The sequence below is a fragment of the Salvelinus alpinus genome, chromosome 17 (assembly GCF_045679555.1).
Source record: "Salvelinus alpinus chromosome 17, SLU_Salpinus.1, whole genome shotgun sequence".
Lineage (NCBI taxonomy): Eukaryota > Metazoa > Chordata > Actinopteri > Salmoniformes > Salmonidae > Salvelinus > Salvelinus alpinus.
Window position 1 is genome coordinate 27,800,698 of NC_092102.1, and position 72,089 is coordinate 27,872,786.

General features: G+C 43.2%; 1 protein-coding gene across 2 annotated transcripts; it reads right to left on the reverse strand.

The window, feature by feature from the left end:
* Positions 1–2,648: 2,648 nt before the first annotated feature.
* Positions 2,649–37,116, reverse strand: LOC139542649 (5'-nucleotidase domain-containing protein 2-like). 2 transcript variants are annotated; one of them, XR_011668534.1, is made up of 15 exons: positions 36,605–37,116; positions 29,487–29,671; positions 29,297–29,371; positions 29,136–29,191; positions 28,023–28,116; positions 18,380–18,508; positions 13,456–13,516; positions 12,678–12,780; positions 12,429–12,530; positions 12,213–12,294; positions 7,782–7,868; positions 5,947–6,087; positions 4,373–4,444; positions 3,908–3,972; positions 3,512–3,558 (listed from the first exon to the last, which is right to left on the reverse strand). XR_011668534.1 is itself a non-coding variant. In XM_071348336.1 (14 exons), the coding sequence occupies exons 1-14, from the start codon at positions 36,969–36,971 to the stop codon at positions 3,297–3,299; spliced, it is 1,809 nt and encodes a 602-aa protein (XP_071204437.1). In that variant the 5' UTR covers positions 36,972–37,116; the 3' UTR covers positions 2,649–3,296. The 2 variants fall into 2 exon arrangements, 1 of the variants encoding a protein (XP_071204437.1); XM_071348336.1 differs by lacking the exon at positions 4,373–4,444 and having other exon boundaries at positions 2,649–3,558.
* Between the last annotated feature and the right edge of the window lie 34,973 nt (positions 37,117–72,089).

The window sequence follows — 72,089 nt, forward strand, 5'->3', positions numbered from 1 at the left end:
AAAAATCACTGAAGTTGGAGACATATCTCCCTCACTAGCTTTAAGCGTCAGCTGTAAGAGCAGCTTACCGATCGCTGCAGCTGTACACAGCCCATCTGTAAATAGCCCGTCCAAGCAACTACCTACTTCATCCCCATATTGTTATTTATCTTCTTGCTCTTTTGCACCCCAGTATCTCTACTTGCACATCATCATCTGCACATCTATCACTCCAGTGTGAATGCTAAATTGTAATTATTTCATCTCTATGGCCTATTTATTGCCTTACCTCCCTAAGCTTACTACATTTGCACACACTGTACATTTTTATATTGTGTTATTGACTGTACGTTTGTTTATCCCATGTGTAACTGTGTTGTTGTTTTTGTCGCACTGCTTGCTTTATCTTGGCCAGGTCGCAGTTGTAAATGAGAACTTGTTCTCAACTGGCCTACCTGGTTAAATAAAGGGGAAATAAAATAAATAAAAATAAAATGGCGTGGCATTCCGGCAACTTTGAGAAAACCAATTTTGTATTGGAGTTGTGCCTGTTGTTTTTGTTTACATGTGTATCTGCCCTCTCATTGGCTAGAATGTTCTCACCTGATCTCGCCTTCTGCTTTTGCGGACATTCATTCCCATTTTTACAGCGGTCACTCCACTATCTTGTCAGTTTACAATCTTTGTTTATGTTAATTTTGACTTGGAGGTTCCGAGTTTCTGACTTGTCATGAATGCACCATCAATCCCTCTTCTTGCATGCAGAGGAAAACCATATCCCAGGTATTTTACACTGAACAAAAATATAGACAATTTCATAGATTTTACTGAGTTACAGTTCATATAAGTAAATCCGTCAATTGAAATAAATAAATTAAGCCCTAATCTATGGATGACTAGGAATACAGATATGCATCTGTTGGTCACAGATACCTTAAAAAAAAGGTAGGGGCGTGGATCAGAAAACCAGTCAGTATCTGGTGTGACCACCATTTGCCTCATGCAGCGCAACACATCTCCTTCGTATAGAGTTGATCAGGCTGTTGATTTTACCCTGTGGAATGTTGTCCCACTCCTCTTCAATGGCTGTGCAAAGTTGCAGCATATTGGCTGGAACTGGAACACGCTGTCCTACATGTCGATCCAGAGCATCCCAAACATGCTCAATTGGTGACATGTCTGGTGAGTATGCAGGCAATGGAAGAACTGGGACATTTTCATTTTACAGGAATTATCATGCTGAAACATGAGGTGATGGCGGCAGATGAATGGCACAACAATGGGATTCAGAATCTCGTCACAGTAGCTCTGTGCATTCAAATTGCAAAATGTTCGTAGCTTATACCTGCCCGTACCATAACGCCACCGCCACCATGGGGCATCATGTTCAGCAAACCACTCGCCCACACAACGTCATTTGCCCGGTACAGTTGAAACTGGGATTAATCTGTGAAGAGCACACTTCTCCAGCATGCCAGTGGCCATCGAAGGTGAGCATTTACCCACAGAAGTCAGTTACGATGCCAAACTTGTAGTCAGCTCAAGACCCTGGTGAGGACGACGAGCACGCAGATGAGCTTCCCTGAGACGGTTTCTGACAATTTGTGCAGAAATTCTTCGGTTGTGCAAACCCAGCTTCGTCAGCTGTCCGGGTGGCTGGTCTCAGATGATCCCGCAGGTGAAGAAGCACGATGTGGAGGTCCTGGGCTGGCGTGGTTACATGTGGTCTGCGGTTGTGAGGCCGGTTGGACATACTGCCAAATTCTCTAAAACGAGAAATTAACATTCAATTCTCTGGCAACAGCTCTGGTGGAAATTCCTGCAGTCAGCATGCCAACTGCACGCTCCCTCAAAACGTAAGATGTCTGTGGCATTGTTGTGTAATAAAACTGCACATTTTAGAGTGGCCTTTATTGTCCCCAGCACAAGGCGCTCCTGTGTAATGATCATGCTGTTTAATCAGCTTCTTGATACGCCACATCTGTCAAGTGGATGGATTATCCTGGAAATGCTCACTAACAGTGATGTAAACAAATGTGTGCACAACATTATTGAGAAATAAGCTTTTTGTGCGTATAGAATATTTCTGGTATCTTTTATTTCAGCTCATGAAACATGTTGAGTTTATATTTTTGTTCAGTGTACAACGTATATGATATATAGCTGGAATCCTCAAATAATCATTATTATATGGTCACAGTTAGTGAGCAAAATTTAGTAAGCAAAATAAAAATCTAATTCAAGAATTAAAAAGAGGATTTTCCAATTCTTGAATTCACCTTCCTACCATACTTCCCTCCCTTGGTGGAGTGTACTGTTCAGAAACTGACATGAAAGCTCAGTTACTACAAAAACAACACATTTTGTTAAAAAGGTCAGTCTTTGATTTGGGGTGGCATTTAAGTATTTCATTTTGTAACAAATTAACTTAATTTTTGTAGATTTGTATTTCATTTATATGTATTTGGGTACATCTTCCCATTATAAACAAACTAATATGGCAGCTTAATACATTTGGACTATTATGATAACATTGTGCTACCAGTAGGAGCAGTAACACCAATGCCAACTTTTAGGTAATTGAGGATTTTCATTAAATGGAGGCCACAGAAACGCAAATCTATGGTCAATAACCCTTTAAAAATAATTTACTAAAGTGATATGATTAATAATTTCTCACAATGCAACTTTATTTAAACACAATTCTCAATCCTCACATTTATGACATACTAAAAGGGTTTGATTAACTGATCCTTTCCTTTAATATAGGCCCCTCCCCAATAACAGTTTGCCACTGAAGAGAATGCTCAAGGTTCTTTGTAATGAGTGATTTTCAAGGCGGTAACACCAATGACTTAAAACATACTTGTAAAAAATTATAACAATCAAGATCCATTACTCAAAACTCAAACTGACGCAGTCATAAGATACTGTATGTCATTATATGACATCAGTCCGTTACAGGCTACATGGTTAAAATGAGATTAAAAAAGTCATCATGTGACCGATATCAAAAACATACGTTTGTACATGGTGTGGATAACAAGTTACAACCTTAACTAACCTAAAAAGTCAAACTAATGGCTAAACCCATCAAATGTCCTGGCCAACCAAGTGATATTGGGTGACTTGAATAGGCAGATATGCTACTACTGTAGGCCTACTGGCATACAATAACCCAGCAGGTGGCACTCATGATCCGTGCAGACCTTTAACCTGTTCTGTGTTGTCCACCATGCCTCCTTACTCTCAGCTTAGCCTCAGTTCCTGCATCTTCATATTCAGTTTGCGGTTTGTGAGATCTTGGATTGCCCCTCTCAGCGGATGTGAGCCATCTCCTCCAGAAAGGGAGTCTTCATGCAGCCAGTGCAAAGCTGGTCCATCCACAGGGGCGCCTCGTGTTGCAGGGGGGTGCGACGAGGGTAGAAGGTGTAGGAGAGGTCGTAGTTCAGCAGACAGCTGATGGATGCCATGTAGACATCAGAGAAACGGCACAGGCGACGGGAGAAGTAGGTGGGGTTGTGGCAGGTGCGGAAAATGCTACCAAAGTGAGGGTTGAACAGGTTCTTGGTCACAGCTCTGTGAGGGGGGAAAATGAAAGAAAGGGTCGAAGGAGGTTCATAGGTCTGTACGAAGCTTGTTAAGTCAGCACTTACAGTTGACCAGGGCAGCTCTAGCAGGGCAGAAATTCTATGAACTGACTTGTTGAAAGGTGGCATCCTGTGATGGTGCCACATTGAAAGTCACTGAGATCTTCAGTAAGACCATTCTACTGCCACTGTCTATGGAGTTTGCATGGCTGTGTGCTCAATTTTAATACACCTGTCAGCAACAGGTGTGGCTGAAATAGCCGAAAGCACTAAATTTCAAGGGGTGTCCACATACTTTTGTTTATTTAGTGTATAATATCTACTAACACTAGACTTACCGAAGCTCTTCTCTCTCCTTCAACCAATCCTGCAGAACTTTCTTTGACTCTGGATCTCGATGCATCTGCAACAAGTTCAATAAAAATGTTTTTACTTGAACACATTCATCTAACATAAAAAACATGGCATGGCTGATGGGTATAAAAAATCATAATATTAGTTTGTAGTAGTAGTGCTTATTGTGGGGGTACAATTGATTGGGACCAGAGTATGTGCAGCGGAGCTTGAGCGGAGCATGACCAATTTGACTGGAGCGCTGAGCGAGATTCCCAAAGGCTGGAGCCTGCTCCAATTTCACTCCAGTAGCGCTCACTTCACAAGCTCAGGGCATGCCTGGCCCAGCATGCATTTGTAGTCTACTTGTGTGCTACTATAGCCCCTTGCTTTAGCTACTGTCATGGAGTTCACAAAATATTTTAATAAAGAAACTGATAAAACACAGTTGCAAAATAAAAATGACTTACAAAGATGAGGACCAAGAGCAAGAGAGGGAGTGCGGTGATGTAGTGTCCACAACTAAAGAATCATTGTGGAATCTGAAAAGACGCGTATCCAGAAAGCATGATGGTGTACTTCGTGTACATGCTAAAATAAAGGAACGAGGTGGATAGATAACTAAGTGTGTCATTGTAGCAAAAATATTTATAAAAAAAGTTTTTTTTAAATCAGACCTCTTAAAAGTTTAGTTCATTTGTGTTCTATTATCTATACAATAGGCCATAATTGATTTTGGCCAATAGGCCTGGCATAGGAGCTTTCTGGTTATTTTGCCTAAAAACCTTTAGGCCTACCTATCCTAACTATAGAAAAATAAAAACACCTCTGCATCTCTGACCAGCCTGACCAGAGTGGCCAAAAGGGTGTTTAGCATCCCCAGTGGCTCTGCAAGCTCAGAGAGGATATTCTCCACTGCTGGCCTGCTCTCCATGCATCATCGCATGAGCCTGAAGCCAGACTCTGGCCAAACTCGTGTTTCTAAAAATGAATTCAAAAGGCACAGTAGACTGAGCCTAATAAGGCATTTTACATTTAATTTGTATTTAATTCTAAGTCACAACCTATATGCTCAATTTATAGACTATAATGATACAACGAAATGTTGTTTAAATGCTGAGCGCTTTATGTCCCTACCAGCCTATTCTGTCACACTCGCAAATGCGTCACAATGTATTCCTTCATAGCCTATAGCTTTGAAATAATACAGCCTAAATAATTCATTTTAGTTCCTTCTTAGGCTCCCTGTCTGGCTCCTGACCTATTTAGAGTGTTAATATGTTGTATAATATTTCATGTAGCCTATTTGAAATGAGCGCTTCTTACATTCCCCTTTTCATGTTTATTAAAATACTTTTCATTCAAATCTTATGGTTTGGTTTTAATACTTCAAAACCATATGGTAGGTCCAGGCAGTCACAAAAATAGATGGGTGTTGGTTAAATTGTGATTTTAATGAATGGAGCGAATTTTGAGCAGCATTTTTCCCCCCACTGTGAGTGTGGAGCGGTTCTGCTCCATGAGCGATGAGTGTGATTTCCGACCGCTCAACTCCGCTCACATACTGATTGTGTCACGATCGTTATAATGAGTGGACCAAGATGCAGCGTGGTATGGTTCCAACCTCTTTATTTGGAAGTGAAACTCAAAGAAAACAATCAAGCGCAAACCGAAACGTGAAGCTAATATAGTGCCCGCAGGCAACTATACATAGACAAGATCCCACAAAGCACAATGGGGAAATGGCTGCCTAAATATGATCCCCAATCAGAGACAACGATAAATTGGTAACCATACCATTCCTCTGATTGGTAACCATACCAGGCCAACATAGATATATATATATTCACCTAGATAACCCACCCTAGACACACCCCGACCTAACCAACATAGAGAATAAAAAGCTCTCTATGGTCAGGGCGTGACAGATTGGAACTACATCCCATATAGGCAAGAGACCCATCATGGTAAATGCAACATTGCTTTGACCTCACAGTTTGCCGATTTCAATGTTGTAGAACACCCTATAGCTCTATAAGTGTACCTGCATGCGCTCCAGCAGACCGGTGAGTGCCTGCAGCCAGGTGAGGCCCTGGGCATACTGCTCCGTGTTCACAACCCTGGTCTCCACCTCCAGCTCCGGTACTATGGCTCCCGTCCGCCAGCCGTGACGCAGCATCAGGTCCTGCAGAAGAGCATGAGTAGTCAGCCCAGTACAATGACTAACCACAATATGACACAGGTTATTACAGTAAGCACAATGTGGAACATAGACCTTAAAACAAAGTCAATTTCTGTTTGCAATTTCCTGTGTTGAGAAATCACATCCAAAATATTCAGACATACAGTACCAGTCAAAAGTTTGGACACACCTAATCATTCAAGAGTTTTTTCTTAATTTGATATAATTTTCTAAATTGAAGAATAGTGAAGACATCAAAACTATGAAATAACACATATGGAATCATGTAGTAACCAAAAAAAGTGTTACATTTTGCTATTTCAGATTCTTCAAAGCAGCCACCCTTTGCCTTGATGACAGCTTTGAACTCTCTTGGCATTCTTTCAATCACCTGGAATGCTTTTCCAACAGTCTTGAAGGAGTTCCCACATATGCTGAGCACTTGTTGGCTGGTTTTCCTTCACTCTGCAGTCCAACTCATCCCAAACCATCTCAATTGGGTTGAGGTAAGAGGATTGTGGAGGCCAGGTCATCTGATGCAGCACTCCATCACTCTCCTTCTTGGTCAAATAGCCCTTACACAGCCTGGAGGTGTGTTGGGTCATTGTCCTGTTGAAAAACAAATGATAGGCCCAAACCAGATGGGATGAAGTATCGCTGCAGAATGCTGTGGTAGCCATGCTGGTTGTGTGCCTTGAATTCTAAATAAATCACAGACAGTGTCACCAGCATAGCACCACCACACCTCCATGCTTGACGGTGGGAACCACACATGCAGAGATTATCCGTTAATCTACTCTGCATCTCACAAAGACACAGCGGTTGGAACCAAAAATCTCAAATTTGGACTCATCAGACCAGAGGACAGATTTCCACCGGTCTCATGTCCATTGCTCGTGTTTCTTGGCCCAAGCAAGTCTCTTCTTATTATTGGTGTCCTTTAGTAGTTGTTTCTTTGCAGCAATTCGACCATGAAGGCCTGATTCACGTAGTCTCCTATTAACAGTTGATGTTGAGATTTGTCTGTTACTTGAACTCTGTGAAGTATTTATTTGGGCTGACATTTCTGAGGCTGTTAACTCTAATGAACTTGTCCTCTACAGCAGAGGTAACTCTGGGTCTTCCTTTCCTGTGGCAGTCCTCATGAGAGCCAGTTTCATTATAGCGCTTGATGGTTATTCGATTGCAGTTGAAGAAACTTTACAAGTTCTTGAAATGTTCTGCATTGACTGACCTTCATGTCTTAAAGTAATGGACTGTCGTTTCTCTTTGCTTATTTGAGCTGTCCTTCCCATAATATGGACTTGGTCTTTTACCAAATAGGGCCATCTTCTGTATACCACCCTACCTTGTAAAAACACAACTAATTGGCTCAAAGGCATTAAGGAAAGAAATTCCACAAACTAACTTTTAACAAAGCACACCAGGTGACTACCTCATGAAGCTGGTTGAGAGAATGCCAAGAGTGTGCAAAGCTGTCATAAAGACAAAGGGTGGCTACTTATTATTAATATACTAACATATTAGAATTTGTTTAAAACTTTTTTTGGTTAATACATGATTCTATGTGTTATTTCATAGTTTTGATGTCTTCAATATTATTCTACAATGTAGAAAACAGCAAAAATAAAGAAAAACCCTGGAATGAGTAGATGTGTCCAAACTTGTGACTGGTACTGTAAATATAGTAGACTCACTGCCAAGTCACTGTACAGATGATCTCCAAAGTACAGCACCTTGGATCCTCTCCATCCTGTGAGCCTGAGAAAGTCAAACAGGTTGCCCTACAACAAGGAGACAGCGTAATGAATGTCACAAGGAATTATTATTAAGTTAAATCAGGCAATGGTTGAAGTTAACAGAGGAGGAAATATGGCAAACAAAGGACCGTGGATTGGCAAAACTATAACATGACTCATGACAGTAATTATGTGGTCATGGATGTGGTCTTCCATCAAATTCTGCTGAGGCCTTAGCAACAGATAATTATTGGCCTTGAGGGTCAGTCTGGCAATGATGTTGGCAGTGTTCTTAGAGGAAAAGTACTCCATGGTTAACATGTCCAATTGTGAGGCAACAATACATGTCATTTCATCAAAATAGTATCCATTTATTACCAAGCCTGATCGATTGTCCGCAAATCCTGTCTAGATAACAGAGAACGAGGTGGCCTCATGCTTGTAACATATTAAGCCACAGAAAGCACCAGCACCAGATGGACTACGGGGAAAAGTACTGAAGGTCTGCGCCGACCAGCTCAAGGAAGTCTTCACACGACTGTTTAAACTCCTTCTGAGCACCTGTACAGTGCAAAACTCCTGGAAGGTGTCGACCATTGTACCGGTGCCTAAGAAGTCAGAGGCCAAATCACAAATGACTTTCACCTGTGGCCCTCACGCCCCTTCTGGCCCAATGCATGGAAAGGGTTGTTAGTAAGCACCTTACCCTGTCCATAGCAGATCATCTGAACCTGATACAGTTTGCCTATTAGTCACAGAGGGGAACTGAGGATGCTACCCTGACCTTGGTGAACATGGTGGCTAGTTAGTCACCTTCAACATGATAAATCATATGCACACGTTATTTTTTGATTTTAGTTCAGCTTTCAATACAACGCAAATACACACACTGCTGAAACGACTACTGGACCTGAATGTCAACAGAGGTCTCACAGGTTGGATCAAGGACTTAAACTGACCGCCCACAGAGGGTCATCATGAATGGGGCCCTCTCTGAGGAACTGACCCTGAACACAGGGGCGCCCCAGGGGTGTGTCCTTTCACTGTTGTTGTTCTCTATCTACACTAATGAAATGAAGATCCAACGAAACAATGTGAGCCAATGTGAGCCTTTTCAAGTATGCGGATGACATGGCTCTAGTTGGACTCTTTTTTAAAGATGCTACGTCAGATGGGTACAACTATTTTAAACAGACCAACAACCTTCAAGAATGGTGCTGGTCAAGTGCCCTCCACATCAATGTGGAAAAGACAAAATGACCTGATCATCAATGGCAACAACTTGCTAATGTTCCAACCACTCTCTCTGAATAACCAGTGGAGGTGGTTGAGTGTTTCAAATACCTAGGGACGCAAATTGATAACAAGCTGAGTTTTACAGAGAATGCAGATGTCACGTCCTTACCATAGAGAGCCCTTGTTGCCGCCACCGACACTAATCACCCCCCTACCCTCCCCAATTGGTTTCAGGTTTTGCGGCCGGAGTCCGCACCTTTGGGGGTGTACTGTCACGCCCTGACCATAGAGAGCCCTTGTTTCTCTATGGTGTAGTAGGTCAGGGCGTGACTAGGGGGTATTCTAGTTTAAAATTTCTATGTTGTGTTTTAGTTTATATTTTCTATGTTGGTGATTTGTATGGTTCCCAATTAGAGGCAGCTGGTAATCGTTGTCTCTAATTGGGGATCATATTTAAGTAGCTATTTCTCCCACCTGTGTTTGTGGGATATTGTTTTGTGTATTGTGCATGTAGCACCACGTAGTCACGTTTCGTTGTTCGTTTATTGATTTATTGTTTTTGTTCAAGTTTCACTTTGAAATAAATATGTGGAACTCAACATCCGCTGCGCCTTGGTCCGCTCATTTTGAAGTTCGTGACAGAATATCCCACCTAAAGAGGACCAAGCAGCGTGTCCACGAGATAAAGGAGTTCTGGACATGGGAAGAAGTGATGGGTGGATGCGAAACCCTTCCTTGGCGGCAGACGGAAGGTAATAATGGAGGACAGCGACAACGCCAGGGTTCGCGGCCACAGAAAGCACAAGGACAACCCCGATATTTGTTTGGGGGGGGCCATAAGGGGTGGCCGGTCGAGCCGAGGAGAGTGCCAGAGCCCGCCTGGGAGTCGATGGAACAATGTGAGGAAGGATACCGGAGAGAGGGGTTAGCAATGAGAAGGCTGCAGCGCAGGCGGGCTGAATAGCGGGTCATCAGTCCGGTGCCATCTGTGACAGCTCTACACACCAGATCTCCAGTGCGCCTCCCCAGCCCGGTATGTTCTGTGCCGGTTCCTCGCCATGAGGAGCGTGTCGTCAGTCCACTGCCAAAGAAACCCCAAGATTATTTTTTGGGGGGGGGCACATGGAGCTGGCGGCTGAGCCGCGGGAAGAGCCAGAGACCGCCAGGGAGGCAATGGAGAAGTTGGGAGAGAGAGAGAGAGATGTTGTGCAAGTGTGTTCTGCTCAACATTCGACCAGAAGTTTCGGTTAGCAGTCTGGTGAAACCTGTGCCGGCTCCACGCATCAGATCTCCAGCCCGGTACGTCATGTGCCGGTTCCCTGCATTCGCCCTGAAGTGCGTGTCACCAGTCCAGAGCTTCCGGCGACGGTTCCCGGTCCGGAACCTCCTGCGACGGTCAACGGTCCGGAACCTCCAGCGACGGTCCGGAGCTTCCAGGCAAGGCGTCCAGTCCCGCTCCAAGGCCGGAGCCTTCCTCTGCGCCGGTGCCCAGTTCAGGCACGGCGTCCAGTCCTGCTCCATGGCCGGAGCCTTCTTCTGCGCCGGTTCTCTGTCCAGGCACGGCGTCCAGTCCAGCTCCAAAGCTGGAGCCTTCCTCTGCGCCGTTTCCCAGTCCAGGCACGGCGTCCAACCCAGCTCCATGGCCGGAGCCCTCCTTTGTGCCGATGCCCAGTCCAGGCACGGCGTTCAGCCTGGCGCGATGGCCGGATCCGGGGTCTGTGCGGGGGCTACGACCTACACCGGAGCCGCCACCGACACTAATCACCCCCCTACCCTCCCCAATTGGTTTCAGGTTTTGCGGCCAGAGTCCGCACCTTTGGGGGTGTACTGTCACGCCCTGACCATAGAGAGCCCTTGTTTCTCTATGGTGTAGTAGGTCAGTGCGTGACTAGAGGGTATTCTAGTTTAAAATGTAAATGTTGTGTTTTAGTTTATATTTTCTATGTTGGTGATTTGTATGGTTCCCAATTAGAGGCAGCTGGTAATCGTTGTCTCTAATTGGGGATCATATTTAAGTAGCTATTTATCCCACCTGTGTTTGTGGGATATTGTTTTGTGTATTGTGCATGTAGCACCACGTAGTCACGTTTCGTTGTTCGTTTATTGATTTATTGTTTTTGCTTAAGTTTCACTTTGAAATAAATATGTGGAACTCAACATCCGCTGCGCCTTGGTCCGCTCATTTTGAAGTTCGTGGCAGCAGACTATTTGTTTAAAGCAAGCCAGCGCCTGTTTTTAATCAGGAAATTGAAGGGGGTTGGGGTCAGCCAAGATGCTCTGGAGAGGGTGTACAGCAGCTTGGTGGAGAGCATCTTCACGTTCAACATGACAGTCTGGTATGGTAATCTGAGCGTGAGGAGCAAAAGCAAACTGACCAGAATAGTAAACACAGCCAGCAAAGTAATTGGTCGACCACAGGCACATTTGAGCAGTCAACCATAAAGAAGGCACTGGCTGTCGTTGGCAATTCCTCCCACCCTCAGTTGGAGAGGCATCTCTCTGGCCGCCGCTTCAGAATGCCCATGGCCAAGAAGAACGTGTTCAAACATTCATTCACTGTGCTGTTGGACTACTAAATGCAACGTAAATTTTATCCGTATATGTACTTATCTATCCAGTGCAGTTGGGACAGCAGTCAGTTGTGAGTGAACGTATCAATGTCCTATGTTTTTAGTATGATCGACTGACTGGTTTAAGTGTGTATGGTGTGAGAATGTATGTGATCCTTTTAATGGAAGGTGACGTCCATCCTGGATGGACAATACAGTTTTAGTCTATTCTATTCTGACCTAAATTCAAGGACAAGACTAACATCTTTGCATAGGCTTCAAAGGCCAACTTTGTAACACCAGCCTAACTCAGACTTTGGACATTTGATTCGGGTTGATTAAAGAGTTAACTTAACATGCCAGTCCAATCATGCGTCATTCACTTCCCACAATAAAAGGAACAAACACAGTTTTGACATTGTGGTAATTTGTGAGATTCACAATCTGTTACACAAGTAGTCAATGCTGGCAAATCCTGCAACTGAGTTAGTCACTGAGTTAGTCATATATTTTCCAAGTTGGAAAAGACAGTACCAGCCAACGTGCCACTTTAGTTCCATATACTGTATACAGGAATACTGCTGGGTAATGTCTATGCTCCTACCTGTTTGTAGACCTGGCCCTTATCCAAGCTCTTGATCTTGTCCCACTGAAGGTCCCCGTTGCTATCCAAACGTCTGAAAGGTCTGCAAGTGGCAAATATGGTCACAGAATGACCTGAACGGTATGCATTTTCTGTGAATTTATGTGAAGACCAAAGTTTCGGAATTTGGACACTTCTTGATTGGGAATATAAAGATATGCAGAGTACCAGACTTACTTGCCACAGCTGTTGAAGAAGTGTGGTTTGTCAGCTTGAACAATGACAATGTCAAATAAGTCCCTCCAGTCCTTTCCTACCATGTATTTCATCCCTTTGTCTCTAAATAATGAAGAAAAAAAGCTGGTTAGTCAACAACCACGAAAGGTACAGATAATGTGCAGAGCTGAAAGTACCCAGAGAACAAATCAATAACCTGCATGTATATCTCTGATTAACTCAGTTAGTTTGGTTGATGGTGGCACTCACACAAAGCTAAATGGGCTGTTGGTTATAAGGAAGAGCTTCTTGCCATGGCTTGCCAGACGGTGTAGAACTGCATATGTCTCGTCGCCTCTGAGGATATATTTCTCTGTGGGAGGGAGATGAGAAGGGGGGGGGGGGGTCAATTCCGACTGGAATATCCCCTGACTTCAAGCAGACTGAGCATCCCTAGAGCATTTCGAAAGTGTGTAAATATTCCACTTCCATCAGAATGTATTGTTCCTTGGAAGAAACTGGCAGATTTTCCCATTTGGAAACAGTCCTGTAGCATTTAAGCAAAAGATGAAGGCATTTAAAGTCATTTTCTTGAGACTGTGAGAGAGCAGAGTATAAAGAGATAGATATGTCCTAAAATGTTCTTCTCTCAATTCCTGCCAAACCTGAACTCCGTAAACACATATTTAAACAAAAACTAGGGTTTAAGATTATAAATTGTTAAGTGTACTATCATTTTTATATTCACTTAAAAGTATGGTAATATTTTTGCACTTTAAAGTATGTTAGTAACATTTTATCAATTATCTTGACTTCCACTTGGCCATGGTTTTCTGGCTTAAAAAATAGGCTTTTTTACCTAATCATAACCCGAAAACTATTATCTGCAGGGTGAATCAAGGGTGAATTTTTATATAGGGGATTTTCGCACTATTCAGTTTGAGAACCTGCAAACTGGGTGTGGGTGACATAGGAAGCATCCGATACAAACATATTTGAGATTTATGTCTAGAAGCAAATATTTTAAAAACATAATAGTATATCTCACCCAAGTCTTGCATTATCCACTTGTACATGTAGCCTTTGATATGCACCATTCCAATGGCATCCTTAGGAAAATAAACACAGTGGATAAGCAGTTGAGCTGACTGCTTTCTTTCACCGAGTATGCTTATATACAGTCATCTTGCTCAAGGTTTAAATACATTCTTGACTCGACTTCTGCATTTACACTTTTGATGGCGTTCTACGCCTATCTAAAAGGACATTTAACCAGACCCGTTTTTTCAACATGGTTCTCTTCTCTCTCTTGGGAGAGAACATTCATTGAATGTTGCATAGTGTGCTATAAACAGCTAGCATCCCTGGAATCTTGCCACTCACATACTGTACTTCTGTAACTGGGAAGTACAGTTTGTTCAGAACCAATCATAGACATTCTGAATCAGCAATTTTACAAAACAAGGCATGTATTAGCCTTCTCAACCATACCACAAAAAAGGAACCAAAGGGAGTGACATATATAGGGCAAGTAATCAAGGAGGTGATGGAGTCCAGGTGAGTGTCATAATGCTCGTAACGATGGTGACAGGTGTGCGCCATAACGAGCAGCCTGGTGACCTAGACGCCGGAGAGCGAGCATACTTGACAGTACCCCCTCCCTGTTGCGTTCAGCTCCAGCCGCAGGACACCAACCACAGGGACAATCCCGTGGATCAGGAGCGGACTGGTCACCTCCGCCAAGGCACAGAAACCTGACGAACCGGCTGAGGCGTGAGAGCCTGGCGATCCGGTTGAGGCGTGAGAGCCTGGCGATCCGGTTGAGGCGTGAGAGCCTGGCGATCCGGTTGAGGCGTGAGAGCCTGGCGATCCGGTTGAGGCGTGGGAGCCTGGCGATCCGGTTGAGGCGTGAGAGCCTGGCGATCCGGTTGAGGCGTGAGAGCCTGGCGATCCGGTTGAGGCGTGAGAGCCTGGCGATCCGGTTGAGGCGTGAGAGCCTGGCGATCCGGTTGAGGCAAGGAAGCCTGGCGATCTGGCTGAGGCATGAAAGCCTGTAGCGGCTCCCGGATCCAACGTCATTCCACCTGACACAAAAAAGAAAAACACCCCCTGATGCTTCCCGTAGGTGAGGCGTTATTCTGTAACGATGTGCGCTGAGAGTCGGGAAGCAAGTTCAGGGAGTGAGTGTTTTAATAAATAAACCCACCATAATACAAAATAAGAACAATGAAGGCATGACACAGGAACAGAAACAATGACCCCTGGGGAAGGAACCAAAGGGAGTGACATATATAGGGCAGATAATCAAAGAGGTGATGGAGTCCAGGTGAGTGTCATAATGCGCGTAACGATGGTGACAGGTGTGCGCCATAATGAGCAGCCTAGTGACCTAGAGGCCGAAGAGGGAGCACACGTGACAGTCATTAATTTGTATGTTTTTGTACGGTCTTAAATCGCACAATTTTACATCTAGCTATGTTTGGTGCAGTATTTTAAGTAAAATAATTTGCATGAAAACTATTAGTGCACTGCAGACTGCATCGAGTCAGCTGCTGTTGCCCTCTGGACTGATTTGAGAACTTGTCTACAACTTATTTATTAGCAAGCTGCCAAACTACTGTAAATAAAGCACAAGCTTCATTCTGTTTATCAGTGCCAAAACCCAGTAGCTAGCAAAATGTAATCTCTGTGTTTGTCAATAAAGCTAGCTAGTAGCTAGCAGGCACATTGAGCAGGCATGCTACGTTAGCTAAATCAAATCAAATCACATTTTATTGGTCACATACATATATTTAGCAGATGTTATTGCTGGTGTAACGAAATGGATGTGTTCCTAGCTCCAACAGTGCAGTATTATCTAACAATTCACAACAATACATACAAATCTCAAAGTAAAGGAATGGAATTAAGAAATATCTAAATATTAAGATGAGCAATGTTAGAGTGGCATTGACTAGAATACAGTAAAATACAGTATGTAAACATTATTCAAGTGTCCAGTGTTCCATTATTAAAGTGACCAGTGATCCCATGTCTATGTATATAGGGCAGAAGAGTGGCTATTTAATAGTCTGATGGCCGTGAGATAGAGACTGAAAAACAGATTATTGGTCCCATCTTTGATGCACCTGTACTGACCTCGCCTTCAGTGGGGTGAACAGCCTATAGCTCGGATGATTGTCATCCTTGATGATCGTTTTGACCTTCCTGTGACATCGGGTGCTGTTGGTGTCCTAGAGAGCAGGTTCTGTGCCCCCGGTGATGCGTTGGGCAGACCGCACCACCCTCTGGAGAGCCCTGCTGTTGCGTGCAATGCAGTTGCCGTACCAGGCGGTGATACAGCCCGACAGGATGCTCTCAATAGTGCATCTGTAAAAGTTTGTGAGGGGCCAAGCCGATTTTCTTGAGCCACTATTTCTGAGGGTGGACCATTTCAGTTTGTCAGTGATGTGTACGCCGAGGAACTTGAAGCTTTTCACCTTCTCCACTGCGGTCCTGTCGATGTGGATAGGGGTGTGCTCCCTCTGCTGTTTCCTGAAGTCCACGATCAGCTCCTTCGTTTTGTTGACATTTAGGGAGAGGTTATTTTCATGGCACCACTCCGCCAGGGCCCTCACCTCCTCTCTGTAGGCTGTCTCATCCTTGTTGGTAATCAGGCCTGTCGTCTGCAAACTTGATGATTGAATTGGAGGCGTGCATGGCCACGCAGTCATGGGTGAACAGGGAGTACAGGAAGGGGCTGAGCACGCACCCACGTGGGGCCCGTGTTGAGGATCACCGTAGTGGAGGTGTTGTTTCCTACCTTCACCCCCTGGGGGCGGCCCATCAGGAAGTCCAGGACCCAGTTGTACAGGGCAATGTTCAGACCCAGGGCCCTGAGCTTAATGCTGAGCTTGGAGGTATTATGGTGTTGAAGGCTGAGCTGTACTCAATGAGCAGCATCCTTACATAGGTATTCCACTTGTCCAGATGGGATAGGGCAGTGTGCAGTGCGATGGCGATTGCATCGTCTGTGGATCTATTGGGGCGGTATGCAAATTGAAGTGGATCTAGGGTGTCAGGTAAAGTGGAGGTGATATGATCCTTTACTAGCCTCTCAAAGCTATTCATGATGACAGAAGTGAGTGCTACGGGGCTAAATGCAAATTTACAGTTTTGTCATTTAGCAGACGCTCTTATCCAGAGCAACTTACAGGAGCAATTAGGGTTAAGTGCCTCAAATCAAATTATATTGGTCACATACACATGGTCAGCAGATGTTATTACGAGTGTAGCGAAATGCTTGTGCTTCTAGCTCCGACAGTGCAGTAATATCTAACAAGTAATCTAATAATTCCACAACAACTACCTAACACACACAAATCTAAGTACAGGGATGGAATAAGAATATATACATAGAAATATATGGATGAGTGATGACCGAGCGGCATAGGCCAAGATGCAAACGATGGTATAAAATACAGGATATACATGTGATATGAGTAATGTAAGATATGTAAACATTATTAAAGTGGCATTGTTTAAAGTGATTAGGGATCCATTTATTAAAGTGGCCAGTGATTGGGTCTCAATGTAGGCAGCAGCCTCTCTGAGTTAGTGATTGCTGTTTAGCAGTCTGATGGCCTTGAGATAGAAGCTGTTTTTCAATCTCTCGGTCCCAGCTTTGATGCACCTGTACTGACCTAGCCTTCTGGATGGTAGCGGGGTGAACAAGCAGTGGCTCGGGTGATTGTTGTCCTTGATTATCTTTTTGGCCTTCCTGTGACATTGGGTGCTGTAGGTGTCCTGGAGGGCAGGTAGTTTGCCCTCGGTAATTCCGACAGGATGCTCTCAATTGTGCATCTGTAAAAGTTTGTGTGGGTTTTAGGTGACAAGCCACATTTCTTCAGCCTCCTGAGGTTGAAGAGACGCTGTTGCGCCTTCTTCACCACACTGTCTGTGTGGGTGGACCATTTCAGTTTGTTCGTGATTTGTACACTGAGGAACTTAAAACTTTCCATCTTCTCCACTGTCGATGTGGATAGGGGGGAGCTCCCTCTGCTGTTTCCTGAAGTCCATGATCATCTCCTTTGTTTTGTTGACGTTGAGTGAGAGGTTGTTTTCCTGACACCACACTCCCGAGTGCCCTCACCTCCTCCCTGTAGGCTGTCTCGTCGTTGTTGGTAATCAAGCCCACTACTGTTGTGTCGTCTGCAAACTTGATGATTGAGTTGGAGGCATGCATGGCCACGCAGTCATGGCTGAACAGGGAGTATAGGAGGGGGCTGAGCACGCACCCTTGTGGGGCCCTTGCTCAAGGGCACAGACAGATTTACCTAATCGGCTCTGGGATTCAAACCAGCGACATTTTGTTTACTGGCCCAATGCTCTTAACCACTAGGCTACCTTCCGGCCCAAATCATCTTTTCAAGTCACTGGCGAGTGGCAAAGTGCTTCGGTGCCGTAACAGCTTCCCTAAATTTCTCAAATGTCAGTTTTAGAAGATAGTGACTTAATGACCAAAATGTTGCTATATAGACTAGACTAATATTGATGCAACATTGGCCGTTTTCAACCAGAGAAGTTGGTTTTTGAGTTCAGCTGCCCGTTAAACGGAATGAGAAGATTAAATAGTATGCATCTTTTTCATTAAGGGGGAATGAAAGAGCTTTTGGCTCACTGACCGACCGGCACAGCAATGTTACATGTTAAAATCACATTCCCAACTGCCTTGCACACTGGTAGACAAAAGGACCATTCACAGATATTGATTTTGGTGCAACTACTTATGAGCTAGGATGCAGCAATCAACTAAGTTAGTTACATTATTTAAGTCAAAAAGCATTTTTTGTTAAAAGCCTCTATTTCCAGAACCAGTTATTTGCCCACATTTTCAAAGCTGGTTTCAGTTTGAATGTCTCAATTAAAATACAGTACTTTCTTTGGAATCAAGTTTGTCAGAATGTGGGTGTTTTGTTGCCGAATGTACTCACGGAAACGTCTTTGTAGAGATGACCAGGATCATATTCAATGTCATTGGAGTTGAAGTAGTCATTGGCAGCAGCCAGGAGAGTCATCTCTGGGATGGAGAAAACATCCATGAACTGCTTCATCACAGGACCCTGTAAGATAACGTTAGCTCAACGGGATAGAAGACAAAGCTGAGCCTCAGCAAGAAAACAAACAACAAATCTGATGATTAAAAATGATTACAAATGATTTAGCCTATAACAGATCTTAATATAGATCTAATCCTTGTGTGAAATTAGTGGGATGACAATCTAACACAAATACCATCTTATTCTAAACCAAGTTAGACATATTCATGCACTCCAGTCAGTTAATTGCTTTTTATTCCCGTAATACAGTAGGAGCCGAACACTGACCATTAGGTTAGTAGGCAATTTTATGAAGTGGGCAAATAAACTCAACTTCACCCAAAGCTCTGAGGTAACAAGATTTACAGAGCAATAATGGAGTGGGACCATATATGTTTCTACAGTAGCTGGCCTTAGGTCTCCATAGGACTGATTAAAATAAAATGTGGTGAAGAGCAGGTCATGGACATGCTTGACACGGTAAAGCTTGATATTTACAGTGCATTCGGAAAGTATTCAGACCCCTTCACTTTTTCCACAGTTTGTTACGTTACAGCCTTATTCTAAAATGGATTGAATAAGAAATATTCCTCATCAAGCTACACACAATACCCCGCAATGACAAAGGGTAAACAGGTTTATAGATATGTTTGGACATTTATTACAAATAAAAACCACAAATACCTTATTTACATAAGCATTCAGACCCTTTGCTATGAGACTCGAAATTGAGTCCATGTGCCATGGAATAGGTACATCAAAAATATCTTCCCAATTATTTTTCAATCTATATGGCACAGCTGTCAATTATTTGGGCCTAAAATGAAACTCTTTCATTTATCACAATGTTCTTTATCCAATTTTGGTCTTTAATGCAGGGCCAACAGACAAGTTCCTTACTTTCCCCCCCCTTCCGCTTGTCTCTTCCATTTTTGCGGTAATTCTGCAATTAGTTGGTTATAATTTTGGGTAGAGCAGACATTTCCATATATTTTTGTTAGCTGCATGTGTGACATATCTCCACCAGTCCTATTTATGATATAATTGACAAAGATTCTTTTTTTATAATAATTTTTTTTTAAGTATGTTTTTTATCAATTAGTATATTTGAGTTTAACCACAATATTTGCTGTATTATTTGTTCTGTCTTTTCTGGTGGATTAAACTGAAATTACAATCAACTTTCTATGGCTTGTTTTAAAAATAAATTGTTTTAAAAATCTCTTCTCGTGAAGAGAGGGAAGGATGCCGTTACAGAACCACCCACCAATCTCGGACCAAGCAGCGTGGCTACGGGCAGCAGCAGCGGCCCACTACACAGGACTCCTGGACATGGGAGGAAATTTTGGAGGGAAAAGGACACTGGGCTCACATTGGAGAATATCGTCGCTCTCGTGAAGAGATGGAGGCAGCTAAAGCCCAGGAGCGGTGGTATGAGGAGGCAGCACGGAAGCGTGGCTGGAAGCCTGAGAAGAAACACCAAACATTTCTTGGGGGGGGGGGGGGGCCCACTTCCCATGCTTACCGTGGAGAGCGGGAGTACGGGCAGACACCGTGTTATGCGGAAGAGCGCACGGTGTCTCCTGTACGTGTGCTTAGCCCGGTGCGGTACATTCCAGCTCCACGTATCGGCCGGGCTAGAGTGGGCATTGAGCCAGGTGCCATGAAGCCGGCTCAACGTGTCTGGTCTCCAGTGCGTCTCCTCGGGCCGGCATACATGGCACCAGCCTTACGCATGGTGTCCCTGGTTCGCCAACACAGCCCAGTGCGGGTTATTCCACCTCCCCGCACTGGTCGGGCTACGGGGAGCATTCAACCAGGTAAGGTTGGGCAGGCTCGGTGCTCAAGGGAGCCAGTACGCCTTCACGGTCCGGTATATCCGGCGCCACCTTCCCGCCCCAGCCCAGTACCACCAGTGCCTACACCATGCACCAGGCTTCCAGTGCGTCTCCAGAGCCCTGTTCCTCCTCCACGCACTCTCCCTGTGGTGCGTGTCTCCAGCCCAGTACCTCCAGTTCCGGCACCACGCCTCCTGTGCGTCTCCAGAGCCCTGTACGCACTGTTCCTTCTCCCAGCATTCGCCCCGAGGTGCGTGTCTCCAGTCCGGTACCACCAGTGCCGGTACCACGCACCAGGCCTATAGTGCGCCTCGAGAGTGCAGTGTGCCCTGTTCCTGCTCCCCGCACTAGCCTTGAGGTGCGTGTCTCCAGTCCGGTACCACCAATTCCGGCACCACGCCTACTGTGCGCCTCAGCAGGTCAGAGTCGGCCGTCTGTCCAGCGCCGTCTGAGCTGCCTGCCTGCCCAGCGCCGTCTGAGCTGCCTGCCTGCCCAGCGCCGTCTGAGCCATCCGTCTGCCCAGCGCCGTCAGAGCCGCCCGTCTGTCCCGAGCCGTCAGAGCCGCCCGTCTGTCCCGAGCCGCTAGAGCCGTCCGTCAGTCAGGAGCCGCCAGAGCCGCCAGCCAGTCAGGAGCCGCCAGAGCCGCCAGCCAGTCAGGAGCCGCCAGAGCCTCCAGCCAGTCAGGAGCCGCCAGAGCCGCCAGCCAGTCAGGAGCCGCCAGAGCCGCCAGCCAGTCAGGAGCCGCCAGAGCCGCCCTCCAGTCATGAGCTGCCTCTCTGTCCGGAGCTACTTCTCTGTCCTGAGCTACCTCTCTGTCCTGAGCTACCTCTCTGTCCTGAGCTACCTCTCTGTCCTGAGCTACCTCTCTGTCCTGAGCTACCTCTCTGTCCTGAGCTACCTCTCTGTCCTGAGCTACCTCTCTGTCCTGAGCTACCTCTCTGTCCTGAGCTGTCTCCTCAATTTAGTGGGGACCTTGGTGAGGATGCCTAGGCCAAGGTCGGGGGCGAGGGTTGCCACTCAAAGGACGCTAAGGAGGGGGACAAAGACAATGGTGGAGTGGTGGCCTCGTCCTGCGCCGGAGCCGCCACCGCGGACAGATGCCCACCCAGACCCTCCCCTTGAGTTTTAGGGGTGCGTTCAGAGTCCGCACCTCAGGAGGGGGGTACTGTCACGTCCTGACCATAGTGCTTATGTGTTTTGCTTGTTTTAGTGTTGGTCAGGACGTGAGCTGGGTGGGCATTCTGTTGTGTGTCTAGTTTGTCTGTTTCTGTGTTCGGCCTAATATGGTTCTCAATCAGAGGCAGCTGTCAATCGTTGTCCCTGATTGAGAATCATATATAGGTGGCTTGTTTTGTGTTGGGATTTTGTGGGTGGTTGTTTCCTGTCTCTGTGTTTTGTCTGCACCAGAAAGGACTGTATCGGTAAGCCACGTTTGTTATTTTGTAGTTTGTAAGTGTTCACGTGTTCGCCTGTCATTAAATATGTTGAACACGGAATACGCTGCGTCTTGGTCCGATCCCTGCGACACTCTCTCTTCTCGTGAAGAGAGGGAAGGCTGCCGTTACACTGACGCCTTTTGTGAGAGGTCTATTGCTTAAATATTACATAATTTCTGCCCACCGAAATCATATTCATCATATAAATAGGCCCGTTTAATTTTGTCTGGCATGCCTTTCCAAATAAAATTGTATATTTTCTGCTCATATAATTAAAAAACAGGTCGCTAGGTGTAGGGAAGACCATAAGCAAATAGGTAAACTGGGATATGACTAAAGAGTTAATCAGGGTGAGTTTTCCACAAATAGACAGATATTTTCCCTTCCATGGTAGCAAAATCATATACATTTTGGTAACTTTCTATTAACATTTATTGTAGTAAGACAATTTCTTTCTTTCGGGATATGTACAGTCGTGGCCAAAAGTTTTGAGAATGACACAAATATTAATTTTCAAAGTCTGCTGCCTCAGTGTCTTTAGATATTTTTGTCAGATGTTACTATGGAATACTGAAGTATAATTACAAGCATTTCATAAGTGTCAAAGGCTTTTATTGACAATTACATGAAATTGATGCAAAGAGTCAATATTTGCAGTGTTGATCCTTCTTTTTCAAGACCTCTGCAATCTGCCCTGGCATGCTGTCAATTAACTTCTGGGCCACATCCTGACTGATGGCAGCCCATTCTTGCATAATCAATGCTTGGAGTTTGCCAGAATCTGTGGGTTTTTGTTTGTCCCCCCGCCTCTTGACGATTGACCACAAGTTCTCAATGGGATTAAGGTCTAGGGAGTTTCCTGGCCATGGACCCAAAATATCGATGTTTTGTTCCCCGAGCCACTTAGTTATCACTTTTGCCTTATGCAAGGTGCTCCATCATGCTGGAAAATGCATTGTCCGTCACCAAACTGTTCCTGGATGGTTGGGAGAAGTTGCTCTCGGAGGATGTGTTGGTACCATTCTTTATTCATGGCTATGTTCTTAGGCAAAATTGTGAGTGAGCCCACTCCCTTGGCTGAGAAGCAACCCCACACATGAATGGTCTCAGGATGCTTTACTGTTGGCATGACACAGGACTGATGGTAGCGCTCACCTTGTCTTCTCTGGACAAACTTTTTTCCAGATGCCCCAAACAATCGGAAAGGGGGTTCATCAGAGAAAATGACTTTACCCCAGTCCTCAGCAGTCCAATCCCTGTACCTTTTGCAGAATATCAGTCTGTCCCTGATGTTTTTCCTGGAGAGAAGTGGCTTCTTTGCTGCCCTTCTTGACACCAGGCCATCTTCCAAAAGTCTTCGCCTCACTGTGCGTGCAGATGCACTCACACCTGCCTGCTGCCATTCCTGAGCAAGCTCTGTACTGGTGGTGCCCCGATCCCGTAGCTGAATCAACTTTAGCAGACGGTCCTGGCGCTTGCTGGACTTTCTTGGGCGCCCTGAAGACTTCTTCACAACAATTGAACCGCTCTCCTTGAAGTTCTTGATGATCTGATAAATTGTTGATTCAGGTGCAATCTTACTGGCAGCAATATCCTTGCCTGTGAAGCCCTTTTTGTGCAAAGCAACGATGACGGCACGTGTTTCCTTGCAGGTAACCATGGTTGACAGAGGAAAAACAATGATTCCAAGCACCACCCTCCATTTGAAGTTTCCAGTCTGTTATTTGAACTCAATCAGCATGACAGAGTGATCTCCAGCCTTGTCCTCGTCAACACTCACACCTGTGTTAACGAGAGAATCACTGACATGATGTCAGCTGTTCCTTTTGTGGCAGGGCTGAAATGCAGTGGAAATGTTTTTGGGGGGAATTCAGTTCATTTGCATGGCAAAGAGGGACTTTGCAATTAATTGCAATTCATCTGATCACTCTTCATAACATTCTGAAGTATATGCAAATTGCCATCATACAAACTGAGGCAGCAGACTTTGTGAAAATTAATATTTGTGTCATTCTCAAAACTTTTGGCCACGACTGTATACCGAGTATGTCCACATCACCATCAGACCATTTTATTAGTAAACTACATGATAATATTAAAGTTTACTTTTTTAATGATCCAATACGTAATATATAAAAAAACATATCATAATTTGGTTGCAATCCATAGCGGTTTTGAGGCTGTGGAGGGATCAAAATTGTGGATTTAAAAGAAAGCATGAATCATCAGCATACAATGACACCTTTGTTTTTAAGCCCCTGATTTCTAACCCCTTGATATTATTGTTGGATCTGATTTTAATAGCTAACATTTCGATGGCCATAAATAGATATGCCAATAGTGGACAACCTTGTTTTAATCTTCTTGACAGTTTAATAGTTTCTGAGAAGTAACCATTATTTGCTATTTTATACCTAGGGTTACTATACATAACTTTAACCCATTTTATAAGACATTATCCAAAATTGAAAGTCCTATAGGGCGGTGCACAATTGGTCCATCGTCATCCGGGTTAGGCCGTCATTGTAAACTGACTTGCCTAGTTAAATAAATAAAAAATATACAGTAGACCCATAAAACAGATAAGGACTTCTCCTTAATGTATGGGTCACTCAGGTGGGTGTCAAGGGTTGGGGACCGTTCCATCATGATAGGACAATAAATAACTAAACTATATTTATAATTTATTCTAAAATGTATATCCAATATCTGCAAAAAAAATGAAAGCTCCCTTTCACAACCCCTGCTCGCAGACACACATAGCGCCCTGATATTCGCAACCATTTTCATTTTTCAATCACCTAATTCAACACTTTTTCCAAACACAAAAACACACATAACGCCTTCAATCACAATACACCAGGACTTACCCAGAATACTGTGCCTTCTATGTCCTGTGTTTGCTGTGTTTTTATCCCTACCATGTTGATTCTGAATACTTCTGTGTTCCAGTTCCTTATATTTGAAGATTTGTCTTCATCTTTTTCTTCTTTTTTTCCCACAATCCCTACCATGGATAGTATTGGGTGTTTCATTATTCGACTCCTCTATGGAAATTTTGTTATATTTAGAATAGCCATAGAGTAGTCTTGGTGTCTCGGAACATTTGGTTATCAATATACAGTTTATCGACTACGAGAGCTACACGTTTCCCTTTTAAGAGTGGGTACAGAACTTTACGCCGTTCTGCAATTTCCTTCGGGAACTGATCATTAATGCAAGTCTTTTACGCAGGCTTTTAACCATTATTTTATCTTTAAAGACTGCAAATTTGGCAACAATTGCAGAAAAATCCACGGATTTTCAAACATATCGTGCGTTCAGAAAGTATTCAGACCCTTTGACTTTTTTCCACATTTTGTTAAATCACAACCATATTCTAAAATGTATCAAATTGACGTTGTCCCTCTTCAATCTACACACAATACCCCATAATGACAAAGCAAAACTGCTTTATATAAATGTTTGCAAAATGAACAACAAAAATACCTTATTTACATAAGTATTTAGACCCTTTGCTATGAGACTTGACATTGAGCTCAGGTGCATCCTGTTTCCATTGATCATCCTTGAGATGTTTCTACAACTTTATTGGAGTCCACCTGTGGTAAATTCAATTGATTGGACATAATTTGGAAAGGCAAACACCTGTCTATATTAAGTCCCACAGTTGACAGTGCATGTCAGTTCAAAAACCAAGCCATGAGGTCCGTAGAGCTCCGAGACAGGATTGTGTTGAGGCACAGATCTGGGGAAGGGTATCAAAACATTTCTGCAGCATTGAAGGTCCCCAAGAACACATTGGCCTCCATCATTCTTAAGTGATGGCCGCTCTGCCAAACTGAGCAATCAGGGGAGAAGAGCCTTGGTCAGGAAGGTGATCAAGAACTCGATGGTCACTCTGACAGAGCTCCAGAGTTCCTCTGTGGAGATGGGAGAACCTTCCAGAAGGACAACCATCTCTGCAGCACTCCACCAATCAGGCCTTTATGGTAGAGTGGCAAGACGGAAGCCACTCCTCAGTAAAAGGCACTTGACAGCCCACTTCTAGTTTACCAAAAGGCACCTTAAGACTCTCAGAGCATGAGGAACAAGATTCTCTGGTCTGATGAAACCAAGATTGAACTCTTTGACCTGAATGCCAAGCCTCACGCCTGGAGAAAACCTGGCACCATCCCTACGGTGAAGCATGATGGTGGCTGCATCATGCTGTGGGGATGTTTTTCAGCGGCAGGGACTGGGAGACTAGTCAGGATCGAGGGAAAGATGAACGGAGCAAAGTACAGAGAGATCCTTGATGAAAAACTGCTCCAGAGTGCTCAGGACCTCAGACTGGGGCAAAGATTCACCTTCTAACAGGACACCGACCCTAAGCACACAGCCAAGACAACGCAGGAGTGGCTTCGGGACAAGTCTCTGAATGTCCTTGAGTGGCTCAGCCAGAGCCCAGACTTAAACCCAATCAAACATCTCTAGAGAGACCTGGAAATAGCTGTGCACCGACACTCCCCATCCAACCTGACAGAGCTTGAGAGGATCTGCAAAGAAGAATGGGAGAAACTCCCCAAATACAGGTGTGCCAAGCTTGTAGCGTCCTACCCAAGAAGACTCAAGGCTGTAATCGCTGCCAACGGTGCTTAAACAAAGTACTGAGTAAATGGTCTGAATACTTATGTACATTTGATATTTCCATTTTTTATTTTTAATACATTGGCAAAAATGTTTAAATACCTGTTTTTTCTTTGTCATTATGTGCTATTGTGGTTAAATTGATGAGGGGGAAAAAACAATTTAATCCATTTTATAATAAGGCTGTAATGTAATAAAATTTGGAAAATGTGAAGGGGTCTGAATACTTTCTGAATACACTGTATATTCTATTTTAGTGTCTCCGGTCCTTATTTTTCAGTTAACCTTTTCATACGAGTTCCAAATATCTCTAACGGTCGCCCCAGTGTGAGTTGTTTTATGCACGTGATGTCAGAATGCAATCACTGTTCCAAAATGTGATTATAACGCAACAAGACAGTTAACACGCGCTTCATGCTAATTATGTTTCAACTTGTCAATTTCAAATTATTTTCTAACAAGTTGTATTTTCTAACAACAGTTTGAATTGAGCTGTGTTCCGCCTCCTCATTAATCAAGTATCAGATCAAGTATGCAGACATTTGCGCAGTCTTGCACAAATTGGAACATTTTGGTTTTCCTTACAAATAATAACTTTGGACATGCGTTCCTATCAAAGTAAGTTCCTTATTTTCTCTATATTGTGTTGTCGTTTCTACTGTAGGCGCATACAATATGTATGTATGTATCTATGTATGGGGTATAATGTACTTACAGTTTTATTCACAGTACCGGTGACAAATAATGTATTCCGATTATTGCATAGATTGTAATGGACACCTATGATGTGTGTAAAATACTTTTTTGAAGGTTGTACTGTTTATAATGAGCTAATGCTAAGCTATTTGCCAGCTATGTGTGGCGCCATGTTTGTTGACATTATACAATGCATTCTGGGTGTCACCTAAACGTCTGTCAGACCAAAGATGTTATAATGAGGCGAAGGAATGGTTCACTCATCTTTCAGGTAATCTTCCGGAAGTGAATGAAGGGAAGTGAATGATCGTAGACAACACACCCCCTTCAACATGCATACTATAAACAGACCAAACTCATCTTGTCTCCTTGTATTATCTTTGGTTGACGTGAATAATCAAACATGCCGGTGAGCACAAACTACCCATCGTCGGATTACTTTTGATTTCCAGAAAGTGTTTCACACAATTATTTTGATCAATGGTGACCTCACCCATGATGTGATTAATTATAAATAATAATTGCTATTAGCTAATTCATATTGTAGTTTCTGTCAGCCGAGAGTTATAAAAATATGACCCCTTGTGTTACGTCAATCTTTCCTCACTTAGCGCTAGAAAAATGCAGCCTACATTTTCTGGTTTGGATGATTGTGTTATGCTGTAGCTACTTCTGTGAATGTCTGAACATTGCATGCAAAAATAAACTGCTCACATTCTGGAAATAACTTTGTAAGGACTGTGTTTGTGCAAAATGTTTCTGTGAAAAACAGTGTGGCCAGCTCAAATGCTGATTGTTGCGTCATTCGAAACTGGACGTTAAAAATAAGCATTCTAATCACACTGGTTTGAGTATACGCTCCAGGGGCCACTGTAGAATGATCACACTCATTTGTTGGTATGTGTGAAAAGGTTAAGGTAGAAGAATGTAAGTAATGACCTTTCCATAGAAGCCACTGACTTCCTCAAGAGGGACATGGTTAGTTCCACCGTAGAGCTCCAAAACCTCCTCATCTGGGACAGGATTCAGACCCCTGTGAGAATCAACATCTCTCATTATGGTCTCTCTATTACATAATTGAATACATTACATACCAATAGCAAAGAGTATTGTTATTAGAAAAAACGTTGTGCACAAAACTCAACAGAAGCGGGAGGGTGGAGAGAACAGGACGAGCAGAGCGGTAAAATCAATAGACAGTGTGAACATCGTCCTGATTCTAGTTTGGCTGGTGGTGCACTCGGTAGCTAGCAAGATTTGATAGGACTCCGATACTTCAAATGAATGAGTCTCAGTCAGTTATGTTTAGTATCTGCATAGTTAATACCATCAGTAGCAAGCTACTGTTGCTAGTAACTTCAAGAATAATAAATATACACTTTTGAGCACCCTCCAAAAAGTTATACTTTTCAACAGCGCACCTTGAAAAAAAATGTAAATTCTCATCTCCCTCTCTTTCAACATCGGAAAATACACCTCCAATGACAGTTCTGGCTTTTGCATTGACTGTATGCTATCAGGATGGTCCATACCTCCAATCATCTTTGCTAATAACGATGTTTCCAGAAGTGGATAAATTGGTCTAATTTAGCATGTTTGGTAAAGCCTCAACCCTTAGCTAACTCTTCATATTCAAATGAGCTCGAAAATGTTTTAATAAGGACAAAATGTTTTGTGTGACTACAGCACCAGCCAAAAAAGCAAAAATAGACACGTTGTAATTGAGCGGAGTGTCAAAGAGGACAGAGCGTTCACTGCCCGCCCGGCATCAGTTGGGTCATTATCATTCAAAACAAAGCATTCTAAAATAAATTGCACGCACGCCTAAAGTTATTCTTATTTCATTGTGTTACTATTTTTCCTTAAGTTTATTCAGCAATTTTTTCTTACTTACTTTTTAAAAACTCTGCATTGTTGGTTAAGGGCTCATAAGTAAGCATTTCACGGTAAGGTCTACTACACCTGTTGTAGTTGGCGCATGTGACTAATAAAATTTGATTTGGTGAGTTTAGGCCTTTAGTTTCCCATATATTCCCCCAGCAAGTGTCTCACCTGTATACAGTCCCCAGCTGAATGTAATGGAAGGCATCAATTTTCATCAACAGTCCCTGCATGAAAAATTATAATTTTATTGCCTGAACTACCATTTCCTCTAATTTCACTCTCAAACTTTGAATGTTTATAAGCTTTTATACACCCATAAAAACACTTACCTTCTGAATGTCATAGTGGAGACCACGAGCAGCGAAGTTGGGAATATAGTCATACTTGCTAATGCCCTCTGGATACTGTTAGGGGAATTAAAAATAACAATTTAAATTCAATCAAACAATAAACAACGTGCACAATGACCATTTGTATGAGGATATGAGGCAAACAGCATCACATTTCCATCAAACTAACCTTGTAGTGTTTGACAAGGAAGTCTCGAGCTGTATTGTAGATCATTGTATCAAGAGTGTTGGAGTACAAAGCGAGCGTGTAGTCATAATCAAAGCCATAGATTTCCACTTTGTCCAAGTCAACCTCATTGTTGGCATAGATGGTGGAGGGGTTCAGTAAGTTACATACACCTGGAGGAATCAAATCTGCAGAAAAGGAGGGGGAGACATTACACAAAAATAAAAAATCTAACATGATCCAGCTTCATGATTTGTCTTCAATGCATTGTGTGGATAATCTAAAGAGCCTGGGCTTACAATTTTGAGCAGTAAGTGGTCTATTGTTCAAAATGACCAAAGATGTACAGTTGAAGTTTGAAGTTTACACACACCTTAGCCAAATACATTTAAACTCAGTTTTTCACAATTACTGACATTTAATCCTAGTAAAGATTCCCTATATTAGGATAGTTAGGATCACCACTTTATTTTAAGAATGTGAAATGTCAGAATAATAGTAGCGAGAATGACTTATTTCAGCTTTTATTTCTTTCATCACATTCCCAGTGGGTCAGAAGTTTACACACACTCAATTAGTATTTGGTAGCATTGCCTTTAAATTGTTTAATTTGGGTCAAACGTTTTAGGTAGTCTTCCACAAGCTTCCCACAATAAGTTGGGTACATTTTGGCCCATTCCTCTTGACAGAGCTGATGTAACTGAGTCAGGTTTGTAGGCCTCCTTGCTCGCACACGTTTTTTCAGTTCTGCCCACACATTTTCTATAGGATTGAGGTCAGGGCTTTGTTATGGCCACTCCAATACCTTGACTTTGTTGTCCTTAAGCCATTTTCCCACAACTTTGGAAGTATGCTTGGGGTCATTGTCCATTTGGAAGACCCATTTGTGACCAAGCTTTAACTTCCTGACTGATGTCTTGAGATGTTGCTTCAATATATACACCTAATTTTCATTCCACATGATGCCATCTATTTTGTAAAGTGCACCAGTCCCTCCTGCAGCAAAGCACCCCCACAACATGATGCTGCCACCCACGTGCTTCAAGGTTGGGATGGTGTTCTTCGGCTTGCAAGCCTCACCCTTTTTCCTCCAAACATAACAATGGTCATTGTGGCCAAACAGTTCTATTTTTGATTCATCAGACCAGAGGACATTTCTTCAAAAACTACGAACATAGAAGCCAGACGGCTTTTTTATGGCGGTTTTGGAGCAGTGGCTTCTTCCTTGCTGAGTGTCCTTTCAGGTTATGTCGATATAGGACTCGTTTTACTGTGGATATGGATACTTTTGTACCTGTTTCCTCCAGCATCTTCACAAGGTCCTTTGCTGTTGTTCTGGGATTGATTTGCACTTTTCGCACCAAAGTACGTTCATCTCTAGGAGATAGAACGCGTCTCCTTCCTGAGCGGTATGACGGCTGCGTTGTCCCATGGTGTTTATACTTGCGTACTATTGCTTGTACAGGTGAACGTGGTACCTTCAGGCGTTTGGAAATTGCTCCCAAGGATGAACCAGACTTGTGGAGGTGTACAATTTATTTTCTGAGGTCTGTCTCCCAGGCTGCGTGCCGGTCTTGACAGCCAATCGCATGCAAGGAACAAAACAGCTAGTTTGGCTAGTCTTGTGAGCTAGTCTTGTGAGCTAGCTAGTTAGCTCGGTAGTCTTGTTAGGTAGCAAGCTAGCTTGTTATGGCAGGTAGTCTAGTGGTTAGAGAGTTGGACTAGTAACCGAAAGGTTGCAAGATTAAATCCCGAGCTGACAAGGTAAAAAGCTGTCGTTCTGCCCCTGAACAAGGCAGTTAACCTAACCCACTGTTCCTAGGCTGTCATTGAAAATAAGAATTTGTTCTTAACTAACTTGCCTGGTTAAATAAAGGTTAAAAAAAATTGCAATCACCCATGTGGTTATAACCAATGAGGAGATGGCATGTGGGTATCTGCTTCTATACACCAATGGGAGAGGCAGGACTTGCACTGCGTTCAGCGTCACAAATAAAACTGACTTATATTTTAGCGCTTGGCAACGCAGACACTCGTTGGCACGCGCGAGCAGTGTGGGTGCAATGATTGAATAACATGTATGTCTACAATTATTTTGCAAAGCACGCGACACGAGTGGTGTGGTCAGCATGTTAGGTTAAATCTAGATTTGGTCATTCCTGAATTATGAATAATTTAAAAGGTGCAATATGGAAAAATCGCTCTGCCATTTCCTGGTTGCTGAAATTCTAATAGTTAGCCTAATTTCAGTTTGTGAAAACAAGCACTTAAGAGTGTAGAAAATCATTGTAGCATGTAAACCGCTGTGAAATATATTTGCAACAACCAAAAATATTGTACAGTATTTCAGCTGTTTGAAGGTGGTGTTCAAAACCAAAGGTTAAAGATGCAAAAACGAAACTTAAGAACAGGAAGCATAGAAATAGCAAACATAGAACAGATCTACAGCTTTTTAGACTTACTTTCAATAGTTTTTTTTTTTTAAATTTACCCTTTATTTAACTAGGCAAATCAGTTAAGAACAAATTATTATTTACAATGACAGCCTACCAGAAGGCAAAAGGCCTCATACATTTAAAATATAGGACAAAACACGCATCACAATAAGAGACATAACAACATTACAACACACAGGGGCAGAACCTGTTTTTAATTCTCATTTTCTTTATGGGCGTGTAGTTGTTAACGATACCACTGAAAATATAAAAAAGAAGGTCCAAGCGTCTTCGACAGAAGGGATCAAGCTGATTCTATACCAATTGAGAGAGGCCAGATCATGAAGGAAGGATTGCTCATTCAAGTTTATTAATGAGCATGTCTATGACAAGTCAGGACAGGTCGTTTCACAGAGCAGCCATTACGAACACAGGCTGTAAAATAGTGATCACTAAGGTCATTACAGAAAACAACAGACTGATACCTATCAGGATTATTTGTAAGGATAACATCAAGGAGAGTAGCCTTTTCTGGGTGTTTGAAGTCATACCTTGTGGGATTGCTAATAATCTGAGAAAGATTTAGGGAGTCCCATTGCTTTAGGACTTGGTCAGGTGGTTTAAGCACGTCCCAGTTTAGGTCACCTAGCAGGACAAATTCAGACTTAGCGTAAGGGGCCAGGTACAGGCCAGTGCTGATGGTGGCCGATAACACCCAGCAACAGTCAACAAAGAGTTATTTGAAAGTTTAATGCGCAAAACCAGCACATCAAATTGTTTGGGGACAGACTTGGTGGAGACAACCGAGTACTGAAGGTGTTCCTTGGTAAAGATTGCCACTCCACCAACTTTGGAAGATCTGTCTTGCCGAAAAAGGTTATATGAGGATGACAGATCTATAACTCAAATTTCTATGTACATTTGGTCGGGTTGCCCAAAAACTTTCATATTGCAGCTTTAATGTAACAAATCAAACAAAATAATGTTATAGAAGGTAAAGTAAAAATTTGAACTGGTCCGTCAATGCATAGCCTAGGCTATATATTTCTTTATGTTTATCACGCAGCACTAATTTCTAGTCAAAATGACAAATGAGTAATGCCAAATTATCTAAAACAATTGGAGGTGGTTATGGTAGAGAAATGAACATTCAATTCTCTGGCAACAGCTCTGGTGGACATTCCTGCAGTCAGCATGCCAATTTCACACTCCCTCAAAACTTGAGACATCTGTGGCATTGTGTTGTGACAAAACTACACATTTTAGAGTGGTTGTTTATTGTCCCCAGCACAAGGTGCACCTGTGTAATGATCATGCTGTTTAATCGGCTTCTTGATATGCCACACCTGTCAAGCAGATTAATTATCTTGGCAAAGGAAAAATGCTCACTAACAGGGATGTAAACTAATTTGTGCACAAAATTTGAGAAATAAGGTTTTTGTGCATATGGAACATTTCTGGGATCTTTTATTTTAGCTCATGAAACACGGAATCAACACTTTACATACCCTACATTACTCATCTCATATGTATATACTGTACTCTATACCATCTACTGCATCTTGCCTATGCCGTTCTGTACCATCACTCATTCATATATCTTTATGTACATATTCTTTATCCCTTTACACTTGTGTGTATAAGGTAGTAGTTGTGGAATTGTTAGGTTAGATTACTTGTTGGTTATTACTGCATTGTCGGAACTAGAAGCACAAGCATTTCGCTACACTCGCATTAACATCTGCTAACCATGTGTATGTGACAAATAAAATTTGATTTGATTTGATTTTGATTTACATGTTGTGTTTATATTTTTGTTCAGTATAGTTTACATGTTGGCAACAATCCTTTGATTCTACGCAAACCCCGCCTGTTCTGCTCTAAGGTTGCACACGCATCAGTTTTGTTGCTAAACAACCCACCCACCAATACACATTCAGTTGGCAAAAAAACATACATGTTTTAGGCAAGTAGCCTAGAAAAGAGAAGGAAGGAAAGTGCTGCTCGGTTACACAATAGGTCTTTGTAAATAGAAGGTCATCTTTGGTAAAAGGGTATAATTGGATTTTAAAAAGCAAGAAGGATCAAGACACTTCATATTTGTATGACATTTTCAATGTAACAAATGGTTTTTTTTAAATGACACGTTTGGCAGCATGGCCTTCTTCGGGAAGTACAAAGATACAGTGATGTCTTTTGAACAAATTATGTTCCAATCAACCCTGATTTTATGTATTTATTAGCCACCAGATCCGACCCTCTTGCTTACAGCTGCAATAGGGTCCGACAGCATTCCTCTGTATATTAAGACACCGCAAAGCCGGCGCGAGGTATGACTCGGGAAAATTTACCTCAATCCAGGGATGAGAAATGTCTTGTGCTCTGAATTGTCCCATTATACCAACTGTTAGACCAAAAAGAATGAACAACTGCTTGTTTAAGTAAACTACTGTTTTTGTCCTCATGCTAACTAGCAGTAGCAACAGCAACCATTATGGAATGGCACATCTTGTTGAACAACAAGAGCCAGGGTTGCCATGTCTGCGGTTTTCCTGAAAATTGGGCTACTTGTCGCGGGTGAAAATGTATTGGTCGCGGATTTATGGGCTACTTCTAAATTGCATGGCAATTAAAAAATATATATATATTTCACTGTGACCTGCTGCTGCAGACTATCAGGCAGTCTGTTTCTGAGTGAGTGAGTGAGTGAGTGAGTGAGTGAGTGAGTGAGTGAGTGAGTGAGTGAGTGAGTGAGTGAGTGAGTGAGTGAGTAGGGCCTGAGGGGTGTGTATGTATTGAGACTGAGCGCTGCAGCAGACAGCTGAGTCAAGTGAGTGAGAGGAGATAGAAGAGCACATGCGCACATCCTGAAACGTTTTACCAGTTGTAGGTAGGCTATTTAGATTGTCATTACGGTGACACCTATTTCCAACCCTTTTTCCATAAAACATATTAACGCACTATAACTGATTGCGCATCAATAAATAACAGTGACAAAGCACAGGAAATGCCTTTAGACGCTCTAGAGCGCATTAGATCAATTTGCTTGGAGGTGGTTTAAACTGCATTCTAATGTTGACTTTGCTAATGGAAAACCATATTAAGCAAAGGGTTTCATGCATGCTCAGTTCTTGGGTTTCGAGCACTGCGCGAGTGGAAATTTGAAATGGCAGTTATGGAAGTCCCTTGCGTGCTTCTGTTATGGGGAAAAGTCCACAACGAAACTGACATAAAATGTGGATAATGATACATTTGCATCTGTTGGCTATCAATTTCTATGCAGGCTACTGTAGCCTACCATTTTATAAAATAAATATACTGAAATGACAATATCACTGGAGCCATTGCAAATCAATTTGTGCCACTTGTGTTGCCTACCTGGAGTTGGCAAACACATTTAATAAATTGCCTATAACTTCAGTTTGTTGCTGTTATAGCCTTGTGTTATTATGCAATTGTTAATGGGTAGTTTAGTTACTGAAATTGGAAGTTATCAATTGTGATCATGGTCACAGTTCTATCACAATTGCCGTTCAGCTGTTTTTAGAATGCATTAGATTGAAGGTAACAGCCAGTCAGATCAGTTAATATCCATATTATGAATATTTTATTAAGTGATTGAAATTACGAACACATCTTCAGTAGCCTATTCCAGCAGGCTATTGGGCAATGGAAGCACTTCTTACCACTAAATCTCCTCGCTATTCATGTTGAATGAATTAGTCTGTCAATTTGAACTAAGCAAGCTGTTAAATCATGAATCTTATATCTTGCCTAGGCTACTGTGTAGGCTATTTGAAATGAGAATTAAGCCTATCGGGGGCTATAGGCTACCTGCATCTAGCTAACCAAACCATAGCAAAATTGAATTACAATCATAAACCCAGGTTTTAGTCAGTAGGCCTAGCCTATGCCTAATGAAAAGACAAGTCAATCTCCCAAATAGGCCATTTATAATGGATTGTAGTCTTAATTAACATCTGGCACATAATAACGACACAACTGCCAGAAAATAGCCTAAAATTTGTTTTTTTTAAGTTTAAAAAGGGTGAATTATCTTTTCTCTCTAAATTATTTTATTAGTCACATTAGCTCCAAATATTAATTATTTTGATGGAAAACCTTATTTTGCTTCTTATGGTCTTTAGAAGTTAAGTCGAGATTCATTCTCAATTCGCTCAATAGCGCTATGGAGAAAGTGTTTATTGGCTAAATATGGCAACTCCCCTCTTGCTGCTGTAAAAAAACATTTAGGCTAGTTTTCAAGCCTTGTGGTTGGGTTTTGAGTAGTCATTGGGCTACACATTTTTGCTAGACCTGGCAACCCTGACAGGCTGTTCGGGCTAACACTGCCATTTCAAAATGGCTGCTGTGCCTTCTGCTACCTAGCATTATGACAAAAAGGACAGGTTTCAGGACAAAACAGAAGTTGTTCAATCTTCGAAGTGTTCGAAGTGTAACAGTTGGGATAATGGGATAACGGGACAATTCGGAGTACAACACATTTCTTATCTCTGGAATGAAGCTCATTTTCTGAGCCTTATCTTACACCAGCTCTGTGGTGTTTTAATAGGCTATAAACAGTAATGCTGTCTAACCCTAGTGCAGCTGTAAACAAGCAGGTCAGATCTGCTGGCTAATATTCGATATATTAGGCAAGCTTTAACATTACATAAAACATCTTACCGTGCACAAGTCGTTTCATCTCATTATACCTTGACCAAAGGTACATCTTGGAGTCAATCTTGGGTGCCGTAGTGAATGCCCTTTCAGAAAACGTCGGCGACACCTCCTTAAATTTCTTGCCCGCGACTTGTCTGTGATTTGCGGGTGATGGAGAAGTTGGGATGGCTGGGGACCCTGTAGCCTGGATACCTGAATTTGATCCACAACTTTGACCATTTTCGCAGCATTTTCCTATCTGGTTGGTCGGACCTCTAGATGCCACGTTACCATAAGACGCAACAGATGTTTTTAAAACCCTGCAAAGCGAAGCTGCCTTACTTTTCTGCAATAACGCATGGCTAAACTTTCTTATTTTTTGACAGGACATTACTACCTGGCATTTATCAGAGTATCTCCAGAACGTTATCTAATTCAAACCTAAATGTAGGCTACAGTTGATACAGTAGCAACTGAGTCAGATGCACAAGGAAGACAGTATATCATCAACAAAGACTAGGCTATCTATATACTGAGACGAGTCTCAATGTTCTAACAAAGAGAGCAAAGGAGGCGGGAACAGGCGGGAATATTCTAGCCAATGAGAGGGCAGATTCGCATGTAAACAACTTCACCAACGTAGCCAGGGACACATTCATTTGAAAAACGTTCTTGGTTTTTCAGATAGAAATTACATCAAGATAGCCTACATTATTCCTTATGTCAGATAGAAATATTCTATATTGAACAAACATGCCTATCTGAACTTTCCAAAATGTTGCTTCCTGCTGAACATGCCCCAGGCATAAAATAAACCCTGAAACTAGATTCCCCACATTCTGTTAGGGGGATGTTCTCTTCTGCACTGTTCAACCAATCCAGTAAATGTGAAGGAGGAGTTAAAATAGAGTGTTGCCACAGAGTTTCTAAACCCAGAGGCACAGCATTGTGAGACATCAATAATCACTTGCGAAACAGACCAAGCAGACCAGGCAGGGATTTGAGAAGTCAATGAGAGAAGTGAACAAGTAAATCAAATCAAATTGTATTTGTCAAATGCGCCGAATACAACAGGTGTAGACCTTACCGTGAACTGCTTACTTACAAGCCCTTAAACAACAATGCAGTTTTAAGAAAATAAGAGTTAAGAAATGATTTACTAAAGTAAAAAAAAGAACACAATAAAATAACAATAACGAGGCTATATTACAGGGAGTACCAGTACCGAGTCAATGTGCGGGGTACAGGTTAGTCAAGGTAATTGAGGTAATATGTACATGTAGGTAGGGGTAAAGTGACCATGCATAGATAATAAACAGTGAGTAGCGGGGGGTGGTCACACAATGCAAATAGTCCAGGTAGCAATTTTATTAATTGTTCAGCAGTCTTGGGGGTAGAAGCTGTTAAGGAGCCTTTTGGACCCAGACTTGGCGCTCCGGTAGCGCTTGCCATGCGGTAGCAGAGAGAACAGTCTATGACTAGGGTGGCTGGAGTTATTTTGGGCCTTCCTCTGACACTGCCTAGTATAGTCGGTGTCAGAGGTCCTGGATGGCAGGAAGCTTGGTCCAGTGATGTACTGGGCCGTACGTACTACCCTCTGTAGCATCTTATGGTCGGATGAAGAGCAGTTGCCATACCAGGCAGTGATGCAACCGGTCAGGAGGCTCTCGATGGTGCAGCTGTAGAGGTTTTTGAGGATCTGGCGACCCATGCCAAATCTTTCAGTCTCCTGAGGGGAATAGGTATTGTCGTGCCCTCTTCACGACTGTCTTGGTGTGTTTGGACCATGATAGTTTGTTGGTGATGTGGACACCAAGGAACTTGAAGCTCTCGACCCGCTCCACTACAGCCCCATCGATGTGAATGGGGCATGTTCGGCCCTCCTTTTCCTCAAGTTCCCGATCAGCTTGTTTGTCTTGCTCACATTGAGGGAGAGGTTGTTGTCCTGGCACCACACTGCCAGGTCTCTGACCTCCTCCCTATAGGCTGCCTCATCATTGTCGGTGATCAGGCCTACTAACAACTTTATATCGAAGGAGGGCCTTTGATTTGACGGTAACTAACTAGCCATTTCACATCCGTTACATGTACATGAGCAGTTCGGAATGAGACGACCATTAGACCCAATTATGTGTTTCTGCGCACGAGCTTAGCTAGCCAACGTCGCCATGACATCGCCTACAAGTGGGACTGCCGTAGCCTCAAAACAGTCTGAATTAATCTAAAATAACTCAAGAAATCTGTCATTAATTTAGAAGTTTTTGCTATGGAGATCTTAGGGCATCAGACTAGGGTGTTTGGTGCAGTATTTCTCAAGTGAAAGAATGTGAATGAGGACAGACACTTCATCAAAGAATCCCTACTGTTGACCAATCGCTAACGAGGGGGCATAGACTTCGGCTACCGACTTCGGCATATCGACTTCGGCTACCGACTTCGGCTTGCTTGTGCCGAAGTCACAATGTCATCATAATATATGCACAAACTGTTCCGAAATGTTTCGTCTGGGAAGCACGTGGACTCCTTTAGTCCTTCCAGATCATTCACACCTTGCCCAGTGGGGAATCAACAAGCAATTGTCTGGACTTCACATAGCCTTGGGAGTTGCAGGTTTGGTGCAGTTTTTACAAGTCTGTGGAGCATTTTCACAACTCGACTATAATAAATATCGCTTTGATGTCATACAAGCAAGCCAAAGACCCGTGAGTCCAAATGTGCATTTCACATTTCCATATCAAAACCTCATGTCATTTACAGTGTCAATATTTTCTATCATTGTTTGATGCACATTTACAAGATGACATGGCGCCATACCTTGAGTTGTTCTGAGCCTATGTTTGTCTATTGTGAAGACAATTTACCACAGAACACACACCTGAATGCAGTCCTTTCTATCCACACCAAAATGACAATCTGTTTCTCTGAATTTCCACTTTAAGATCATATTTTATAACCTTTGAGTCAAAGTGCATTGAAAGGACTTAGGAACTGAAGAGGTGTGTAGCCACTTGGACACACCAGTTAGTCCTCTCACTCAAAACCGTGTCATTTTTTGTTTTATGTTGCACCGACCCAAGTTTTCCAGGAATATTGCTATCATATTACTGATGGTATTTTCAGATCTTGTTATCAACAAATTTGGCAAAAAGTACAGTACATGTAAAATGCATGTAAAATCAACAGTGTAATGTTTGGATTCAGTCTTGTGTCTGGTGAACTGTTGTGTCCTTAACTTTGGCCTAATAATTTTCCCATAATCTCCAAACGGTTCTCTTTCAATTGCTACCATGCATATGCTTTTCATATTTATTCAGTAAGAAGCATTTCAATTTAGCCCTATCCATATAGGCCAATTCCCACGAGTGTAAAGGGTTAAGGACTATTCACATGTGGAAAATGTATGCAATACAACACATCACCATATGGGGTGGCAGGTAGCCTAATGGTTAGAGCGTTGGGCCAGTAACCGAAAGGTTGCTGGATTGAATCCCTGAGCTACCTACCTAAAAATCTGTTGTTCTGAGCTAGGCAGTTAACCCATTGTTCCCCGGGCGCCGAAGACATGGATGTCGATTAAGGCAGCGCCCCGCACCTTTCTGATTCAGAGGGGTTGCGTTAAATGTGAAAGACACATTTCAGTTGAAGGCATTCAGTTGTACAACTGACTAGGTATCCCCCTTCTCCATAGTATCTAAGGCTGCATATACTGACACAGTATAATATTATATGAGAATTATAAGTACATGTAATGAGTTTACATGTTTTTTTATACAAGTCTCTGGTGAATATTGAGAATTGGTTCATATATCTGTCTCCCAATTTAATCTGTTAATCTGATGGTTAAAAAGCACTTGTGAGTTGTAGACATGTTTTACATTTTATCCAGAGCGACTTACAGTACATACATTTTTTTATACTTTCTCGAACTGGTCCACCATGGGAATCAATCTCACAACTCTAGCATTGCAAGTACCATGCTCTACTAACTGAGCCACACTGGACCCAAATGTATTGAAGTGTTATCTGAATTGTTGGTGCCCCCCCCCCCCCATTTTTTTTGAGCTAACGTGCGCTAATGTGATTAGTATAACATAGTATAACATAACATACATAACAGTATAACATAGTAAGTAACAAGAACATTTCCCAGGACATATACATGTCATATATGGGCAAAAAGCTTACATTCTTGTTAATCTAACTGTACTGTCCAATTTACAGTAGCTGTCAACTGTGGGACCTTATATAGACAGGTGTGTGCCTTTCCAAATCATGTCCAATTAATTGAATTTACCACAGGTGGACACCAATCAAATTGTAGAAACATCTCAAGATTGAGCAATAGAAACAAGACGCACCTGAGGACAATTTCGAGTCTCATAGCAAAGGGTTTGAGTACTTATGTAAATAAGGTATTTCTCTTTTTTCTTTTTTATAAATGTGCAAACATTTCTAAAAACCTGTTTCACTTTGTAATTATGGGAAACAAAATGTGGAAAGAGTCAAGGGGTCTGAATACTTTCCGAATGCACTGTATATATTATTATATATGTTTTATACAAAACAACCATCACAAGAAATGGGGTTGTTCATTAAAAATGTGTCAAGTAAGCCAGCATCAACTAATTCCTTCTTGCAGAAGGTATTGACAAAATGGCGCCGGAAGAAATGGCAGCAGTTTTACGGGTGCCCAACCAATTGTGCTATTATGTGTTTTTTTTTTGCGTTATTTGTAACTTATTTTGTACATACTGTTTCTGCAACCATATCTTACGGCAAAAAAGAGCTTCTGGATATCAGGACAGCGATCACTCACCTTGGATTAGACAAAGATTTTTTCTTCAACAAGCAAGACGCACAGGACATTCTCCAAACACCCGACAGGGCCAACATTCCCGTTATTTGCAAGAAGAAGCGACACAGGTACAGAGGACAAAGAGCCAGATGCCTGGTCAGGACCCGGAAAGGGCGAGTGGGAAAGCTGCCGTTACCATCAATACTACTCGCCAACGTGCAATCATTGGACAATAAACTAGACGAGGTACGATCACGAATATCCTACCAACGGGACATCAAAAACTGTAATATCCTATGTTTCACGGAATCGTGGCTGAATGACGACATGGATATTCAGCTAGCGGGATATACGCTGCACCTGCAAGATAGAACAGCACACTCCGGTAAGACGAGGGGGGGGGGGGGGGGGGGCGGTCTGTGCATATTTGTAAACAACAGCTGGTGCTCGAAATCTAAGGAAGTCTCTAGATTTTGCTCGCCTGAAGTAGAGTATATTGTGATAAATTGCAGGCCACTACTTGCCTAGAGAGTTTTCAGCTATACTTTTCATGGCTGTTTATTTACCACCACAGACAGATGCGAGCACTAAGACGGCACTCAGTCAGCTGTATAAGGAAATAAGCAAACAGGAAACCACTCACCCAGAGGCGGCAGTCCTAGTGGCCGGAGACTTTAATGCAGGGAAACTTAAATCAATTCTACCAAATTTCCATCAACATGTTAAATGTGCAACCAGAGGTAAAAAAATTCTAGATCACCTGTACTCCACAAACAGAGACGCATACAAATCTCTCCCTCGCACTCCATTTGGTAAATCCGACCACAACTCTATCCTCCTGATTCCTGCTTACAGGCAAATATTAAAGCAGGAAGCACCAGTGACTCGGTCTATAAAAAAAGTGGTCAGATGAAGCAGATGCTTAACTACAGGACTGTTTTGCTATCACAGACTGGAACATGTTCCGGGATTCTTCCGATGGCATTGAGGAGTACACCACATCAGTCACTGGCTTTAGCAATAAGTGCATCGAGGACGTCGTCCCCACAGTGACTGTATGTACATACCACAACCAGAAGCTATGGATTACAGGCAACATTCGCACTGAGCTAAAGGGTAGAGCTGCCGCTTTCAAGGTGCGGGACTCTAACCCGGAAGCTTACAAGAAATCCTGCTATGCCCTGCGACGAACCATCAAACAGGCAAAGCGTTAATACAGGGCTAAGATTGAATCATACTACACCGGCTCCGACACACGTCTTATGTGGCCGGGCTTGCAAACTATTACAGACTACAAAGGGAAGCACAGCTGCGAGCTGCCCAGTGACACGAGCCTACCAGACGAGCTAAATCACTTCTATGCTTGCTTCGAGGCAAGCAACACTGAGGCATGCATGAGAATATTAGCTGTTTCATGACGACTGTGTGATCACACTTTCCGTAGCCGACGTGAGTAAGACCTTTAAACAGGTCAACATACACAAGGCTGCGAGGCCAAACAGATTACCAGGACATGTGCTCCGGGCATGTGCTGGCCAACTGGCAGGTGTCTTTACTGACATTTTCAACATGTCCCTGATTGAGTCTGTAATACTAACATGTTTCAAGCAGACCACCATAGTCCCAGTGCCCAAGAACACAAAGGCAACCTGCCTAAATGACTACAGACCTGTAGCACTCACGCCCGTAGCCATGAAATGCTTTGAAAGATTGGTAATGACTCACATCAACACCATTATCCCAGAAACCCTAGACCCACTCCAATTTGCATACCGCCCAAACAGATCCACAGATGATGCAATCTCTATTGCACTCCACACTTCCCTTTCCCACCTGGACAAAAGGAACACTTATGTGAGAATGCTATTCATTGACAACAGCTCAGCGTTCAACACCATAGTACCCTTAAAGCTCATCACTAAGCTAAGGATCCTGGGACTAAACACCTCCCTCTGCAACTGGATTCTGGACTTCCAGATGGGCCGCCCCCAGGTGGTGAGGGTAGGTAGCAACACATCTGCCACGCTGATCCTCAACACTGGAGCTCCCCAGGGGTGCGTGCTCAGTTCCCTCCTGTACTCCTTGTTCACCCACGACTGCATGGCCAGGCACGACTCCAACACCATCATTAAGTTTGCAGACGACACAACAGTGGTAGGCCTGATCACCGACAACGACGAGACAGCCTATAGGGAGGAGGTCAGAGATCTGGCCGGGTGGTGCCAGAATAACAACCTATCCCTCAACTTAACCAAGGAGATGGTTGTGGACTACAGGAAAAGGAGGACCGAGTACATCCCCATTCTCATCGACAGGGCTGTAGTGGAGCAGGTTGAGAGCTTCAAGTTCCTTGGTGTCCACATCAACAACAAACTAGAATGGTCCAAACACACCAAGACAGTCGTGAAGAGGGCACGACAAAGCCTATTCCCCCTCAGGAAACTAAAAAGATTTTGTATGGGTCCTGAGATCCTCAAAAGGTTATACAGCTGCAACATCGAGAGCCTCCTGACCGGTTGCATCACTGCCTGGTATGGCAACTGCTCTTCATCCGACCATAAGACGCTACAGAGGGTAATACGTACGGCCCAGTATATCACTGGACCAAGCTTCCTGCCATCCAGGACCTCTACAAGAGGCGGTGTCAGAGGAAGGCCCTAAAAATTGTCAAAGACCCCAGCCACCCCAGTCATAGACTGTTCTCTCTACTACCGCATGGCAAGCGGTACCGGAGTGCCAAGTCTAGGACAAAAAGGCTTCTCAACAGTTTTTACCCCCAAGCCATAAGACTCCTGAACAGGTAATCAAATGGCTACCCGGACTATTTGCATTGTGTGCCTCCCCCCCAAGGCCCCAACCCCTCTTTTTATGCTGCTGCTACTCTCTGTTTATCATATGTGCATGCATAGTCACTTTAACTATACATTCATGTACATACTACCTCAATTGGGCCGACCAACCAGTGCTCCTGCACATTGGCTAACCGGGCTATCTGCATTGTGTCCCACCCACCACCTGCCAACCCCTCTTTTACGCTACTGCTACTCTCTGTTCATCATATATGCATAGTCACTTGAACCATATCTACATGTACATACTACCTCAATCAGCCTGAGTAACCGGTGTCTGTATGTAGCCTCGCTACTTTTATAGCCTCGCTACTGTATATAGCCTGTCTTTTTACTGTTGTTTTATTTCTTTACCTACCTATTGTTCACCTAATTCCTTTTTTGCAGTATTGGTTAGAGCATGTAAGTAAGTATTTCACTGTTCACCCGTTGTATTCGGCGCACGTGACAAATAAACTTTGATTTGATTTATTGTCTCTAATGTGAAATGCTCCATTCATGTCAGGCCCTTACTTTAAAAAATAATCATGTTTGGTGGTGTTTAAATCACCCCAATTCTCTGGTTATAAATACATTAACCATGATTGGGATCATTTTAAATCCACATCTCTACAATTAATAACATATTTTGGAATAGGAGAAAGTAAATCTTACCAACACACCCAACCTCAGTTCATCACAGACATTTAGGCACCATGACCTGACAACCAACCTATTGTGTTTCTGATGTTACAAACATTAAGTCCGACCATTTGGTCTTGTCAAAGAGCAGGACAGCCCTTTCAAATGGATACATCCTCTCAGCCTTGATTGCCGAAACTCAGCAAAGACCCCCCCCGCCCTCCGTACAGATCAAAGTAGCCAGATCATGGCGACCCCAGAGTTATATAATTGTATTACCTAATTGTATTACCTCCTGCTATGTCCTTCTTATAAATCACAAGGCGTGAAATACCGTTTGACAGAACAAATCCCACGTCAACTACTTTGGCAATGTGTTTAGGTTGACTTTTTAAGTCTTCTTCCACTTCAGTAAAACTTCAACAAATCAAATCAAATACTATTTGTCACATGTGCCGAATACAACAAGTGTAGACCTTACAGTGAAATGCTTACTTAAATAACAAATGTGTGTAGGAATAGGCTGGATGTTAAGGTCCAACCAAGCCCCCACCAAAATGTGCCCTGAAGCGCCAGAAAACATCTTCTCACTGTCCTCACTTTCACAAGGTAAGCCAACTCCTTATTCTTGATCATTGTATTTGAGAAAGATATTCTAATTGTAAAAACAATTGGCATGATGTCAAATATTTTATTGCAGAGAACCATCTTGGTCTCTCACATGGCTTAACCCTGGAGCATGAGGGCTCGACATGTAAAGTGTTGGTCCCATGTTTCATGAGCTGAAATAAAAGATCCCAGAAATGTTCCATACTCACAAAATCCTTATTTCTCAAAAATGTTGTGGACAAATGTTTTTACATCCCTGATAGTGAGCATTTCTCCTTTGCTAAGATTTTTTTATTTAACTAGGCAAGTCAGTTAAGAACAAATTCTTATTTACAAAGACAGCCTACACCAGCCAAACCCAGACAACACTGGGCCAATTGTGCGCCGCCCTATGGGACTCCCAATCACAGCTGGTTGTGATACAGCCTGGATTTGAACCATGGTGTCTGTAGTGACACCTCTAGCACTGACACACAGTGCCTTAGACTGCTTCGCCACTTGGGATAATCCATCCACCTGACATGTGAGGCATATCAAGAAGCTGATTAAACAGCATGGTCATTACACAGGTGCACCTTGTGCTGGGGGACAATAAAAGGCCACTCGAAAATGTGCAGTTGTCACAACACAATGTCATAGATGTCTCAAGTTTTGAAGGAGCATGCAATTGGCATTCTGACTACAGGAATGTCCACCAGAGCTGTTGCCAGAGAATTGAATGTTCAATTCTCTGCCATAAGCCTCATCCAACATTGTTCTAGAGCAGTGGTTCCCAAACCTTTTATAGTGCCGTACCCCTTCAAACATTCAACCTCCAGCTGCATACCCTCTCCAGCACCAGGGTCACAGTATACAATACACACTATACACTGCACACTATACAATACATTTATTAAACATAAGAATGAGTGTAAGTTTTTGTGTGAGTTTCACAACCCGACTCGTGGGAAGTGACAAAGAGCTCTTATAGGACCAGGGCACAAATAATAATATAATAATAATCAATAATTTTGCTCTTTATTTAGCCATCTTACATATAAAACCTTATTTGTTCATCAAATGAATTACTCACCACAGGTTAATGAGAAGGGTGTGCTTGAAAGGATGCACATAAATAATTTCCCACTCTGAGCGCAGCCCAATCCAGAAATCTGGCAGTGGCTTCTGATTAAATAAAACTTTCACAGAACCGCTTGTTGCAATTTCGAGGAGGCTCTCTTGTTCAGATATCGGTAAGTGGACTGGAGGAAGGGCATGAAAGGGATAACGAATCCAGTTGTTTGTGTCGTCCATTTCGGGAAAGTACCTGCGGAATTGCGCACCCAGCTCACTCAGGTGCTTCGCTATATAATATTTGACATTGTCCGTAAGCTTGAGTTTATTTGCACACAAAAAATCATACAATGATGGAAAGACCTGTGTGTTGTCCTTGTTAATGCAGACACAGAAGAGCTCCAACTTCTTAATCATAGCCTCAATTTTGTTCCGCACATTGAATATAGTTGCGGAGAGTCCCTGTAATCCTAGACTCAGGTAATTCAGGCGAGAAAAAACATCACCCAGATAGGCGATCAGGCAAGTGAAAATGATGGTCAATATTGAAAACTCTAAGCTCGTCTCTCAATTTTAAAAAACGTGTCATACTTTGCCCCTTGATGACCAGCGCACTTCTGTATGTTGTAAAAGTGTTACATGGTCGCTGCCCATATCATTGCATAATGCAGAAAATACACAATAGTTCAGGGGCCTTACATTTTACAAAGTTAACCATTTTCACTGTAGTATCCAAAATGTATTTCAAACTGTCGGGCATTCCCGTGGCAGCAAGAGCCTCTCGGTGGATGCTGCAGTGTACCCAAGTGGCATCGGGAGCAACTGCTTGCACGCGCATAACCACTCAACTATGTCTCCCTGTCATGGCTTTTGCGCCATCACTACAGATACCAACACATCTTGACCACCAAAGTCCATTTGATGTCACAAAGCTGTCCAGCACTTTAAAAAATATCCTCTCCTGTTGTCCTGGTTTCCAGAAGAGGTCTTCCTTAATTGACCCCCATAAACGTAACGAACATATACCAGGAGCCGTGCCAGGCCCACGACGTCTGTTGACTCATCCAGCTGTAACTCATAGAATTCACTGGCTTGTATGCAAAGCAGTAATTGTTTCTAAACATCTCCTGCCATATCACTAATGCTTTGTGAAACAGTGTTGTTTGACGAAGGCATTGTCTGTATAGTATTTTTGGCCTTTTTCCCCAGCATTGTCCCAGCCACATCTGCGGCTGCAAGAAGAATTAAGTCCTCCACACTAGTATGGGGCTTGCCTGTCCTAGCCACTCGGTAGCTCACCACATAAGACGCTTCTAGCCCCTTATTAATGGTATCTGTTGCTTTTATACATGTCTTACTACTCGAAAGTCATCTTAATTCTCGCTCAAAAAACTCCTGTGGCTTATTTTTCAAATTGTCATGTCCTTTCTAAATGTCTGCCCAAGAGTGAATGTTTCCCGCAAGAGAGTAACGGTTAATGTGATTGGATGTTAATAATTTGACTAGGCTACCTGTATTTGACACTGTGTTGTTATTTTGCTGAACACTAGATGGTTTAATTGTATTTTTGGCAGTGAAACGAGGCTACTCAGGCAATAAAAAAACATCACCCAAATACAGTGGGGCAAAAAACTATTTAGTCAGCCACCAATTGTGCAAGTTCTCCCACTTAAAAAGATGAGAGAGGCCTGTAATTTTCATCATAGGTACACTTCAACTATGACAGACAAAATTAGAAGAAAAAAAATCCAGAAAAACACATTGTAGGATTTTTAATGAATTAATTTGCAAATTATGGTGGAAAATAAGTATTTGGTCACCTACAAACAAGCAAGATTTCTGGCTCTCACCGACCTGTAACTTCTTCTTTAAGAGGCTCCTCTGTCCTCCACTCGTTACCTGTATTAATGGCACCTGTTTGAACTTGTTATCAGTATAAAAGACACCTGTCCACAACCTCAAACAGTCACACTCCAAACTCCACTATGGCCAAGACCAAAGAGCTGTCGAAGGACACCAGAAACAAAATTGTAGACCTGCACCAGGCTGGGAAGACTGAATCTGCAATAGGTAAGCAGCTTGGTTTGAAGAAATCAACTGTGGGAGCGTCTATCCAGGGGGCATAAACGTAAATTTTCGACTGAAGTTTAGGCATTAATTTCAACTGGTTAAGGTAAGGGTTAAGGTTTGGGATAGGGTTAAAACATAAAAAAATCAAATCAAATTTTATTTGTCACATACACATGACTAGCAGATGTTAATGCGAGTGTAGCGAAATGCTTGTGCTTCTAGTTCCGACAATGCAGTAATAACCAACAAGTAATCTAACCTAACAATTCCACAACTACTACCTTATACACACAAGTGTAAAGGGATAAAGAATATGTACATAAAGATATATGAATGAGTGATGGTACAGAACGGCATAGGCAAGATGCAGTAGATGGTATAGAGTACAGTATATACATATACATATGAGATGAGTAATGTAGGGTATGTAAACATTATATTAAGTGGCATTGTTTAAAGTGGCTAGTGGTACATTTTTACATAATTTCCATCAATTCCCATTATTAAAGTGGCTGGAGTTGAGTCAGTATGTTGGCAGCGGCCACTCAATGTTAGTGGTGGCTGTTTAACAGTCTGATGGCCTTGAGATAGAAGCTGTTTTTCAGTCTCTCGGTCCCTGCTTTGATGCACCTGTACTGACCTCACCTTCTGGATGATAGCGGGGTGAACAGGCAGTGGCTTGGGTGGTTGTTGTCCTTGATGATCTTTATGGTCTTCCTGTGACATCGGGTGGTGTAGGTGTCCTGGAGGGCAGGTAGTTTGCCCCCGGTGATGCGTTGTGCAGACCTCACTACCCTCTGGAGAGCCTTACGGTTGTGGGCGGAGCAGTTGCCGTACCAGGCGGTGATACAGCCCGACATGATGCTCTCGATTGTGCATCTGTAGAAGTTTGAGTGCTTTTGGTGACAAGCCGAATTTCTTCAGCCTCCTGAGGTTGAAGAGGCGCTACATGTTTCAAGAGGTCTTGAAGCATGTGGGAACAGCAGACTGGGATAAGGATTGATTGAATATGTCCTTAAACACACCAGCCAGCTGGTCTGCGCATGCTCTGAGGACGCGGCTGGGAATGCCGTCTGGGCCTGCAGCCCTGCGAGGGTTAACACGTTTAAATGCCCGGCTGCAGTGAAGGAGAGCCCGCAGGTTTTGGTAGCGGGCCGTGTCAGTGGCACTGTATTGTCCTCAAAGCGAGCAAAAAAGTTATTTAGCCTGTCTGGGAGCAAGACATCCTGGTCCGCGAAGGGGCTGGTTTTCTTTTTGTAATCCGTGATTGACTGTAGACCCTGCCACATACAGTGGGGAGAACAAGTATTTGATACACTGCCGATTTTGCAGGTTTTCCTACTTACAAAGCATGTAGAGGTCTGTAATTTTTATCATAGGTACACTTCAACTGTGAGAGACGGAATCTAAAACAAAAATCCAGAAAATCACATTGTATGATTTTTAAATAATTAATTTGCATTTTATTGCATGACATAAGTATTTGATCACCTACCAACCAGTAAGAATTCCGGCTCTCACAGACCTGTTAGTTTTTCTTTAAGAAGCCCTCCTGTTCTCCACTCATTACCTGTATTAACTGCACCTGTTTGAACTCGTTACCTGTATAAAAGACACCTGTCCACACACAATCAAACAGATTCCAACCTCTCCACAATGGCCAAGACCAGAGAGCTGTGTAAGGACATCAGGGATAAAATTGTAGACCTGCACAAGGCTGGGATGGGCTACAGGACAATAGGCAAGCAGCTTGGTGAGAAGGAAACAACTGTTGGCGCAATTATTAGAAAATGGAAGAAGTTCAAGATGACGGTCAATCACCCTCGGTCTGGGGCTCCATGCAAGATTTCACCTCGTGGGGCATCAATGATCATGAGGAAGGTGAGGGATCAGCCCAGAACTACACGGCAGGACCTGGTCAATGACCTGAAGAGAGCTGGGACCACAGTCTCAAAGAAAACCATTAGTAACACACTACGCCGTCATGGATTAAAATCTTGCAGCGCACGCAAGGTCCCCCTGCTTAAGCCAGTGCATGTCCAGGCCTGTCTGAAGTTTGCCAATGACCATCTGGATGATCCAGAGGAGGAATGGGAGAAGGTCATGTGGTCTGATGAGACAAAAATAGAGCTTTTTGGTCTAACTCCACTCGCCGTGTTTGGAGGAAGAAGAAGTATGAGTACAACCCCAAGAACACCATCCCAACCGTGAAGCATGGAGGTGGAAACATCATTCTTTGGGGATGCTTTTCTGCAAAGGGGACAGGACGACTGCACCGTATTGAGGGGAGGATGGATGGGGCCATGTATCGCGAGATCTTGGCCAACAACCTCCTTCCCTCAGTAAGAGCATTGAAGATGGGTCGTGGCTGGGTCTTCCAGCATGACAACGACACGAAGCACACAGCCATGGCAACTAAGGAGTGGCTCCGTAAGAAGCATCTCAAGGTCCTGGAGTGGCCTAGCCAGTCTCCAGACCTGAACCCAATAGAAAATCTTTGGAGGGAGCTGAAAGTCCGTATTGCCCAGCGACAGCCCCGAAACCTGAAGGATCTGGAGAAGATCTGTAGGGAGGAGTGGGCCAAAATCCCTGCTGCAGTGTGTGCAAACCTAGTCAAGAACTACAGGAAACGTATGATCTCTGTAATTGCAAACAAAGGTTTCTGTACCAAATATTAAGTTCTGCTTTTCTGATGTATCAAATACTTATGTCATGCAATAAAATGCAAATTAATTACTTAAAAATCATACAATGTGATTTTCTGGATTTTTGTTTTAGATTCCGTCTCTCATAGTTGAAGTGTACCTATGATAATAATTACAGACCTCTACATGCTTTGTAAGTAGGAAAACCTGCAAAATCGGCAGTGTATCAAATACTTGTTCTCCCCACTGTACCTCTTGTGTCTGAGCTGTTGAATTGCGACTCTACTTTGTCTCTATACTGGGACTTAGCTTGTTTGATTGCCTTGCGGAGAGAATAGCTACACTGTTTGTATTCGGTCATGTTTCCGGTCACCTTGCCCTGGTTAAAAGCAGTGGTTCGCGCTTTCAGTTTCACGCGAATGCTGCCATCAATCCACGGTTTCTGGTTTGGGAATGTTTTAATCGTTGCTGTGGGTACGACATCGTCAATGCACTTTCTAATGAACTCGCTCACCGAATCAGCGTATTCGTCAATATTGTTGTTGGACGCAATGCGGAACATATCCCAATCCACGTGATCGAAGCAGTCTTGAAGCGTGGAATCAGATTGGTCGGACCAGCGTTGAACAGACCTGAGCGAGGGAGCTTGTTTTAGTTTCTGTTTGTAGGCTGGAAGCAACAAAATGGAGTCGTGGTCAGCTTTTCCGAAAGGAGGGCGGGGAGGGCCTTATATGCGTCGCGGAAGTTAGTATAACAATGATCCAAGGTTTTACCAGCCCTGGTAGCACAATCGATATGCTGATAGAATTTAGGGAGTTTTGTTTTCAGATTAGCCTTGTTAAAATCCCCAGCTACGATGAATGCAGCCTCAGGGTGTATGGTTTCCAGTTTACAAAGAGTCAGAAAGTTCGTTCAGGGCCATCGATGTGTCTGCTTGGGGGGGAATATATACGGCTGTGATTATAATCGAAGAGAATTCCCTTGGTAGATAATGCGGTCGACATTTGATTGTGAGGAATTCTAGATCAGGTGAACAGAATGACTTGAGTTCCTGTATGTTGTTATGATCACACCACGTCTCGTTAATCATAAGGCATACACCCAAGTTGTATTGAACCCGGGATCCTTGGAGCCGGAGTTCAAGCCCTTCCTCTATTCCCATTCACAATGCCCTAGCAAGCCGTGAGCCTACTAGATGGTAATAGCTGCTCACGTTGCCCTTAGTAGATGGTATTGAAGGCATCACCTGACGTCCTGGGGACCTGGACAAACGTTGAATACTAAAGTTGATCTGGTGTGATCTGGTTGCCTTTGAAAGCAAGCCAACCGACTCTCTCCCTAGTGCCAAAAACAAGTACAATTTAAGTCTGAATTCATTTTTCTTCCCACTCCTTCCAACATTGGAGCCCCCACATGGTTTATCAGTCCGGTGAACACCAAACCTTCTACCTCCTATTCTCCAGGTGGTCCACCTAGCAACAGTCAAAGCACCCTTCTGAGATCTTTTTAATTGAAGTTATTCAAATTCCCTGTCTGCAGGATTTTTATTAAAGGCAGCCCACTTGTTTTAGTTAAAGCTCACTGGTTACTAACTAACTAGGCAGAGGCAGGATTGAGTCAGTGGCAGCGCTGGCAAAATTCTCTTCAGTGGAACAGACTTCGCCAGATGAGGCGAGTGTCACGATCGTCTGTTGAATTAGGTGTGGACCAAAGCGCAGCGTGGTAAGTGTTCGTGTTATTTTTATTCAAACAAAACACTAAACAAAATAACAAAAGAGAATGAACGAAAACGAAACAGTCCTGTCAGGTGCAGCAACACAAAACAGAAAACAACTACCCACAAAACACAGGTGGGAAAAGGCTACCTAAGTATGGTTCTCAATCAGAGACAACGATAGACAGCTGCCTCTGATTGAGAACCACACCCGGCCAAGCACACAGAAATAGAAAACATAGAACACAAAACATAGAATGCCCACCCCAACTCACGCCCTGACCAAACCAAAATAGAGACATAAAAAGGATCTCTAAGGTCAGGGCGTGACAGCGAGGTACTTTCTTTTCTGCTTTCTACACCGTGGCTGGGCTAAGTTGTTTCTACCTCTGTGACCACGAAAAGATACTGTACTCTCTACTTTGTCCACATCAAGCGACCTGTTGAGTATTAGACCATGCAGTAATGAAAAATGTATCTGTCAGTAATAAGTCTAGCTTGTGTCCCCCAGGCAGCAAGTGTGTATGTGTGTGTGTGTGTGTGTGTGTGTGTGGCATCGATCCATCTGATTGACCTGGATGTGGTTACGCTGAGTGGCAGAGGGCAGAGGACAGATGTGGGCTACACCCCTCGCTCTTTCGCTCTCTTTCCCTTCCTGTTTCTCTTTCTTTCTCTATTTCTTTTTTCTCTCCTCTGCCTTTCCCCCTCTCTATCTCTTTTCTCTCTCAGAGAGCAATGGAGAGAAGTGTACTATGACCAGAGCGAGGGAACTCACTCCTCGATCTCTCTCTTTCTCTGTCCCTCCCAATTCACTTCAATTCAATGGGATTTATTGACATGGGGAACATATGCTTACATTGCCAAAGCAAGTGAAATAGATAATAAACAAAAGTGAAACAAACAACACAAAAAGAAAAGTAAACATTACCCTCACAAAAGTTCCAAAGGAATATAGACATTTCAAAAGTCATATTATGGCTATGTACAGTGCTGTAACATACAGTAAATATGTGTTGTATTTACAATGGTGTTGTAAGTTCTTCACTGGTTCCCTTTTTCTTGTGGCAACAGGTCACAAATATTGCTGCTGTGGTGGCACACATGGCACACATTGGATTTGTTTTCAAATTCTTCGTGGGTCTGTGTAATCTGAAGGAAATATGTGTCTCTAATATGTCCATACATCTGGCAGGAGGTTAGGAAGTGCAGCTCAGTTTCCACTTAATTTTGTGGGCAATGTGCACATAGTGTAACGGCAGTCCTCCTCCTCTTCATCTGAAGAGGAGGAGTATTGAGGGAACCAAGGCGCAGCGTAGTGTGATGACATATTGATTTATTAAATAAACAAAACAGACAAAGACGAAAACGAACTATACTTGATAATGATACAAAATAACAAAACGAAAGTAGACAGACCTGAACGACGAACATACATAAACACGAGAACGCACGAACAGGGAAAAACAGCCTACATGAAATGAACAAACCGTAACAGTCCCGTATGGTGCGACAAACACTGACACAGGAGACAATCACCCACAAACAAACAGTGAGAATGCCCTACCTAAATATGACTCTTGATTAGAGGAAAACGCAAACCACCTGCCTCTAATCAAGAGCCATACCAGGCAAACCAAAACCAACATAGAAACGAATAACATAGACTGCCCACCCAAAACACATGCCCTGACCATAAACACATAAAAACAACATAAAACAGGTCAGGACTGTTACAGTACCCCCCCCTCAAGATGCGCACGCCGGGCGCACAAGCACAAAGTCCAGGGGAGGGTCCGGGTGGGCAGTTGACCACGGTGGTGGTTCCGGCTCAGGACGCTGTCCCCATACCACCATAGTCCATCCTAACTTCCTCCCTCCAAGAATGTCCACCCTCTTTTGACCCCCACAAAATCCCCTTAACAACATATCTAATAAGGACAACACCGGGACAGAGAGATAAATCAAGACAGAGGGATAGATAAGAATATAGAAGTAGATAAAGATAGAGAGGGAGATCAGGATAGAGGGGCAACTCCGGACTGAAAGGCAGCTCCGGACAGAGAGACAGCTCTGGACTGATGGGCAGTTCTGGGTATCTAGCCTTTTCAGGCTGAAGGGCAGCTCATGGCTGACTGACGACTCTCGACGCTCATGGCAGGCTGACGGCTCTCGACGCTCATGGCAGGCTGACGGCTCTCGACGCTCATGGCAGGCTGACGGCTCTCGACGCTCATGGCAGGCTGACGGCTCTCGACGCTCATGGCTCTCTGACGGCTCTGGCTGCTCATGGCTCTCTGACGGCTCTGGCTGCTCATGGCTCTCTGACGGCTCTGGCTGCTCATGGCTCTCTGACGGCTCTGGCTGCTCATGGCTCTCTGACGGCTCTGGCTGCTCATGGCTCTCTGACGGCTCTGGCAGATCCTGTCTGATTGGCGGCTCTGGCAGATCCTGTCTGGTTGGCGGCTCTGGCAGATCCTGTCTGGTTGGCGGCTCTGGCAGATCCTGTCTGGTTGGCGGCTCTGGCAGATCCTGTCTGGTTGGCGGCTCTGGCAGATCCTGTCTGGTTGGCGGCTCTGGCAGATCCTGTCTAGTTGGCGGCTCTGGCAGATCCTGTCTGGCGGGCGGCTCTAGCGGCTCCTGTCTGGCTGACGGCTCTAGCGGCTCCTGTCTGGCGGATGGCTCTGTAGGCTCATGGCAGACGGGCGGCTTTGCAGGCTCATGGCAGACGGGCGGCTTTGCAGGCTCCTGGCAGACGGATGGCTCAGATGGCGCTGGGGAGACGGATGGCTCAGATGGCGCTGGGGAGACGGATGGCTCAGATGGCGCTGGGGAGACGGATGGCTCAGATGGCGCTGGGGAGACGGATGGCTCAGATGGCGCTGGGGAGACGGATGGCTCAGATGGCGCTGGTGAGACGGATGGCTCCTGCCGGCTGAGGCGCACTGTAGGCCTGGTGCGTGGTGCCGGGACTGGTGGCACCGGGCTGGGGACACGCATCTCAGGGCTAGTGCGGGGAGCAGGAACAGGGCATACTGGACCCTGGGGACGCACATTAGGCCTAGTGCGTGGGGCCGGAACTGGTGGTACCGGACTGGGGACACGCATCTCAGGGCTAATGCGGGGAGCAGCAACAGGATGCACAGGACTCTGGAGACGCACAAAAGGCTTAGTGCGTGGTGCCGGAATTGGTGATACCGGGCTGGAGACACGCACCATAGGACGAGTGCGTGGAGGAGGAACAGGGCTCTGGAGACACACTGGAAGCCTGTTACGTGGTGTAGGCACTGGTGGCACTGAACTGGGGCGGGGAGGTGGCGCCGGAAATACCGGACCGTGCAGGCGTATTGGCTCCCTTGAGCATTGAGCCTGACCAACCTTACCTGGTTGAATGCTCCCCGTTGCCCGACCAGTGCGGGGAGGTGGAATAACCCGCACCGGGCTATGTAGGCGAACCGGGGACACCATGCGTAAGGCTGGTGCCATGTAAACCGGCCCGAGGAGACGCACTGGTGGCCAGATATGTAGGGCCGGCTTCATGACATCCGGCTCAATACTCAATCTAGCCCTGCCAGTGCGGGGAGGTGGAATAACCCGCACCGGGCTATGCACACGTACAGGAGACAATCACCCACAAACAAACAGTGAGAATGCCCTACCTAAATATGACTCTTGATTAGAGGAAAACGCAAACCACCTGCCTCTAATCAAGAGCCATACCAGGCAAACCAAAACCAACATAGAAACGAATAACATAGACTGCCCACCCAAAACACATGCCCTGACCATAAACACATAAAAACAACATAAAACAGGTCAGGACTGTTACACATAGCCTGTCTTCTTTTGAGAGCCAGGTCAGCCTACGGCTGCCTCTCTCAATAGCAAGGCTATGCTCACTGAGTCCGTACATAGTCAAAGCTTTCCTTAATTTTGGGTCAGTCACAGTGGTCAGGTACACTGTGTACTCTCTGTTTAGGGCCAAATAGTCAAGTAATTATCTTTTTGTTTTATCATGATTTGGTTGGGTCTAATTGTGTTGCTGTCCTGGGACTATTTAAAATATGTATATATATACAGTGGGGAGAAGAAGTATTTGATACACTGCCGATTTTGCAGGTTTTCCTACTTACAAAGCATGTAGAGGTCTGCAGGGCCTGGGTTAACCTCTACATCACCAGAGGACCAGAGGAAGAGTAGGATAAGGGTTGTGCTGGGGGCTGCAGGGCCTGGGTTAACCTCTACATCACCAGAGGACCAGAGGAAGAGTAGGATAAGGGTACGGCTAAAGGCTATAAGAACTGGTCGTCTAGTGCGTTCGGAACAGAGAGTAAAAGGAGCAGATTTCTGGGCGTGGAAGAATAGATTCAAGGCATAATGTACAGACAAGGGTATGGTAGGATATGAGTACAGTGGAGGTAAACCTAGGCATGACGATGAGAGAGGTTTTGTCTCTAGAGGCACCAGTTAAGCCAGGTGAGGTCACCGCATGTGTGGGGGGTGGAACAAAAGGGCTATCGAAGGCATATTGGGCATGGCTGGGGGCTCTACAGTGAAATAAGACAATATTCACGAACCAAAACAGCAATAGACAAGGCATATTGACATTAGGGAGAGGCATGTGTAGCCGAGTGATCATAGGGTCCAATGAGTAGCAATAGATGAGTCAGGGAGACGATTCAGTAGTCGCCACTACGCTAGGCGAGCTGGAGACACGGTGATTCAGACATCTAGCGGGCTGGGGCTAGCAGATGGGCCTCCGGTGACATCGCAACGGAAGAGCCTGTTGAAACCACCTTGGACGATTTTGTCGGCAGACCAGTCGTGATGGATCCTCGGGGCTCCGTGTCGGCAGTAGAGGGTCCAGGCCAATTGGCAAAAGAGGTATTGTAGCCCAAGAATTGGCTGGTGGACCTCTTCGGCTGACCAGGAGATGGGCCTAGCTCGAGGCTAGCTCAAGGCTAACTGGTGCTTGCTTCGGGACAGAGACATTAGCCAGGAGTAGCCACTCGGATTGCAGCTAGCTAGCTGCGATGATCCGGTGTAAAGGATCAGAGCTTGCGGTAGGAATCCGGAGATGTGGTAGAGAAAAAGCAGTCCGATATGCTCTGGGTAGATATCTGGCAGGTATTGACAGAGCTGAGGCTTGCTGGTGTACAAGTTAACTGTGAAGACCGCTAGCAGTGGCTAACTGACTACTAGCTAGTAGCTAGCTAGCTGGCTAGCTTCTGATGGGGATTCCGGTTCAAAAGCATAAAAATAGCAGATTCTTACCACATTGGGTGAGGTGGGTTGCAGGAGAGTATATTCAGTCCGTAGATGGAAAGTGAGATTAAAATATATACGAAATATATACAAAAAACGAGGAAGAAAACGATATTACATGGGACAAGATGCTACGCCATCTTGGATAACCTGTGTTTGTGAACAGAGCCACAGAACCAGCTTGCTTAGGGAACTCTTCTCCAGGTTAATCTCTCTGCAGGTGATGGCTTTGTTAAGGAAGGTTTGGAAATTGCTTTCTTTTAGGTGGTTGTAGAATTTAAAGGCTCTTTTCTGGATTTTGATCATTAACGGGTATCGGCCTAATTCTGCTCTGCATGCATTATTTGGTGTTTTACATTGTACACAGTGGATGTTTTTGCTGAATTCTATGTAGAATCTAAATTTGGTGTTTGTCCCATTTTGTGAATTCTTGGTTGATGAGCAGACCCCAGACCTCACAACCATAAAGGGAAATGGGTTCTATAACTGATTCAAGTATTTTTTGCCAGATCCTAATTGGTACATCAAATTTGATGTTCCTTTTGATGGCGTTTAAGGGCCTTCTTGCCTTGTCTCTCAGAACGTTCACGGCTTTGTGGAAGTTACCTGTGGCACTGATGTTTAGGCCTACATATCGTTTGTGTGCTCTAGGGCAGCGGTGTATAGATGGAATTTGTGGTCCTGGCAACTGGACCTTTTTTGGACACCATTATTTTTGTCTTACTGAGATTTACTGTCAGGGCCCAGGTCTGACAGAATATCTAGGTGCTGCTGTAGGACCTTGGTTGGGAACAGAAGTACTATATTGTCAGCAAACAGTAGATATTTGACTTCAGATTCTAGTAGGGTGATGCCGGGTGCTGCAGAATGTTCTAGTGCCCTCGCCAATTCGTTGAAATACAGTGGCAAGAAAAAGTATGTGAACCCTTTGGAAATACCTGGATTTCTGCATAAATTGGTCATCAAATCTGATCTGATTTTCATCTAGGTCAATAATAGACAATAGACAAACACAATCTGCTTAAACTAATAACACACAATTATATGTTCATGTCTTTATGAACACACGGTGAAACATTCACAGTGCAGGTTGGAAAAAGTATGTGAACCCTTGGATTTAATAACTGGTTGACCCTCCTTTGGCAGCAATAAACTCAACCAAATGTTTTCTGTAGTTGCGGATCAGACCTGCACAACGGTCAGGAGGAATTTAGGATCATACCTCTTCACAACACTGTATCAGTTCAGCAATATTCTTGGGATGTCTGGTGTGAACTGCTCTCTTGAGGTCATGCCACAGCATCTCAATCGGGTTGAGGTCAGGACACTCCAGAAGGCGTATTTTCTGTTTTCTGTACATTCTCTGTTTTCTGTACATTTTCTGTACATTCTGTTGTTGATTTACTTCTGTGTTTTGGGTCATCGTCCTGTTGCATTACCAAATTCTGTTTAGCTTCAATTGGCGGACAGATAGCCTAACATTCTCCTGCAAAATGTCTTAATATATCTGAGGCAGCCCCAAACCATGATGCTCCATCCACCATACTTTACAGTTGGGATGAGGTTTTGATGTTGGTGTGCTGTGCCTTTTTCTCTCCTCACAGTGTTGTGTGTTCCTTCCAAACAACTCAACTGTAGTGTCATCTGTCCAGAGAATATTTTGCCAGTAGCGCTGTGGAACATCCAGGTGCACTTTTGCAAATTTCAGATGTGCAGCAATGTCTTTTTTGGACAGCAGTGGCTTCTTCCGTGGCGTCCTCCCACAAACACCATTCTTGTTTAGTGTTTTACGTATCGTAGACTCGTCAGAGATGTGAGCATCTTCCAGAGATTTCTGTAAGTCTTTAGCTGACACTCTATGGCTCTTAACATCATTGAGAATTCTGCTCTGTGCTCTTGCAGTCTTCGTTGCAGGACGGCCACTCCTAGGGAGAGTAGCAACAGTGCTGAAATTTCTCCATTTATGGACAAGTTGGCTTATTGTGGACTGATGAACATGAAGGCTTTTAGAGATACTTTTGTAACCCTTTCCAGCTTTATGCAAGTCAACAATTATTAATCTTGGGTCTTCTGAGATCTCTTTTGTTCGAGGTGTATTTCTGTTTGTTCGTCTCTCCCGAGCCCGTACGGGAGTTGTAGCGATGAGACAAGACAAGACAGTAACTACTAACAGTAACTACTAACAATTGGATACCATGAAATTAGGGGGTAAAAGAAAGAAAAAAAAAGAAGCTGATTAAACAGCATAATCATTACACAGGTACACCTTGTGCTGGGGACAATAAAAGGCCACTCTAAAATGTGAAGTTTTGTCACACAACACAATACCACAGAGGTCTCAAGTTTTGAAGGAGCTTGCAATTGGCATGTCGACTGCAGGAATGTCCACCAGAGCTGTTGCCAGACAATTTAATGTTTGTTTCTCTACCATAAGCCGCCTCCAATGTTGTTTTAGAGAATTTGGCAGTACGTCCAATCGGCCTCACAACCGCAGACCACGTGTAACCACCCCAGCTCAGGACCTCAACATTCGGCTTCTTCACCTGTGGGATCATTTGAGTGATTATCTTGGCAAAGGAGAAATGCTCACTAACAGGGATGTAAACAAATTTGTGCTCGAAATTTGAGAGAAATACGTTTTTGTTCTGGGATATTTTATTTCAGCTCAACAAACATGAGTCAAACACTTTACATGTTGTGTTTTTTTATTTTTTATTTATAAATGTACCAATTTTAAGGTTGTGTCATTCGAATTTGGGCGGGTTGAGGTTGCGAGAATTTCTTACAAAAAATATGGTGTCCTGTCCCTCTCAGCTGGATGCCTCCACAGACCCACCCAATTTCTTTGACTACTATTACAGCACCGTGTGTGTGTGTGTGTGTGTGTGTGTATTGCGCCACAAGTTTTACTGGTTTTACTGCTACTTTTCTCTCTGATTTGGTCCTGCCGTACATACTTACACATGTTTGTGTGTGTGTGCTTGTCTGTGATTGCCTTAGCTCTCTCTCTCCTTTTTTCTCTGTTCCTCATTCTTTCTGTGTGTATTCTTTAATGCTTTAGTTAATATGTATGTGTGTTTAGATTAAGGGATTTTAGACGTCTCAGTCGTTCTTTTCTTGTTCTTTCTCTCTCTCTCATTTCTCAAATGTTCTTTCCCTCTCTGTGCTACAGCTTTCACCATGGCACAGCAACAATATTACTTTCCCAGCAGAAAGACTGGCTATTGCAGCATGGGCAAAGTGGCAAAGCCAGAGAGCAACGCCAGAACTTGTTTACGGGCAATATGCATGCAAAACATAAACAAACAAAGTTCTACCGCACCTCAAACTGTGAATATTGGTGGAAAAATGTCTGCATAATATTTATATTTTATTTAACAACCCCAAAAAAGGATTATTCAAAAATCCAAACATATTTCCTTCCCTAGCACCGTTCTTTAGGCCTAAATGAGGTAGAAAGGAATGCTTTGTAGTATGAAAAAGAACCTTGAGCTTTACCAGCTGCTTCAACTCTGATCCCTCTCAGAAACCTCTCAGTTTGTGACAGAGAAACTGAGTTTTTTTTTTAGGTTGGAGGCTCAGCGAGGTTTGGAGGGGGAGTGGGAATTTGGAGATTCGAGGGGGTGAAGGAGAATGGTCTCAATGGAAAGGAGCATGAAATGTGACTGTTTTTGCATTTGTGCATGTGTGTCTGCACTACTTGGTGTGTATGCAAGTGGGTGTGTGTGCGTGTGCGTGCGCACGTGTGTGTGTTCGACCCTGGGTTGCTTTTGGGGAACACCAGTGATCTTTATGGCTCCTATCCCACATGGCCCTGGCTCCCGATCAAAGCACAAGGCCCATGGGCTGCACTTCACACTGGAGGAAGTTCAATTTAGCTACACGAAAGCTACCCTAAAAATATTGTTTACTTAACTAAAGTTACTTTGAGAAAGTAGTTCACTACACCCAAACCAAATTATCATAACTAAATCTGAAGTGTCATAGACTACAAATTGCGAGAACAGATCACATCACTCTGCAGTCAGATGATAACAGGATATGTAATTTAGCCTATTACACACAAAGCTATGTTTCAAGTGAGTATTAGGAAGGTCTGTTGTCGAAAAAGAAAGGAAATTCTTGCCTACTTCACCCATATTTTATTTCTGCAAAAAAAGTAGTGTGTAGTTCCAGTAATTAGCTACACCACTACATGGCAAAAAGGTAATTAACTACTGAAAATATTACCAAGATTTGAACTATTGAACTACCACCAAGCTACTGCAAAATGTAGTTTAATTACTAGTTGAACTATACAGTTGAAGTCGGAAGTTTACATACACTTGGAGTCATTTGATGGGGGTCACCTTGGGGTCATGAGTGGCTGCACCAAATGATTGATGTATTATAATAATTGATTATGCTTATGTTGTATTAATAGAAGGGGAAGGGCTATAAGACCCTCCACCACTACATTTATAGGGTCCTGGACTACAGATTAGCAATATATGCATTATAAGGTTGAATACTGTTCCACAGTTATTTTCTAGTCTCTGCGTCTTATAAGAAACGGTCTGAGAGATGTGTGAGCCATTGCAGTCAAAACAGGGTGTCTGTGAGAAAGCACCTCAAGGCTAAAAGAGATACATAGACACAGACCCCTGCAGGGGAGTTAAGAGACAAGTCAGACATACCACTGTAAGCCATACAGGAATGGAAATGACTGCTGAGCCCTTAGAAAACACTGGACTATTGTTTGCTCCTGCAAGTTTGTATAACTGTATATGCATGGGCTTGGTCTCATGAGTAGAAGGTGTTGACATAGGCAGTTACATCACTAGGGGTTGACTGCAAGCATATTAAAAAACGTATACTTTTTTTTTGCAGAACTTACTCTGAAACATGCGTGCTGTGTTTCCGTTGTCAACTTCTGTCTGCAATTGCATTAATAAAGGTTTGATTGATTTACTTAAAGAAGTTATTGTCTGATTGCTGATGTCACCAATAAGCCAATGATTGACAAGGAACAAGGAACCTACCCCAACACATTAACTCGTTTTTCAACCACTCCACAAATGTTTTGTTAACAAACTATTGTTTTGGCAAGTCGGTTAGGGCATCTACTTTGTGCATGACACAAGTAATTTTTCCAACAATTGTTTACAGACAGATTATTTCACTTATAATTCACTGTCACAATTTCAGTGGGTCAGAAGTTTACATACACCAAGTTGACTGTGCCTTTAAACAGCTTGGAAAATTCCAGAAAATTATGTCATGGCTTTAGAAGCTTCTGATAGGCTAATTGACATCATTTGAGTCAATTGGAGGTGTACCTGTGGGATGTATTTCAAGGCCTACCTTCAAACTCAGTGCCTCTTTCCTTGACATCATGGGAAAATCAAAAGAAATCAGCCAAGACCTCAGAAGAAAAATGGTAGACTTCCACAAGTCTGGTTCATCCTTGGGAGCAATTTCCAAACGCCTGAAGGTACCACGTTCATCTGGACAAACAATAGTACACAAGTATAAACACCACGGAACCACGCAGCCATCATACCGCTCAGGAAGGAGACGCGTTCTGTCTCCTAGAGATGAACGTACTTTGGTGCAAAAAGTGCAAATCATTCCCAGAACAACAGCGAAGGACCTTGTAAAGATGCTGGAGGAAACCGGTACAAAAGTATCTATATCCACAGTAAAATGAGTCCTATATCGACATAACCTGAAAGGCCGCTCAGCAAGGAAGAAGCCACTGCTCCAAAACCACCATTAAAAAGCCAGACTACGGTTTGCAACTGCACACGGCGACAAAGATCGTACTTTTTGGAGAAATGTCCTCTGGTCTGATGAAACAAAAATAGAACTGTTTGGCCATAATGACCATCGTTATGTTTGGAGGCAAAAGGGGGATGCGTGCAAGCTGAAGAACACCATCCCAACCGTGAAGCACGGGGGTGGCAGCATCATGTTGTGGAGGTGCTTTGCTGCAGGAGGGACTGATGCACTTCACAAAATAGATGGCATCCTGAGGCAGGAAAATTATGGTGATATATTGAAGCAACATCTCAAGACATCAGTCAGGAAGTTAAAGCTTGGTCGCAAATGGATCTTCCAACTGGACAATGACCCCAAGCATACTTCCAAAGTTGTTGCAAAATGGCTTAAGGACAACAAAGTCAAGGTATTCGAGTGGCCATCACAAAGCCCTGACCTCAACCCAATAGAAAAATTGTGGGCTGAACTGAAAAAGCGTGTGCGAGCAAGGAGGCCTACAAACCTGACTCAGTTACACCAGCTCTGTCAGGAGGAATGGGCCAAAATTCACCCAACTTATTGTGGGAAGCTTGTGGAAGGCTACCCGAAACAACATTTGACCCAAGTTAAACAATTTAAAGGCAATGCTACCAAATACTACTTGAGTGCATGTAAACTTCTGACCCACTGGGAATGTGAAGAAAGAAATTAAAGCTGAAATAAATCATTCTCTCTACTATTATTCTGACATTTCACATTCTTATAAAGTGGTGATCCTAACTGACCCAAGACAGGGAACTTTTACTAGGATTAAATATCAGGAATTGTGAAAAACTGAGTTTAAATGTATTTGGCTAAGGTGTATGTAAACTTCTGACTTCAACTGTACCAGTTAGTTATTAAGGCACATGAAAGGTCACATGTTCAAGAATGCAGATGTTTGTCTGTGGCAGTCTCTAGCTTTACTATGCTATTGTCGCACACACACGCACACACATACACACATATGTGTTACTATGAATAGGCTAGTGTGTTCTTGGTCATATGCACCGCATGACTCCTAAGCTTGTGAGGTAAATGCTAGCAACAAAGCAGTGATGCCTAAAGCTCAACCACCAACCTGGTCTAAGAGAATTTCGTATTCTGTACATAAACTGAACAAAAATATGAACGCAACATGTAAAGTGTTGGTCCCACTTTTCATTAGCTGAAATAAAAAGTGTATTTCCCTCCATTTTTTGGCAGAAATTAGTTTACATCCCTGTTAGTGAGCATTTCTCCTTTGCCAAGATAATCCATCCACCTGACAGGTGTGGCATATCAAGAAGCTGATTAAACAGCATGATCATTACACAGGTGCACCTTGTGCTGGGGGAAATAAAAGGCCACTTTAAAATGTGAAGTTATCACACAACAGAATGCCACAGATTCATCAAGTTTTGAAGGAGCATACAAATGGCATGCTTGCTGACTGCAGGAATGTCCACCAGAGCTGTGTCCAGATAATTTAATGTTCATTTCTCTACCATAAGCCGTCTCCAATGTCGTATTCGAGAATTTGGCAGTACGTCCAACCGGCCTCCCAACCGCGGACCATGTGTAACTATGCCAGCCAGCCCAGGACCTCCAGTTCCGGCTTCTTCACCTGCGGGATCGTCTGAGAGCAGCCAACCGGAAAGCTGATGAAACTGAAGAGTATTAATGTCTGTAATAAAGCCCTTTTGTGGGGAAAAACTGATTGGCTGGGCCTGGCTCTGAAGCAGGTGGGCCTATGCCCTCCCAGGCCCACCCATGGCTCCACCCCTCCCCAGTCATGTGAAATCCATAGATTAAATTTAGACTAATTTATTTGTTTCAATTGACTGATTTCCTTATAATAACTGTAACTCAGTAAAATCTTAAATTGTAGCATGTTATATTTTTGTTCAGTTTACAGTTTTACATCAACAAATAACCTTAAATTATTAACATTTTCATCTCTTATTAAAATTAAAATAAACCAATAAAAACATTTACTCAATAAAATTGCATTGATCTTTCTCAAAAATATTTGTATATTGTCCCATACAATAATATGTACTTTAAATGTTTTGTTACATTTTTTAAAAAGGTTTTATTTATTTTGTCTACCCCACTGCAGTTTCCGCTGACTTTGAATACGACTGCTCTAGCCCCTTTCTATCAGCCACGCTCAGTTGACCCAGTCTCACTCTCATTCCTGGAAATACCCACAGAAGAGAGGGAGAGAGAGAGAGATGGGGGGAGTAGATAGAGAGGGAGGGATAGAGAAAGAGAGCGAGAGAGAATTATTAAAGATCCCACTGTATTCCCCCATTATATTGAATGAACTACAGGACAAAATAAAAAAACCTCCAACCCAAAAAGTCCTGTGGTGTTGATGGTATCCTAAATCAAATGACAAATAATACAGACCACAAATTACAATTTGCTACACTTTTTAACATCCTCCTCAGCTCTGGCATCTTCCCCAATATTTGGAAGGACTGATCACCCCAATCCATAAAAGTGGAGACAAATTTGACCCTAATAACTACCGTTGGATATGCGTGAACAGCAACCTTGGGGAAATCCTCTGCATTATCGTTAACAGCAGACTCGTACATTTCCTCAGTGAAAACAATGTACTGATCAAATATCAAATTGGCTTTTTACCAAATTACCGGACGACAGGCCACGTATTCACCCTGCACACACTAATTGACAAACAAACAAACCAAAACAAAGGCAAAGTCTTCTCGTGCTTTGTTGATTTCAAAAAAGCTTTTGAGTCGATTTGACATGAGGGTCTGCTACACAAATTGATGGAAAGCGGTGTTGGGGAAAAAACATACAGCATTATAAAATCCATGTATCCATGCAGTTAAAATTGGCAAAAACATTTCTTTCTACAGGGCTGTGGGGTGAGACAGGATGCAGCTTGAGCCCCACCCTTTTCAACATATACAGTGGCAAGAAAAAGTATGTGAAGCCTTTGGAATTACCTGGATTTCTGCATAAATTGGTCATCAAATTTGATCTGATCTTCATCTAAGTCACAACAATAGACAAACATAGTGTGCTTAAACTAATAACAGACAAATTATTGTATTTTTCTTGTCTATATTGAATACATAATTTAAACATTCACAGTGTAGGTTGGAAAAAGTATGTGAACCCCTAGGCTAATGACTTCTCCAAAAGCTAATTGGAGTCAGGAGTCAGCTAACCTGGAGTTCAATCAATGAGACGAGATTGGAGATGTTGGTTAGGGCTGCCTTGGGCTATGAAAAACACTCACAAAATTTGACAGATTACCTTATATGAACTGTAACTCAGTAAAATCGTTTAAATTGTTGCATGTTGCATTTATATTTTTGTTCAGTATAAATCCGTGACACTCCATTTCATATGATATTTATTAATTGCTGGATGTCCATCATCATTTCGTAAAATATGTTACGAATTACAATTCGTATGATAAGAATTTGAAAAACATACAATATGTTACGGATTTGCTTAAGGTATAATATGCTATGAATTCCAATTTGTTGTGGCTAACGTTAGCTAGGTGGCTAATGCTAACGTTAGCTATTTTGCTATCATAGGCTAATAGGCTGACCACACCGCTCGCGTCGCGTGCGCGAGCGTTGCAAAATAAATGTAGAAATCTATGTTATTCAATTATTGCACCCACACTGCTCGTGCGCGTCAACGAGCGTCTGCGTTGCCAAGGGCTAAAATAGAACTCCTTTCTATTTCTGACGCAGATCGAGTCCTGCAAGTCCTGCCTCTCCCATCTCCTCATTGGTTTATAGAAGCAGGTACCCACGTGCCATCTCCTCATTGGTTAAACCCACGTCGGTGATTGAAAGACGAACTGTGTTGCCGGTCTGTGTAGTAATACTATGAAAGTTTAGATGCCAATCACCATATAAGTTCAAAGATGAAAAAGCCTGGAAGGAGGAGAGATGACTCGAAACGATTCGGTTGACCGTTTTATGTGTGGATTAATTGTCGGAGTAGAGGACCTTGTGCATTTCAGGTAAAATAATAACTCAATGTTTATATCCCAGGACAAATTAGCTAGCAACAGCAAGCTAGCTAAATAGGACAAATTAGCTAGCAAGTGCAAGCTAACTAGCTAAATTTGGTTTGGGTTCCGTGTAAGGGTTAGGAGTTATGGTTAAGGTTAGAAGTTAGGGTTCAGGGGAAGGGTTAGCTAAAATGCTAAGTTGTTGCAAAGTAGTTAAAAGTAATAAGTAGTTGAAAAGTTGAAAATTATCTAAAATGCTAAAGTAGTCCGTGATGAATTTGAACACATAACCTTTGGGTGGCTAGACATTAGCGTTATATGCTCACCCAACCACCTTCCTTTCTTTTTTTCCTTAAGTAACTTTCTTATCTAATCAAAATGTAACATATCATAATAGTGTCCTGGATTTACATTTACTATGTTACATTTAGTCTATCCGACCAGGCTGCACACACTGAAAATACAATATTAAGAATGAGTCGTTGTAGGTACTCTTAACATGCACTTTCATTGCTACCATAAACAAGAATTTGCGGATACTAGATTGTATGGAAGGCTGTAAAAAAAGAGTGCAGTGTTAACCTTGCTGATAATTATCCCTATAGTGAAAGACGTTAGAAAATCATCAATCCAGTTTCAATTGGTTCTGGTCTCGACTATTGCAGAACTTATAGGAACTGTTTTTGTCATTAAATAGAACTTATTTGTCTGTGAATCAGACAAAATCAGTATGTGCTATTCATTCATTCCCAGGTTCCAAGTTCATGATTAAATGCAGTGGTTAAGTAGATTAGCCTGTATACAGTGCCTTCGGAAAGTATTCGGACCCCTTGACTTTTTCCACATCTTGTTACATTACAGCCTTGTTCTAAAATGCATAAAACAACAACAAAAAATCCTCAGCAATCTACACACAATACCCCATAATGACAAAGTGAAAACAGTTTTTTAGAAATGTTAGCAAATGTATACAAAAAAACTAACAGAAATGCCTTAAGTATTCAGACCCTTTGCTATGTGACTCGAAATTGATCTTTTATACATTTATTTTTAATTTAACCTTTATTTAACTAGGCAAGTCAGTTAAGAACAAATTCTTATACAGGAAAATATATTTTTTTTAAATATATAAAAATATATATATACATTTTTTAAATTACAATGACCCTAAGCACACAGCCAAGACAATACAGGAGTGGCTTCGGGACAAGTCTCTGAATGTCCTTGAGTGGCCCAGCAAGAGCCCGGACTTGAACCCGATTGAACATCTCTGGAGAGACCGTAAAATAGCTGTGCTGCAATGCCTCCCATCCAACCTGACAGAGATTGAGAGGATCTGCACAGAAGAATGGGAGAAACTCCCAAAATACAAGTGTACCAAGCTTGTAGCGTCATTCCCAAGAAGACTCTATGCTGTAATCGCTGCCAAAGGTGCTTAAGCAAAGTACTGAGTAGTGTAAGGGCTATAAGTGTAAGGGCTATTTGACCAAGAGGGAGAGTGATGGAGTGCTCCATCAGATGACCTGGCCTCCACAATCACCTGACCTCAACCCAATTGAGATGGTTTGGGTTTAGCTGGACCGCAGAGTGAAGGAAAAGCAGCCAACAAGTGCTCAGCATATGTGGGAACTCCTTCAAGACAGTTGGAAAAGCATTCCAGGTGAAGCTGGTTGAGGGAATGCCAAGAGTGTGCAAAGCTGTCATCAAGGCAAAGGGTGGCTTATTTGTTTAACACTTCTTTGGTTACTACATGATTTCATATGTGCTATTTCATAGTTTTGATGTCTTCACTATTATTCTACAATGAAAATAGTAAAAAAATATATAAAAAAATGGAATGAGTAGGCATGTCCAAACTTTTGACTGGTACTGTATATAAAAAAATATATGGGGGATTGGAAATGATGCAGACAATTGCATTGATGGAGGCCACAGTCTATCTACAATATTGAAGCTGATCTACCCCCTAAAAAAAATAAATGATAACAATAATAAAACCAGGAAGGATCCTGTCGTTCTCCCTATTTGTTCAGAACTTTCTCCTTGGCTAAACTAGGCTCGTAATTTAACACATTTACAGATCAAATACCAGTTTGTTATTAAGGCAATTGAAAGTTCACATGTTCAAGAAGGCATTTCTGGAGAAAATATAATAACCACTTTTTTCTACAGCCATACTGTGAAGTAGGAAACAAAGATGGTGGATAAATTAAGATAGTTCACCCAGGTGGTTCTCCAAAACTCTGAGAATGTGTGTAGATCTTTGTTTTGGTCACTGTGTGATGCGCTGTCATCTACTTCTACACGTGGCTGTGTCGCATAGAAACGACTTGATAGCAATAAGAATAAAAAACAAATTGGCAGCAGCGTATATGATAACTTTGTGTGTGTTTGGTGTCAGTATGTGTGACGCATACTAACGCCACAGAGGTTTAACTTGTTTTACTGTTAACCTACAAACAATTGCATGGACTTACTCCTACTTATCTCTCTGATTTGGTCGTGCCGTAAATACTTACACATACTCTACGGTCACAAGACGCAGGCCTCCATATTGTTCCTTTAATTTCTAAGTAAACAGCTGGAGGCAGGGCTTTCGTCTATATACAGCGCATTCAGAAAGTTATCAGACCCCTTGACTTTTTCTACATTTCGTTATGTTACAGCCTTATTCTAAAATGGATAAAAATACACACAATACTCTGTCTGGCTCTCGCTCTCGCTCTCGCTCTCGCTCTCGCTCTCGCTCTCGCTCTCAATTCAATTCAAGGGCTTTATTGGCATGGAAAACATGTGTTAACATTGCCAAAGCAAGTGAAGTAGATAATAAACAAAAGTGAAATAAACAATAAAAATGTACAGTAAACATTACACTCACGGAAGTTGATATCTCCCTCTCTCTCTCTCATTCTCTTTTACACCACCCATCTCTCACTCTCACGGACCGCCTGCCTTGACCACTTAATGCTTGGCTATGAAAAACCAATTGACATTTACTCCTTAGGTGTTGAACTGCTGCACCCTCTAAAACCACTGTTTGTTATTTGACACTGCTGGTCATTTATGAATGTTTGAATGTCTTGAAGAATGATCGAGCCTTAATGGCGATGTACTCTTATAATCTCCACATGGCACAGCCAAAAGAAGACAACCCCCCCCCCCCCCCGGAGCCTGATTCCGCTCTACGTTTCTTCCTAGGTTACTGCCTTTCTAGAGAGTTTATCCTAGCCACTGTGCTTCTGCATCGCTTGCTCTTTGGGGTTTAAGGCTGGGTATCTGTATAGCACTTTGTAACAACTACTGATGTAAAAAAGGGCTTTATAAAATACATTTGATTGATTAATTGTGTGTGTTTTTTGTGAAAGTGTAGTGTGTGTGGATAGAGTCCTGTGAGTGTGCATAAAATCAGTGCAAAATAGAGTCAGCGCAAATAGTCCAGGTAGCCAATGATTAGCTACTTAACAGTCTTATTGCTTAGGGATGGAAGCTGTCTTGGAGCCTGTTGGTTCGTGGCCCGATGCTCCGGTACCTCTTGCCGGACGGTGGCAGATAGAATAGTCCATGGCTTGGGTGGCTGAAGTATTTGGCAATTTTACTGGCCTTACTCTGACACACACCACCTGATATAGAGGTTCTAGATGGCAGGGAGCTCTGCCCCAGAGATGTACTTGGCCGTCCGCACCACCCTCTGTAGAACCTTGTGGTTGAGGGAAGTGTAGTTGCCGTACCAGGCAGTGACGCAAACAGTCAAGATGCTCTCGATTGTGCAGCTGTAGAACCTCTTAAGGATCTCCTCGCCCATGCCAAATCTCTTCAGCTTACTGAGGGAGAAGAAGCGCTGCGGTGCCCTCTTCACGACTGTGCAGGTGTATGTGGACTATGTTAAGTCCTTAGGGATGTGGACACGAGAAACTTGAAGCTCTCAACCCGCTCCACTTAGGGCTGGGCGGTATACCATATTTTACTATATACCGGTATTGATGCACGGACCGGTTTGGGTTTTTACTTTACCTTCTATAACAGTATTTGAATTTTTGGTCTGTTAAATTTGATAAGCCGTGTGTAACGTCCATTTTTATAATTTACTCTGCTATTTGAGTCATCTCTCTCCATGCTGCT

Bases quoted from the DNA above. Each gene is read 5' to 3' on its own strand.
- LOC139542649 (XM_071348336.1), bottom strand. From the start codon at position 36,971: ATGTCCTGTCAAAAAATAAGAAAGTTTAGCCATGCGTTATTGCAGAAA. The intron at 12,531-12,677 runs GTGAGTGCCACC...TTCATTATTTAG, and splicing joins AACAGCCCATTTAGCTTTGT to AGACAAAGGGATGAAATACA. The intron at 3,559-3,907 runs GTAAGTCTAGTG...CCCCCCTCACAG, and splicing joins AAGGAGAGAGAAGAGCTTCG to AGCTGTGACCAAGAACCTGT.